The sequence below is a fragment of the Amblyomma americanum genome, chromosome 3 (genome assembly GCF_052857255.1).
Source record: "Amblyomma americanum isolate KBUSLIRL-KWMA chromosome 3, ASM5285725v1, whole genome shotgun sequence".
NCBI lineage: Eukaryota > Metazoa > Arthropoda > Arachnida > Ixodida > Ixodidae > Amblyomma > Amblyomma americanum.
The window spans coordinates 118,750,032-118,821,257 of NC_135499.1; the positions used below are offsets into that span (position 1 = coordinate 118,750,032).

Genomic DNA, 71,226 nt, shown 5'->3' on the forward strand with positions numbered 1-71,226 from the left:
GAGCTTTAGATTTCTTACCGCCAGTGCATATTTAACAGCGTCGGAAAGCATGCTACAACTGGCAATGATTCAGTCGTGCAAAATTGTGCTCAACAGCAGGTTGTGTTAGCAGCTGAGGTACCATTGATGCAACTAGAATTACTAATCGTCCTGAATTTTGCCATTTTAGCTTCTGTGCCAGGTGACATAGAACAAATGAGACAGCACAGTATGCAGTCTGCTTTAGGATATTTGTTTGATTCTAGACGCCCCCTTTCTCGCAGGCGTCGGGTGAATTATAAAGAAAAAACGATGCTATACAAAGTATAAACACACTATAGGTGGCCTTGTGCTCTTTGAATACAAGGCTATATCTGTGTGTTACGTTTTGGATCTTAGTATCATATATATGAGTGCATTCAATGTGTAGAGAAGATAAACAGTAGTCCCTTAGGGAAGCAGTGGGTGTTCAAGAAAAGCAAATATAGTAGGGGTAGGCAGAGAGTTAGGTGGCAAAAGTTTTGTTTAGTGCCATACTTTATACCTTTATGGCTTACACGGAAGATTTCAATTGTCATTCATTCATTTTTTTTTTCAATCTACAGTGAAAAATGAGCCAGAGGTAATGCAGAAGCCGTTAAAACACGGCTTAAGGTGATTTTATGTTTGAAGGTGCTGTTCGAATGCATGATCCTACAATAACGTGCAATATACATATTTTTTTATGCCCGCGATTTAGTTTTACAAGAAATGAATTGCATGGATCCCAACAAATTTCTAGCTAGGGATCTAGATGCTGATGCAAACATGCGCTGTAGGAATGCTTGGATATAAAAGCCATATCAATAGACCAAGAAGTTTGTGTGGATAATGTGGCCACAGATGGCACAGGAACCGGTTAAAGGGAAGTCAGTAGGATAGGCTTCGTCCTGCTATGGACCTTGAAATGCTGATGGTGATGAACCTTTCTTTGCAGCCTTCTAAAAGCAGATGAGCGCACATTTTTGAGCTTGCACAAAGCAACCACAGCACTACCGTATACGTGTAGACAAATTTCTTTGCAAACAGTTCATATGAATGAGGCAGAGTTGTATTTAAGAGATGGATCAAAATTAGAAGCTTACCTCGATAAGTAAAAAGTGTGGGAACCGCATCTGGCCTTAGCTTCTTTAAGCCATCCTGTCTGTTTTGCTCGAAACTTGTTTCTTCAAAATGTGCCTGAAATGAATGGCAGCAAGTACTTCATAAGCATCAAGAAGTATATTCATACCTGCACATAACTGTGACAAATGCTGCAAACCGGAACATGACTAGCGTTACAACTACAGAGCTGTTTCTACCTGCTGTAATGTTTTCACATGCTGTCTTTTACCAGGCTATAGTGCCAAGCTAAAAAAACTGGATAAGGGCTTCCTAAAGGCTTCATATGCATGCCAGTAACCGGGCATATACAAAATGTGTTCTTTTAGTCTGATCTTGGGTTTCCAATCTTTTTCTACCGAATAGCGTCGTACAGCAGAACGGTGCCTAGATAACCAGACCTGACTAAAAATAAGTTCCTCCGACCACAGCGCTCACGAAACAGCGAACGCGTACAATGTCAGAGAGATGTAGAAATTTATTTTCACTACCTCAGTCATGTTCTCTGACATGAGTCTTGGCGCATGTATTACAGCGCAAACAAGGAAGCGGGCGCCAATATATCGTGAGTGCACTCGCGTGAGAATTACAGTCAGCGAGGGCGAATGCGAACCGTTGCTTCTCGCCCTTGGGGCTCGAGACACGCCGCCAGCGCATCTAAAAACTAACGAGAAGATTGCACCCACGCCCGCAATGCGTAGCCTGTTATCAAACCCACGCCGCGCACGCTGTTCGAGGCGGCCGTGGTTTAATTATCGTAAACGTGAAGCACAGTACACCAAACATAACAAGCGAGCAGGTAACAAAAGCGAAAAAGGTACGGTACTCACAGAACATATGCGAGAAGCAGCAGTGGGTTCCCAGCAGTCTCGCTTTACTTGTGCCAGCCAACGTTTTCTTCGGTTGGAGTCAGCCGGGAAACGAAACATCCGTGTGCCCTTCCTGCAGTGGTTCGAGCACTGCGGAACGCAACACCCGGGCATTGCTGCTGCGTAAGCTTCCTGGCGCACTTAGTGCAACAACCGACAACATATGACTGTCCCACTCAACGATGAACGGCGATGAAGACGCAACTGCTGCAGCAGCTAATGCGCGCCTATGCACGGCGGGGAACAAGATGGCGCGGCGTCTTCCCGTAACCATGACAACACACGCGCTGGCAACATGGGTCTTAGCGGGAGGCGGCATGTGCTGTGTCAAAGGAAGTCACCACCCTAAGCCGGGAAGGGGCGCGACATGTAGGCTCCCTACAGCGGAGCGCTGCGCAGCCCCACCTATTGGTGAAAATCAGAGTTACGCTGAAACGAATATGAATCGCGCTTGCTGTTACTGTACTAAAATTGCTAAATAAAGGCGTTACTTGTGTTTATAATATATATTTAAACATTTGTGGACCTTACAATTCAATTTAAAGTATGTCGTGTTAGAAAAAAAAATGCTTGGCACTGTGACGGTCAAGTCAAGCCGAAGCCCCACGCCACAAGCTGTTTTTTGGTGCGCTGTGTGTAGTTTAGCACGAGTTCGCGAGTCACGACCGCATTTTGCCGCCGCCACAGCAATCTGGTAAGGTCTAGAGATGCCGAAGAGCATACTCCAAGACCCGCTACTCTTGTCACAGCTAAAGTGGTCAGAGATAGAAGACTTGCTATGTCTTGAAGTCTTTGGTGAGACGCTACGTGACCCACTGTCTGTGCGCGGGCTTCTGAACATTGACGACATCGACAGTGGTGTGTTCAGGACACATTTTCGATTCGAGAAGCATGACTTGCACAGGCTGCAGAGGGCCTTACAAATACCTGAAGCGGTGGTAACTCCACAGAGGGTGGCAGTTCCCGGGGACGAGGCCCTGTGCATAACCCTGCGACGGCTTGCGTACCCGAACCGGCTCTGCGATCTGGAAGACCTTTTCAGGCGACACAGCTCTACCCTATCGTCTGTGACCAACATAGTTCTCGGGCACATTGAAACGCGTTTTTTTCATTTGTTGGATGACCTAAACAACCATGCCTGGCTGAACCTGGACTCGCTAGAAACGTTCTCTCAGGTAAGCCGTAAATAGGATTAGAGTTTTGCGAGTCAATATTTCTCACATTTTCGTTCTTTTTTTCAGGCAGTTCACAAAAAAGGAGCCCCGCTTAAAAACTGCTGGGCGTTCATAGACGGCACGGCGCGACCGATATGCCGACCATCTAGAAACCAAAAAGTTTATTTTAGCGGCCACAAACGCGTCCACGCCCTGAAATACCAGTCTGTAATGTGACCAAATGGGATTATCTGTCAGTTAGACGGATCGTATCCCGGAAGCAAACATGATGCTGGTAAGTAACTGGCAAGCACAGCCGCCTCAACAAAGCGTTATCATTCTTTCTTCACTATGCCTGGTGCTTGGAAACAGGCAAGGTTGAACGTCGTCTCATTATACAATTTATTTTCCTTCTTCCAGGTAACTTCGGAAACAGCCAAGCATATGCAAAGTTGGAAAAGCTTGTTCAGGGGCGCAACTACGTCATCTACGGGGACCCTGCCTACCCTTTGCGGCCCCTTCTGCTGAAGCCCTATGGCGGTGGTTCCTTGACCCCTGAGCAGCAAGCATTCAACAAAGCTATGAGCAGCGTGAGGCAGGCAGTGGAATGGGGCTTCGGTAAAATTGCGAGACTTTTTGCCTTTGTAGACTTAAAAAAAAATCAGAAGCTTTACCTCCAGAACCTGCCACGCATATACAAAGCAAGTGCACTTCTTGCGAACTGCCATACCTGCTTGTACAGCGCCCAAGTTTCTCAGTATTTTTGCCTTGAGCCACCACCTCTAGAGGATTACCTTTCCCCTCGATAGTGCTTCATAAAACCACGCAGCTGCGAAAGCGAAGAGTTTATTTCATGACTGTAAAAGGGTAATGATGAATCAAAATGACATTTGGTTATTTATATTATCGATAATGCAGACAAATTCGCAGCATAAATAAGACGCACACAGAAGACAATGAATACACAAGACAGGACTGTGCTGCACAGTCCTGTCTGCAGCTGCAGCACAGTCCTGTCTTGTGTGTTCCTTGTCTTCCGTGTGCGTCTTATTTATGCTGCGAATTTGTCTGCATTATGAATAGCAACCAACTGGCCCAATCTACCATGTTATTTCAAGATGTTATCGCTGTTGTGCATTCAGTATACTGAGCAGTTTTTTGTCGTGATCATCAAACATTTTTTGTAGATGCTCAATGAATTTCTGCTGGTTTTCTTCCCGGGAGGATGCTTCCAATTGGAGTTTTTTTTCTTCGAGCTCCAGCTTGCGTTCCTCTAAAGCAAGGCGGCGCTCCTCGTTCTCCACTTTCCTCCTTTCAATTTCCAGCTCCTTGTTCCGAAGTTCATATTCATGAGTCTCCCTCATTGTCAGAAGCTGGAGGCCCATGCTTTGTAGTCCTCGAATTCCTGCAAAGGTAGACAAACAAGGCAATTTCGGCCGTCAGTTGAATTGAGTTCATGCACTGTACGGCTGCTGTGTAGTATTATAATGCCGTAGGACAAGCACAGATCCTGTGATAAAGCTCCTGTGATAAAGTTCATATTCAACTGATAAGTATTGTATGGTTTGCAAACATGTATTTGTGTGACACCTACCTTTTAGGTTAGTGTTTTCGTGCCTGACGTACCTTGATAAACAAATTTTGTTCCTGTGCATTTATTCGACATTTCTAGATCTATTCATGAAAGACGTGGGAATGCTTCCAATTCTGTTAAGCATTCATGTGATAAAAAAACACTTGGGTCATGAACTGCTGCGCCATGGCAAAATGTGTTTTGATTTCTGCATTCTGTCTTCCTACTCAGGCGAGGTTCTTACTGTTAATATTTGTGGTTTTTATGCATATGTTTTAAAGGTGTCAGGAATGAGTGTCAATACATACTCATAGTTTCCATATAGCCATGAACGATAATTTGTACTGTAGGGTTAAATGAAGACGGCTCTAGTTCGACTTCCACAAATCAACGGACAAAGCTGCCCAAACCCTACTCATGTCAACATTTACCCGTGTACACTTATAATGCTCTCCTGATCACCATTCCGATTTATGTGTAAATAAACATGTGGTAAATACACGTTCCTAAAAGACTTGCCTTTAGCCATGGCCGGCAGAATCTGTTGCCTAGCTGCAGGCTGGCGCTGGTCGACAGACGGAGGTGCTGAGGGAGGACGCTGTTGCCCTGAAATGACTTGGCTCTGCTGCTGCTGCTGGTCACCATCCGTCTGCTCTGTGTGGTCCCGCTCAGTGTCACTGGTAGCTGCAGACGGTTCCAGCACAAGCTCCTCATCATAAATTCTGAGGAGCATCTGCGCTGCAGGAGTTCCTGTTTATAATGAATGAGAAAAGAAGGAGGCAAAATCGTACAAGGAGGGTTGCCAGATTGGGCTACTGTTCGTCCGAGTTGGCATTGAAAGTTTCCATTTGTCTATGTGGATAGTTTTGGATTACATTTTTTGCTGCGCCCATGTCAATATGATTTGTTCTGTAATAAATATTGTGAATGTTTTTGTATATCCTTTCTCTACTTTGTGCCAGTGTTAGAGGCATCTGCGGAGAGGCTGTTTTTTCCGTTGGAGCCCTGTTAGCTCATTGCAAACGACACAAAATTTTGTGTGGACCTCAGGATAGACTAGGCAAGTGCCCTGCGTGGGCAGTCCAACAGCCTGTAGACAAAAATGAAGGTAGAACATGCGTGCTTCTAAAGTGTGTGTATCATTCCCTAGAGCTAGTCTGTCATCAGGCAATCAACGGTGATCATCAGGCTACCTCTACACTGACTGCCTTGCCTGCTATTCTAAGGCAAGAATTTATGTGTGCAAAACGTTCAAATGGATAACACATTCTCCAAAAGGGCAAGAGAAGGGGGAAATGTCCCTCATTATCATTCGGGACATACCCCGAGGTGATGGTGGCACATCTTGTGATTGCCATCTTGTTGCACAGACACCTACCAGCCTCTGTGTAACACGATGGATCAGCATTGCACCTGCCTTGCATTGAATCATGAATCAGTGTGCTGCACTGAAAGCCCGCTCTGAAGCAATGAAAAGTATAAAATGCTGCAAGGCAGCAAGAGTGCATATTAAGCGCAATGTACACTGATGAGCAAAATTGACTTTTTGTTCTACATCAGTAAATTTGAGCGAATGAACAAGCTCCTTCAATGCGAGGCCCTGGCCCCTGTCAGGCTAAAGGAGAAATTCATCTCTTCTGTGAAAAAGTTAATCGCAAGAATTTTAATACCTGCACCTACTCAGGACAACAAAGCGAAATGGGAGCAGCACATAGATATTACATTTCAGTGCATGGCAATTCTTTTCTTAACAGCCTCGAAACGTCTTCTCTCAGCTTCTCTAACAAACATTTTCTGTTGTATAGACACCACAACATTATTTTTGTGTGCATTAAAAGTGCACTAAAGAGGTTACCTGCTAGCCTAATGCTTCAGAGCGACCTGCACCTAGGATCCTGAACCAAAAAACGCAAAGTACTCAGCGAATTTTATCCGGCACTCACTCAGTGCTTTTATACCTACAAATTCAATTTATGCAATAGAGTCTGAGTTTGCCAGCTATAAATGAAATTCAACGATATGGCATAGCCTACCGGGTTCAAAATTAATTCTGGGTAAGCGTCAGAAATGTAAAAAATGTTGCCGGCGAGCTCACGTTCCCATTGATGTCTGAGCTGGCACTCTTTGTTGTCATTCACTTATGAAACGCCACCGTCGAAAGAGTATTCAGCTAGGTCTCGGTCAAACGGGCCTGAGAAATAAGGTGTCTAATTAGATTTTACAAGCGCTCCTTCATGTGAAGTTTGGCCTGGCCAGCAATGGAGGCTGCTACAAGGATTTTAAACCGACCATGAATTTTTGTCCCATTTCAGCTCTAACATTTCGTATGGGCCAAGCAGTTCGACTTCGAAATCAGCTCATGATGCCCCAGTTCCTTCTCTAACCTACTTTGTTCTCTCTGTTGTGCTAGATTTTGGAAACTCTGGATACAAGTTGCGCTAAGAGATTCTTCATTGGTCACTAGGTGCAATAAAAAGCTCAGCACACTGGCATGCAACTGTCAGCTCCAGTATCATTTGATTCAGTCCGCAAAGAGTGGGCACACAGCAGCCTGGGATACACCTCTATCCAGTCATGCGGTGAACCCTCCCCCCACCACTCCCGAGAGGCTCACAGAAAGAGAAAACAAGCTAGAACACAGACGACATCAAAACTCGAGTGTTTCATGTATGCACACTTGTGCTACTTGTAGAAAGCCCAGTACAAAGGCTTACGGGCCGTGCATGCGGCTTTAGAGTTATCCGGTAGAAATGGAAAACACAAGAATGCGAACTCAGATGCAGGCATTACAAAAACTTACCATCTTTCTCACCATCTATGCAAATTTGCGAAGCTGGCGCGGCCGAATAGGAGCAGTCGCCAGCAACTTCCTCCTCCAAGTGACTCGCACCATTTGGTTGCTGTGCTGCCCTACTCGTCCTTGCGTCATGAGCCGTTGCTGGCTTCTTTTTACGCACTGCGCAGCCCGCACTTCTTGGGGTAATCCTCGGCTCGTACTGCACAGCCCGCGCGTAGTCCGAAAGGTCTTGGAGAATTTGGTCCTTTTCGGTGTACTGCTCTTCGGTCCCCGATCTGAATAGGCCAGAAAAGGCACGTCACATAAACATGTGCGCCAGAGCTGCAGAGCGAACAAACAAAAACACACTCACTTTTTCAGATTCTTCGCATCCTGCCGCCTCCAGTAGCCGATGAGAAGATCTACTCGATCCTTTTTCCCGCGAAGCGTTAGCTCTCGGCCTACCGCCCGGTTAACGCTCGCGAGGACGCTCACCCACTTGAGCTCGTCCCCGAATGGCCTTGTCGCAGCCACTTCCCGCAAAAGGCAAAGATCGTCTTGCGCATTAAAACATTTGCGCGGCTTCCTTGCTTGCAGGCGTGCTTGCGCCGCGTCCGCGCTCGATGAAGCCGACGCACCAACGTTCGCACTGGAGGCCGCCATGTTAGTGCTCGACGACACTCGCTTGCACTCGCTGGGCGATCTCCGCTGGAAAGACCAGACGAGCGGGCGAGCGCGCAGCGCCGCAAACCCGCTGGCCGCCTGAGCGTTCTGCGCATGCGCACTGGCGCCCTCTCTCGTCCGCTCCCCTCCGCTGGCCGCTGGCCCGCTCTGCTAAAAGTCTCTAATATGCTTCGCATAAAAGACAGCATAATAAGTAAAACATTTTAGTGTCTTTTCATTATGACAGGAACCAAAGACCATATAAATTTGTACCATACTTAAAGCTAAATCTGTGGAATGGTGCCACAGTAGACTTGCATAGACAAATGCAGTAGCAGTGGCATAATTCTAGTGGCTCTCAGACTGTTTCAACAACTTCCTGGCTAACAGATGTTCATTTATTCAATCAAGATCATGCATGACTTGGTGCACAAGTTGGTTATCAATTTACAGATTAGAGCAACATAGCACAAGCATGCCTGTGCACTGAATTTAGGCAGCAGAAGCTTTCAGCAAATTTGCAGTTGCATTACGGTATGTCCAATAGGAAAGCACTCGAATTGTAAAGCAGTATCAAAGCTCATAGCTATTACAACTGCTGTCATTCAAAAATGTGCAAAACGCGAGGAATAGAGTCGAACAGACGTGAAAGGTATGCTTTCCGAAAGGTTAACATAAAAAAGTCGAGCACACCATGAGAGAACAATAATATAATCACATAGAGGTGAATTGTGAACATAAAAGTTCTGGAACACTTTGCAACAATGAAATCACATAAAGGTGAATTGCAAGAATGCACAAATAATTACAGTAACAACTTGCAGAGTAACAGCCAGTGCAAGTTGGAAGAGAGCACAAGTTGGAGAGGACACAGGCTTAATGAGCAGGTTTGCACAGAAAATACTGAATGGTATTTTCATAAACCCGGACGTACTGCATCACCAAACCGCTTTTAGACACAAATGGCACTACCACAGAGCAGCTTTTCTTTTCATCAGACAGAGGTATGAAGGAATTCATTAGCCCAGTGTGTCAGCATGACTTCATTGTGTGTGGGATATCACAGTAGAGCTATGGAACAGCTGTTAGCTGTACAATAATGCATTCCACAGTTGTGACTAGCTGCATTCAATAACGCATGCTGAACTGAGCGATGGCAAAGAGATACAAAAGGAGACATAGTTGGCATCAAGAATAGGCGTATCATATGGACATTTGTGTGACATTAAATATGTATCATATTGACATCTGTGTGACATTAAACAATAAAACACGGAGAAAAAAGCAGAGCACATTACATTGTTTGCCATGCCATCAAAGAGAGTCATTCACTGTGACACCATACAGTGATACCAGATATCACCAAAATCACCATACCCAAAAAAACAGGGCTGATACATGCCCAAAAATTTGAGTGCACAAAGTATAATTTTTTTGCAGGGAGCTGCATGCTTAGACAATGTATAGTGGTGCTGTTTGAAATGGCAGCTGTGTTATTTAAATGGCAATCCTGATCTCTACTATTAATTTACAGCTGTTTTCCAACTATTAATGGCCTAGGTTCAGCAAAGCTGCTTTAAACTTAAACTCCGAGACTAACTTCTATGCTGCAACACTGCAGAAAAATTGTGTGCATGAACTGTCACTGCTTTTGGCCTGCTAATAAGTTTCACATCTAGCACAGTCAATCATTTTTATGCATGTGATTTTTGTCACTATCACTTCAGGAAATTAGCACTCCAAAACAGAGTGTTTTTCACCAACTTTGGTACACTGCTGGTTATAGTTTATTGTACAACTTAAAATTAGCGGCAAATGTCCCTATGGCTATGACAAATGGCCAATGGTGTCGACAGATGCTCCTGTTTGGCAAGTGCAAAGAGATTAACCATATCACATCACAACAACCACTCGACGACTGTGACCGAACAACCTCTTTTGAGGGGTATTTGCACACTTCGATAGATGTATACAACTACTGAGTTACTCTTAGAGTCCAGTTAATGAGTAGAATGTACTTACCTTCAGTGAGTCTTATGAAAAATACGCTTTGATCATGCTCTATGTATGTACACGGAGCGACATTGGTCACCAATTCAACAACGTTCTTTGACACTGTTCTTTCACACTTCATTATATGCTTGGAATTGTGTGCCAGTCGAGACGAAAATGCCTCGAAGACAACAAAAATCTTTGAATGCCCACTGAGGTCCTTAAAAGACACAATGTGCTTTACTGACAACAAAAGCCTTTGAATGCCCACTGAGGTCCTTAGAAGACATCATGTGCTTTACCTTCAAGCATGTTCCTTTGTTTGTCACCAAGGCAGTACAGTTTGCCTTGTTCGGCCTCACATATTACTCACTATGGAACATGTGCCCAGACACTCTAGCTTGGTCATGCTCCACAACAGGCCCATTTATGTTGCCAATCTGGTTTTGAACAAAGTCAAGCAATGGCCCAGATACATCCCGTGGCCCGCTGAGAAGCAGAATGCCTCCAGTACATGCTATGCCAGTATCAGACAAAAAGTGCGGAGTTCGAGGACTGGCTTGTGTTCTCAGACTTTTGTAGTTACTGGCCAGCATGAGGCGTTCTACTATTTGTAGAGGCACACTTTTTGCTGATGTCACAAGTTCTTTCAGGTGACCAATGTTAGATTCAAAGGTGAAACAAGAGTGCGCTCACAGAGGCCCTTGGTTTACCACACTCTTAGCAATGTGCAGCAGCTGTTGCACATTCTAAGTCATGTTCTTTTCTCCATACAAAAACTGCACGTCTAAACAAATTTGACAGTGCAGGTTGTACTAGTCTCAACATCAGCACTGCACACTGTTTCCTGCAAAAAAGAGCAATAGCAGTGCTCTGTACAAGAAGTGTAAAATGCTTGAAATACTGCCTTGGCAGGATGCTTTCCAGACATGGCAAAGAAAAAACAAAAGCCACTGTTGCCATTCTGAGGCCTTCCAGTGCTTTCTGAGAGACAGCGAGCGGGGGAGCCGAGAAATGCAAAGATGTGGCCGTATGCTACAAAGGCGCTCATCCACTGCAGATAGACAGTGCGGAGCCCCAATATAATATGGCTCACCTACATTTGAAGGCCAACTTTCCATTAGCTGCCGTGATGCAATATTGATTAAGGGTGTTACGCCCTTCACCCCATTGATGACCTCTCCGGTTGCCACAGCTCGGTGCATCTTTTTCTTTGTGCCCTCCATACTTCTGTCATGCGCGACACAGTTGACTCGGCACTTGACAGTTCCTGTTTAGCACAGTAATATGCAAGAAGCAGAAAATAAGTGGCACATACATAGCCTAATATGTCAGGCAATGATTTAGCAAACAAACAAGAAAAGAAACTGCACTCGAAAACTTTCTGTGACATGTCAGAAGAAGCTATAGGTGTGAGCAGCTATATGCTGAACACCTACAACGAAGTAGGAAGTGCCCCTCAAAGAAGGCCTTCCAATTAATGGCGGCGACTAATCTTCGTGACTTCATGGTCAATCCCCTTGCACTTGCCAGCCACTTGCAATAATATCACATAACAGGTAAGAGGATTAAACTAGATGCCAGGACAATAGGTGAACACAACTGGTTAGAAGGCCTCCTTTGAGTGGCATTTGCAACTTCATTCTTGACTTATATCCAACTATAGCTAGCAGGTTGGTCTAGTTGGGTTGCACGCGTGTGAAGAGGTGGCTCACTCTGGCAGCTTCTACAGCAATGCTACAACTTGGCGCTGAATATAACATTTCCTCATACAGATGTATTTCTGAGGGAAAAAATGGCAATTTGTGAAACGAAAGTGCAGGTTTTCTTATGCTGGCTTATACAAGACCTTTCATTGTGATGTTGGTTCAGATCACCTAAATGCCAATGTAAGAGTGTATGCTAAATAAACTACTAACATACATCACATACCAATTATTTGAACGCATGTTTATAATTTTTTAGCAGAGATATAGTCAAGGTTACGTGTTGATCTATAACCATGACGAAAGGAGGTGAACTGACCAAAATTACGGGACAAAAAAAAATAACGGATGGTTCTGAGTAATAATTCTCAGTATCGTAGCTCACCAGCACTGCCTCAAATAAAGTTGACTGGCTACTCTAAAAGATGTTGCTACTTCAAGGCCACGCCCTTGAAATGGCGCGCAACCTAGAAATGAATCCAGAGTGGCACTGCATTTTTAAAGCTAACTCAAGAAGCTGACCTATACGTGGATTGCACATGACGTCACAGGTGCCATGTTTAAATGCGGAGCCCAACTTCCACAGTGAAGGCTGGAGGAAGTCGTGATACGCGCATTATAAAAACGTGGAGGCTTTCGCCACACTTCCGGTCTCAAATAAGCCGGTCGATATGACATCTGTGCAACCGATGTATGTTTGTGCCCAACTATATGAAAACAAATGTGTGGTATGTAGCAAATTCAGTCATTCAAATGTACTAAAGATAGCCTTACTATCAACGGTTTTCCCGGGATGCAAGCAGCATGAGCAGCCGTAATATTCATTGAATGGTGTAAAGTGCTGCATCGCTGCTCTAGCAGGCGAATCTACGCAACAACTGAAGCACTAGACCTGCAATCAATGAGCAGCTCATCAGCTTAAGGTGTAAACAAGCTTAAAACAGTGACAAACGACTACTAGGAATGAAAGCCAGTGTAAGTTTTGAAGGTATATGCCAAGTTTGAGTGGGCTTCGTATTCATATTCATGCCTATTTCTTTACAAAACATGCCCTCTATATGCTCCCACTAGGGCTTTATTCATCACACATTGGCCGTTGACTAGAAACTTGACAGATGTGCCACGTATACTGTTCAGGAAAGAGAGAGAGAGAAACAACTTTATTGCCATAGATTGGCGGGATTTAGGGCAGGTGGGCTTGGTGTGGCCCCCAGGTGGGGGCGACTTCCTGGGCCCACGAAATGAGTGCCAGTTGGATGCTCTTGTCTGGCCTTTTGAGGAGTTCGTTCCATCCATCTTCGGAGGGAGCTGGCAGTAAGGTTCGAGGGGGCGGATTTCCCGCGCAACCCCAGAGGATGTGAGCCTGGGTGGCGATTTCTCCCTGGTAACAATTTTGGCAGACGGGGTCGTATTCCCCGTCTGTGATGAGTGAAAGTCTAGAATGGCTAAGGATAGAGTGTGTCTGCAACCTGCGGAGCAAGGTGGCTTGCGCTCGGTTCAAGTCGGGGTGTGGAGGCGGGAACTGGCGTCTCATCTCTCTGTAGAGGTTGGTAATTTCGGCAAAGGTCTGGGGAGCCTCGGCAAGAGCGTCTGGGTCCGTGGGGCCGGCCGCCCGGTTGGTTAGTCCTCGGGCTAGTCGGTCGACCCCTTCGTTTCCAGAGTTTCCCGCGTGGGCGGGTACCCAGACCAGGTTGATCTTATGGTCGGGAGTGCAGCCGCGAAGGATGCGTGCAGCGGGGTGGCAGATAAAACCTGCCGAGTAATTTTGTATTGCTCTTTTGGAGTCGCTGAGGACTGTGTGCGTACGTGGGTCAGCGATGGCCAGCGCGATGGCGGTTTCTTCTGCCGCTGTCGGAGAGTGAGCTACTACTGTGGCGGCGGTGACGAGAGTAGACTGTGGCGTGGCTGCACAAGCCACGTATGTGTTTGCACTTTGCCGTGCAGCATCTACGTATATTGCGTGTTCGTCGGCAAGGTATGTGGCATCTAGTGCTTGGGCTTTCAGCTGACGGCGCGTATCATGGCGGCCAGGTAGCATGTTTTTGGAGATTGGTTTTATAACTAGGCGGCTATAGACCCCTATCGGAATGGGCGTCGTGGGGTGGACGTCGCCTATGGGGTTGATGTTGAGACGGTCAAGTATGAGCCGCCCGTGTTTAGTGCGGGAGAGGCGGTGGATTTGGGCGGTCTTGTGTGCCTCTATGAGTTCTGTGAGCGTGTTGTAGATGCCGAGTTGGAGGAGGTGCTGTGTGCTGGCGTACTGAGGTAGCCCCAGTGCCGCTTTGTAAGCTGAACGTATAATGCTGTTCACAGCTTCCTCGTCCTTCCGGCGGAGGTGATAGTAGGGGTAGGAGTAGACTATCCTGCTAATGAGGAAAGCTTGCGTGAGCCGACAGAGGTCATCCTCCTTCATACCTCTGCGGCGGGTGCTGATGCGGCGGATAAGGCCGTTGATCTGGTTGGCTGTGGTGCGGAGGCGCTGAATGGCCTCCGAGTTTTGCGTGTTGTTCTGTATTAACATACCCAGAACGCGAATAGTGCGGACCGGAGGTATGGGATGTGTGTCGACTTGAAGCACAATAGGTTCTTGCGGGTCGGGGACAGGCAGGCGAGCTCGTCTGTCCCTGATGACTAGTAATTCGGACTTCGTGGAGGAGCATGTGAGCCCGTTCGCCTGTACAAAGGAGTGTACTTTATCGATTGCTGTTTGGAGGGAGTTTTGGATTTCCCCGTCAGAGCCAGAGTTGGTCCACAGGGTAATGTCGTCGGCATATATTGAGTGTTTAATGTGAGGTATCTTTTCCAGGAGCAGAGGGAGGCCTCTCATTGTAGTGTTGAAAAGGAACGGAGATAGGACTGCTCCTTGTGGTGTTCCTCGGGTGCCTAGTGTGATCTTCTCACTGTGGAGGTCTGCAATATGAAGTTCTGCTGTACGGTTATGAAGAAAGTCGGCGATGTAGTTGTAAGTGCGAGTGCCTACATTCATTTGTGAGAGGTTTGCCAGGATGGAAGCATGTGACACGTTGTCGAAAGCCTTGCTGACATCTAGGCTTAGGATGGTTCGTGTAGCTCGGATGGGTCTCGGATCGAGGATGTCGTGTTGGATTTGCCACATAATGTCTTGAGTGGAGAGGCCGGTTCTGAAGCCGATCATAGTGGGGGGGAAAAGGTCCTCTTGGTCTACGTGAGTGTGGAGTCTATTGAGTATGACGTGTTCCATGACCTTTCCCAGGCAGGACGTGAGCGAGATGGGCCGAAGGTTGCCCAGCTCGAGCCGTTTGCCTGGCTTAGGTATGAAAATCACTTTGGCATGCTTCCAAGTGTCTGGAAGGCGACCCTCATGCCAATGTTGGTTGAAGAGGTCCGTGAGTGCTTCGACGGACTGATCTTCGAGGTTACGAAGCATCTTGTTGGTTATGTGGTCGTCGCCAGCGGCCGCGGTGGTTTTAATCTGGTTGAGGGCAGCGCGGACTTCTCCTGCCGTGATGTCGGCGTCCATGTTGGTGTTCTGAGCACCCGTGTATCCTGAAGGGATGGGAATTTCAGTGGAAGTATTGATGTATTTGTCTTTCAGGGTAGCGAGGAGTTCCTCATTTGTTCCCTGAAAAGCGTGTATGACACGGGTGAGGTTCTTGTGAGATGTGGATTTGGTGTGAGTTGGGTCCAGTAAATGTCTGAGCAAGAACCACGAGTTTTTGCATCCTAACTGGCCGTTAAGACGGTCGCAGGTTTGATGCCATTGCTCCTGACTCAGTTTGACGGAGTAAGCTTCGATCTCTCGCTCGAGGCGAACGAGACGGAGCTTGAGGGGTCGATTGTGCTTTTGGCGGAGCCAGCGAGCCCTAAGACTGCGCTGGGCCTCCCACATGTGTATTAGTTTGGCGTCGGGAGAGGGGCCATCCTCGTTCTGGGTAGTCGTGGAGGTGGCATTGGCGGTGTCTTCGAGAAGTGCGTTTGCCCATGCGTCCAGGTCGTCTATGGGGGCCGAAGTGCGTTTGGCGCGCACGTATCGGAAGGCGTCCCAGTTAGTGTGCCTGATTGTTCGGTTGGGGGCTTTGCTGTGTGTAGCCGTGAAGGTTGTGCTGAGAACATAATGGTCGCTACCTATGTTCATGCCGAGGTTTTCCCAGCGTGCGTCTGGGATGTTGCGGGCGAAAGTGAGATCGGGGCAGCTGTCCTGTGTGACACTGTTTCCAATGCGAGTAGGCCTGTCGGGGTCTAGGAGTAGTGTCAGGCCCAGTGTTTGGGCTGTCTCCCACACTTTGGCTCCCTTACGACCGCATGCTTTGCGGGGGTAGCCCCACTCGGTATGCGGCGCGTTGAAGTCACCTAAGATGAGTAGCATCCCTGTTTGTGCAGTCGCGCAGGCCTTACGAACGAGGGTTGCCACTCGTGTGCTTTTGTCGCTAGGGGGGCTGTAGACGTTAAGGATGTGGAGCGGGGCTTGTGAGCGACTGTTCGGTAGGACCTGTACGAAAGTGTGCGGAACCTCGGGGTAACTAAGGTCTATATGATTAGCTGCTAAATTTCGGTGGACCAGGATGGCGGTGTTGGGCCGTTGGTCTGGTGTCGTTTGTTGGTTATATGCGGCGTAGCTGGTAAGTTTCGTGTCCATGTATGTTTCCTGAAGTGCGATGATGTGGGGGGTGTGCGGCTGGGCCTGCAGGGTGTGCTCCAAGGCTCGCCGCTTCGCCTTGAAGCCCCTGCAGTTTCATTGCCAAACTGTGAAGGGGGAGCTAGCCATCGCGTTTCCCGTAGGGTTCGGGGCGCTGTGATAGCGCGACGGGTGATTTAAGAATGCCGCCTGCACGTGAGCGCGCGGTTGCACTCTCCGATGTGGCGACAATAATGGGTGCTGGGTAGTTAGGAGGGGTTGGCGACTGCAAGGGGGTTGCTGATGTCGGGGGATTCGTGAGGGTATCGAGCCTGGCATGAAGGGTTTGGATGTTGGCTGCCATTGTGGCGCAGCTTTCTACTAGACGGTCAATGGTGGGGGCGAGTCGAAGGAGGGCGCCCTCGAATTGGGCCATTCGCGCATCAGCTGCCTCGAATTTGGCATCTATGTCTGCTTGTGAGGAGGGGAGAGGTGCTTTACGCTTCGTGCGCTTAGGCTGCTCAGTGTCCATGCGTGGATCACCTACAGGGTCGGATGTGGGAGCGTGAGCCACCTGCTGTGGTTGCAATTTGGGGTTTGCCTGTGCTGATTCTAGGCTATGAATTTTAGCGTTTGCTTTGGCCAATTGTAGCTGTAGTTCCTTGACCATATCTGCCAGCTCCCTTACCTGTGAATCTGGTGGAGAAGCGGTGACTTGTGCAGGAGTCTTCCATCCAACTTGTTTGGCTGCTTTGGTCCCCGGCCGGGCTTGAGAGCTGGCCCGAGAGCTGGGTGAGGCGGATGTGGAACGGCTGCGAGTGCGGCTGGAAGGGCTGTCGCTGCCGTCGCTGCCAAGCGGGGGGAAGGAGCCGTCCCGCAGTAGGTTGTCGTCGCCGCGTTTGCGGTCTCGGGACCGGGACTGGCGTCCGGGGTTTGCCAAGTTGGAGCCGGTATCGGTGTCAGTGACCGACGGGGAAGACTTGGGCCGAGTGGAGGACGTGAACCGGTATTTGCAGCTTCTGCTGCCTGTAGGGTGGGCACCTTTGCAGACGATGCATGAGGCTTGGCACGTGGGCGGTTGGCCAGCTGGAGGAGGGTCATGGGCGGCGCCACAGCGTCGGCAGGTCGGTTGTCGCGGGTGGGGGCACACATCCGCCCTGTGGCCTAGCTTCCGGCAGTTGAAGCATGCCTCCGGACGGCGTTTGTAGGGGTACACCTCAAAAGTGAAGCCGAGATACCTCACGTAGCGGGGTAGCTTGGCATTGGCGATAGTCACCACGAAATGTCGTGTGCGGCCCATGCGGCGTGCGGCGACTACGGGGAGATCAGGGTTTCGAGCTTGGAGCTCAGCGAGGATCTCAGAGTCGGTCTCGTGACTGTAGGCTCTGTATATGATTCCTCGAACGGAGTCATCGGGGGCTGGGGCGTACGTGGCTACCCGGATGGCATTGGAGTCAATGGTTAACGTTTGTATTTTAGCATACAGGAACGCCCGTTCTTTTTCCGGTGTGCTGATGGTAACAGTGTTGTTTGTGGGGTGGATGCGGACTTGGTCGGCGGTGATTGCAAGGCGGCCGTCGATCTTGGCGGCGTTGTAGATGGCCATCGCCAATTTGGCCGGGCCGACTGCGTTGAGGTCGACGGTACCTTGCGGTCGGAAGACGATTTTGTAGTCCTCTGTAGGCAGGCGAGGAAGTGGTCGTTTTTTAGTCGGCGGTGGTGGACGGCCGCGGGGTCGTTGGTCTGACAGGACAGTGGTGGCTGCAGGCGTTTGGGTGTTGGCCGGCGGCGTTGCCGGTGGTGGCGGGCGTCTGTAGCGGCGTTGCATTTCGAGCGCCGTCCAAGTGCCATCGGCCAGCTCCGCGGCGGTAACATCCGTGCCGGTGACTGTGTACTGCATCTTTAAATGCAGGGAAGCGCCGTCGAGGCGAAGCGGGCGTCGCCGCCGCAGGTGGGAGCAGAGCCAAAGCCACCTAGACTAGGGAGAAGGCCTCCCCACTCGCCCCGTGACGTCACCACACCAGGCCCTGCTCTGCCTGTACACGCCCAACTCCGCCGCTGACCCGCGAGCATACGCGGGTCGCTTGCACTTGAAGCAAGTTGTGTGACAATTAGAGGTGCTGATTACAGCTTTCCAATGATGGGCAATTAATAAACCACTGATACTAAGGGGTGAAAATGCATGGAAGTGGAAGTTTTTCTGGCTGCTTACAAATCAGTAGAAATACAGCACAGAAATACACAATTATGACATGAAAAGACAGTTGGTGGTGTTAAATGACACATTTATTTCCATGGTCACTCGCAATGAGACACATCTAATGAGCAAACAACTTGACATTTTATTACAAACATGCGCAACATATAACGATGTGCAAGCCATATGCTTTACTTTTGTATTCTGCCCCATGCAAACATAACCCAACATACAACCAATGTGAAAGCCAGTTGCCTAGCATTACAGGGGTTGTTTTGAAATTCATTTGAGGGTCATCAGTTTTCTCTGTTTAGCATGCACCTGCTTTCTGGTGAGGACATCATTTCTAGCAGCTGCATAGTTTTTTAGCAATGTGTTGATGGCAGGCTTCACTATATTGTGACGAACTAGATCTGGACAGTGACCATTTGCACAAACATCAACATCTTCCCTATCAGCCAGCAGAAACTTCATGATGCTTAGTAGAACCAGCCTCTGGTTACTTGCAGCATGAAATAAATGCTCGCACTCCTTGGCTGTCACTTGCTCCAAAACAATCTTTGTACATAATACCGTATGCACAACAAATGGCTGAGGAAATTTCAGACCCCCTCTGCTCATATCATCGATTAGAACATGGTCACTTGGCTGAAGTTCTCTCTCTCTGATTGTGAGCTGCAGTAAACAGTCATCACAAGGCTGACGCCGTAGCGCAGCATGTGCACAGAAACCTGCTATATATACTATAGCTGGCATGTCCTTTCGCGGTTTCTTTATTTCAGCGTCAGATAAACAAACCTTGTATTTTTTAATTAGAGCTTCAGGGCATGGCTCTGGCTCGTTCTCTTCCTTAGATGAATCAGTGAAATCTTTCAACAGTAGTGTGTTTTGGATGCGTATCTTTGTTTCCGCTTCAAACACTTCAGTTATTGAGACATTGTAATGCGAACCACACAATCGTCTGTACTTTCCAAACCTTGCCTCAAGTGCATCAGTTTGAAACTTTCCCAAAAGAACATATTTAAAACCAAGTTCATCCAGGCAGTATCGTGCTACTTCTATTAATGCGTACGTTGACTGTCTCAGAGCGGAATGGGTCTCATTGGTAAGCGTGCCTGTCTGCATGCCTCTCGATTTCCAGTTGTCAAGCCAAGTAGCAAATTTATCTAAGAATTCGATCTGCTTGCAACTCATTGCACTTATTGGTTCTTGTTAAGGATCGCGCAGTCTCCATCCCTTTTGGGGAGTTTTTACGTTTACTATGTTCCACCACCTTAAAACAAGGTCGATAAATTCAGCCGTTTCTTCAGGGAGAATTAGCTTCAGCTCAGTTCCTCTAAGCCGTAAAGCTGACGAGACGAAGCTGCTAAAGATTTTCATAGCGAGCTTCACGTTCTGTCGCTCAAGGTTCGTGGGGTTCAGTGATTTATAAGTGAGGCCATACGCAACCTTAACAACACTGTCTTGTTCAGCTTCGTAGAGCTTCTTTAGCGAAGTGAATGAAGCCCCTTGCATTTTTACACCCTGTTCTTGTTCACTTTCAAAAGGTGGAAAATACAGGCACTTGTCACAGGTCTTTTGGTTTAACCAGTTATTGCGAATGCACTTGAGCAAATGAACTGTGTCAATTATATGAAATAAAGGCAGCTGCTGTTGTGCTGGATGGGGGTATACAATTAGTGGCTTATGATTTCGACCAAACAATGACATTACCTTCCTGTTAATAGAGTTGTTGTCGGTAATGACGGCAACTACATGAAGACCAGCATCTTCCAAGTTCATAATTACTCCTCGCAGAACACGATGAAGTTCCTCTGCAGTTATCCTAGACACAGGAAGTATGTGTGCAACATCTTTGTATGATGACAGTAATGACTGTACCATAAAGACGTGAGCTGTTTTTGCTGGCTCGGCACAGTTAGCAGCAGCTCCTGTAAAACGACCCCCTTTATATTCGAAAAACTGCTGGAGGTGTATTTCGTCCATCATCAGTACAATGTTCCTTTCATGAGGATTAAGCAAACCAGCTCGTCTTTTCATGTACCTCAAGAAGCCTTCTTCAGTTTGCTCTTTTGATGGACTCACATCTTGAGCTGCACAAACTCTCTTAATAGTTGTAGCGTGAGGCAACACCACTTTACCACTGCTTCGAAGAAAGTTATACGCATGGGGTGAAATTGTGTGGAACACAGCAGACAAAACTAATAGTTCAGCTGAATACCTGCAACCATTGTTTTTCTTCCCCATGAGTTCAAACTGCTCTTTCAGGAAAAATAATGCGTCTGCCCTTTCATGCTCTGTTATCTCGTCATCAGAAATATCATCAAGGAGAGCAACAATCAGTTTGAGCGCAGCACTCACTCTGTCCTGTTTTTGATGGCTTCGATCAGTGCAGTATCCCTGCACATTGTCTAGAAGTCTCTCCAAGACACGAAAATCGAGAACTTGACCAGGGATTTCAAGCTCTTCATTTGATGCCAGCTGCACATGTTTCCAAAACACGCGAACACACATATCGGCTGACACTGTCACTGATGCCAGGAGCTCTGGCGCTTGTGTTGTTGGCTCAAGGTGAGCAAATATTATGCACTTATCACAACACACATTCGTCCAATAATCTTTTTGATGCAGACGTTGGAGACGTGCAGAAATGTCTTCCAAGCTCTGTATCTTATTCATTGCTTCTTCCATCTCGAAAGCTGCTGCTGATTGTTGAATGGCTTCTTGGAGTTGTGCATTTTCGTTCCGTCTGCGCTTCACCTCAGGTTCTTCTCGTGACTGTCTTGTAGCGGACAGGTAACTTGGGCAGTCAGGAAAGAGAGTCGGAACTGCGTCAGACGTTATCCGAGTTATCTTCATAGGCACTTCTATAGTTCGTCCGTCGACATCCGTGTAAGTTGAAGTTGTGCGCAGGTGCTCAGGCTTGAAATGCCGTTCACAAACCTGTACATATGACAGCAAAAAAAGCGCTGTTAGCAAATAATGCATAATAATATGCATGCATGCCAATATCGGCCTGGCATGACCGCTAGTTTTGTAGATTTTGTCTGTAAAACATGACCCTAGCGCTCATTGAGGTGTCCGTACGTACGCAAACTCTACTCGCTCTTAGTGCCGATTCCAAAGTGTGATCACCCCAAACAAAGCAAAGACGGGCATGAGAAAAGTTACCGCAGCAAACATTTAACTCATCGTGCAGTGTAACGCTTGAGTGGCTTCTCGCATATGTCCACACCACTCTTCTGTAAAGAACAGCTCAGCATGAATGAGAATAGAAGAAAAGTTGCTGCTTGCCTTAGGATCCTTCAGGGTCGACACGTCGACATCATCTCTCCGCACGGCACGCTGCCAAAGCGATTTTCGTGTGGGATCACTCGGAAAAGAAAACAGCCGCACCTTGGGCCCATTATCGTATCCGCCTCTGCAATTTGGCACGCAACAGCGACCCATATTTGCACATGCACGCCAAACGCACGTGGCGCGGAAGACGGACGACTGATGCCTCGCTTGCTCACACAACAAAAAAAAAACTTTCAGCGCCACCTATCGATAAACGAAAAAACTTCCGGCAAAGCGATGAAACGCGCTGCGCAGAGAATGTGGCGAGGTCGGCTAGGTGGCGCTCGCTTCGCCCGAGTGGCCCTCACTGAGCCGTCCGAGGGAGCAGCGCCTCCGCTGGCTCGAGGGATTTTTGCGCCGGCCAGGTCAGGGCAAGGTGGGGTGACGTCAGAGGGTTTGCCGGAGAGAGTGAACAGGCCTGCTAGTAGTCTAGGTGGCTTTGGCAGAGCACGCACTAGGCGTGCTGAGCCGTTAGGCCTAGCTCCCGCGGTCGGGCGTTGCCGCAAATCGGCCGTAAAGTTGAAGACACTCGCCTGAAAGTAGTTAAAAGTCCCACAGGTGACGCCGGATGGGTGGCGGGCCGTCCTGTGAAAAATTGGTGGCTGTAAATAGCCGGAAACTGGTGAAATCGCCGGAAAAACGCAGACCGCATATAAGATGCGTCCGCTCGCTCCGAGCGCAGTCGGCGTTCTACTGTTCAGGAAAGCACGGTAGTACTTGCAGCACTACAACAGTGCCTAAACGTGGTGCTAAAAGAAATGACAGAGAAGGTAATTGGCATTACTAGCTAGCATCGAATGCAATGGCATTAACAGATAATAAAAATACATTCAGGTTTCCAATTTTTACAACGGCTTACATATTTACTTTACACATGACAGGAAATGCAGCATATAAGTGCACATCTATCACACAAAGCGACACACTTGAGTGCATCTTGAATTAAAGACACCGCATTACTTTCACTTATAATAAATTGCTTCAAATAGGATATTGCCGCGAATATTTACAGTGTTTGTTCCTTCTTCAGATCTGCCGCCACACCACTTCATCGCTTTGTTTGTGACGCAAGACGCGACTAGATTTATCTCGATTGACCAAGAGAACTCGCCCACTTTCGACATCAGTTCAGCCCTGCACCGGAACAGACAAGACCAGATCCGGAATCTGCTTCTAAGATACAGTGAGTGTTTTTCGACATCGCCGAAGGTGCGACAAACGCCAAATTGCCAAGCATCGCATTATAACGGACCAACACGTCCGACCTCTCCGTCAAAGCCCCTACCGTGTGTCACCGCGAGAACAACAAGCCATCCGGGACCAAGTCGAAGAAATGCTTCGCGACGACGTCATCCAGCCTTCAAACAGCCCATGGGCGGCACCAGTTGTTCTAGTGAGAAAAAAAGACGGCGCACTTCGATTCTGCGTGGATTGCCGCCGCTTGAACAACATAACAAAGAAGGACGTCTACCCCCTCCCCCGCATCGACGACACACTGGAACGCCTCTGCAACGCCAAATATTTCTCATCGATGGACCTCAAGAGCGGCTACTGGCAAATTGAGGTCGACGAAAGAGATCGCGAGAAGACAGCATTCATAACTCCGGATGGGCTCTTTGAGTTCGAGGTGATGCCATTTGGTCTCTGTTCCGCACCAGCGACGTTTCAGCGAGTAATGGATACAGTGCTTGCAGGCCTGAAGTGGCAAATTATTCTGGTATATTCAGACGACGTCGTTGTATTCGCCTCGAACTTTGAAGAGCACCTCGAAAGACTTCGAACAGTACTAGACACCATCAAGTCGTCTGACCTAACCTTGAAAGCAGAGAAGTGCCTTTTGCCTACGAAGAGCTGCTGTTTCTAGGCCACATCGTTAGCAAGGAGGGAGTATGCCCAGACCCGCAGAAAACAGCAGCTATTGAACAGTTTCCACCGCCGGCCGATAAAAAAACACTGCACAGATTTCTCGGACTGTGCGCATATTACCGACGATTTGTGAAAAACTTTTCGCGCATCGCCCTGTCCCTGACCCAACTGACGAAGGCAGATGTGCCGTTTAAATGGGAAGTTGATGCAGCTTGAAGATCAATTCCCAGTTCGAGGGGAAATCTTCCAAAACGTCCAAAACCGTGGTGGAATGAAGACTGCCGTCAAATGAGGAAAGCACAAAGCAAAGCATCGCAGCTCTTCAAACGATATCCAACCATCACAAATCTCATAGCATTTAAAAAAACAAAAGCAAAAGGGCATTATGTTCGGAGGAAAGCAAGGACGGGTCATGGAAAAAGTTTGTTTCTGGAGTAAACATTCGTAGTTCAGATATAACTGGTGTGGGAAATAATATCCAAGATGGATGGTGAAAACGGTATTTATGATCCCTCTTCTTATAAAAGCTGATGCTGGGAGTACATCCCTTAAAGAACAGTCAGATACCTTGGGAGAAAATTTCTGTTTTGTATAGAGTTCTGCAGGATATACAGAGAAGTTTTTGAAACATAAGAAGACGCTGAAAAAAAAAGGCTACCACACTCAAGTGTAAGCGAAGAGTGCAATTTTGAGTTCACACTGTATGAACTTGAACTCGTGTTAGCAAACTACAAGGCCACTGCGGTCGGTCCAGTCTGAATTCATTACAGCATGCTGCAAAATCTCCTTCCTTCATCACTTGAATTATTGCTGTCCTTCTTTAACCGTATTTGGAACGAAGGTGAACTGCCTAATGAATGGAAAACTGCAATAGTCATCCTAATACTCAAGCTGGGAAAAGACCGATGCTTTGCAGAAAGCTATCATCTGATAACTGACCAGCTGTCTCTGCAAAACCTTTGAACATCTCGTCAATACGAGGCTAGTTTACATTTTAGAAATGAACAAGCGAATAGATCGATTCAAGTGCGATTTGCATTGGTGCGCCTTGAAACACACATCCAGGAGGCCCACGGAAATGGCTAATACTGTCTGTCGGTATTTTTTGACCTAGAAAAGGCATACGACAACCTGTAGGTATGGAATTCTCCAGGACCTCGTAAACACTGGAATTGCTGGAAAAATGCTCTGCTGTACGGAAGACTTCGTTTCCGTACCTTCAGAGTCCGATTGGGCAACACTCTTTCTGGCGTATTCGTTCGTTCAAGAAAATTGAGTCACCCAAGGTAGCGTGTTGAGTGTGACGCTCTTTTCCTTAAAAATAAATTCATTAACTAATATCATCCCACCTAGTGTGCAATACTCGTACGTAGATGATCTGCAAATCAACTTTGCATCATGCAGCTTTGCTTTCTGCAAACAGCAAATACAAACAACTGTTAGTTGCCTCACAAAGCGGGCGGATGAAAACAGATTCAGGTTCTCATCAGTAAAAACTGTTTCAGTCTGCTTCTCACGCAAACGAGGCCTACTTCCACATGCATCCCTGCATCTCAATGGGGAACCATCCCTGTAAAAACTGAACAAAAGTTTCTTGGTTTGATTTTTGATTCGAAACTAACATTCGGACCACACATTAAACAGCTGAACCTCCGCACTCAGAAAGCTACAAATATCCTGAAAGTTCTGTCCCACAAGACATGGGGTGCAGACAGGTTTTGCTTACTCCGCCTATATTGATCACTGATTTGCTCAAAGATGGACTATGTTTATTGCTCAGCCCGACCATCCATATTGAAAGCTCTAGACCCCGTCCATCATTCCGGACTGAGGATTATTTTAGACGCATACCAAACGTCATAAAAAGGTGTATGCAAATTAAAAGAGAAAAAAATGAAACAAAATACACATGTCAGAAAAAAATAAACTCACAGCGAGTACAATTACACTTCATGCATGAAAAAGGAGACAAGAGTTTACACTACAAAAACGTAGTACAAATTCATGCTCGTTTTTTTGCGCATGCTCGTTTTTTGCACAGTGTAATGACAAAGAAAAATGTCAAGGCAATAACAGTGCAAGGAGGAAAAAACAAGCAAAAAAACAGGCGTGGAAAAATGCAGCTAACAATTACGTTCACTTATGCAAACTAGGAGGCTATAAGCTCGAGAAAAAGCAATATTATGTATGCGAAAGACATTGCACAAGGCACGTTAGGAATGTTCAAGGAAATCAGAATTTAACACAGTCGGCAAGGTGTACCGTAGCATCTGGCGACTAATTTGTTCGCATGTACGGTAGCTGCCACTTTTCCGAGTTCCTTGCGTCATGCAGTGTGATACAATTTCAGACCTGTAAGTTCCTTGAGATAAAGGTCATTTTTCTTCATTAAGGTTTGATAGCATGAGGCAAGCAGTGAATTGTTCAAGAAGTACTTTGATTTGGGCTAGTTGGTTCATATCTTGAAAGAAGTTAGGACGGCGCTAAAACGACAAAGACAAAGAGGCACGAACACAACAGGACGGGCGCCAACTTGCAACTGAATTTTATTGCACCAAACCCCTACATTTTATGCATCAACTGAGCCGTATCACAACAAGCTTATCACACAACAAAACGCAATTTCTTCAATAGTCAGATCATCGGAAGTAGGCGCTACTTTTACAGACCAGAGACGCCTTCTGCACTATCCACTTGATAACAGCATTATTCTTACTTTATAAGTCCCCAGATTAAATGAGTGCGCAACCCACATGAAAGCAATTGATCATCCAAATGATACACACCCGCTTGGGCAAGGCAACCAGCGCGCAACCTCAACAATCGTGATTTAACACAAAGAGTGATAATGAAAGAATGACCAACAACAAACGCGGAAAAATTTTTGGTGGACATGAAAACTTAAACCTTCAGGGGAACCTCCCAGCGTCAATGTACTATAATTATCGTCAAAAATTTTTATCGTCAAAAATTTAAAACCTTTGAGAAAACCTCCCAGCGTCAAAGTGCTACAATATTGGTTTCTACACAATCGTCTTTTCGGCCGATAAAACACATCGATGAAAAACAATGTATGCAGAAAACTTGCAAACGTTGAAACCTAAAGACAGCCTTCGAGAAACGCCACCTCAGCGTCACTAATTGAAATGAACGGCCTACTAACGCATGCGCTTCCCGCTTTCTTAATAAAAAATGCCTCCACTACTTCTCGCTCAAATCTGTCTTTACCGCTCTTCAAAAATATCGTTTTGCTCAGATCCGGACTACACCCCTTGCACGTCTTGCAGTGATCTGCAAGGAAACTTCCATGATGTTGGCGCACATTCCGCAAGTGTTCACTGGCACGTTCATTAAAACATCGACCGGTATTCAAATTCTTATCGCAAGTCATGGGTCTTGCCATTTGAAAGAAAAATTGTAACCGTTCTGGATTCAAGTAGGTCTTGCTGGACGCATAGGTAGTGCTACCATAGAATAAACCAGCCTTGTTGCGACTTACTTTCGGGCTTAGTAAGTTGCACATTTTTGTTTCTGATGTTATTGCACTCATATCTTCATCATAAAAACAGATTTTATGAAGTCATACATTCAAGACTACGAATTGGACACACGCACTTAACGCACAATTATTAACTCACGGGAGCAGAGCCACCAGAATGCAAGCATTGCAGTTGCCCGCTTTCAGTCATCCACATCCTCTTAACCTGCCCATTCTATGAAGCGCATTGTCACACTCATTTTGCAAACCTTTACAAATATCACATACCATTCCATCCACCTCTTCAGTAAGGTGTTGAACCAATGGTGCCATTCGACAGTTATGGAGCTTTTAAATAGCATTGGAATTTTAAAGTTGTTATAGTTGTTTCATATGACATCATCTAAAGAGTACCCTGTCAGAGACAAGGAGGCGCCGTAGCCATGCACGGTAGGAGGCAATTCCTCGCCCTCTTGCTCTTGGCAGTGTCCTACATTCAGCCTCCATTTCATTCTATTTTTACTGCCATGATTACACCACATTTTAAGTAATGATATTTAGAACTTGTGATTTTGTTTCAGCCATTTACACTGGATTTTTAGTCTCTGTTATTTGTTTATTGTATGCAGCATTTCATAATTGAGAGAGAGAGAGAGAACAACTTTATTGAAAATGCCTGCAGAATCAGTTAGGCTCCCTCCACGCAGGGTGGACATGCTTTTACCGCGACGCGGCCACTACGTCAGTCTCGTGCATTGTGCTCCTCGAGGTCTTGGTCCCTTGCTACTTCCGTGGGTCCGCCGCCCCCTTCCTGGGGGTGCTGCCCCCTTCTCCTCGGTCTCGCTCGGTCGCTGCCTTTCTAGAGCTGCCGAGACCTGCTGGACGGCCTTGAGTTGTGTCTCTTGATCATAGCTCCTCGTTGCAGCCTCTAGCTGCGGCGGGATCGTCGTCTTCTCGCTGGATTCTCGCGGATTTACACTACAGTCCCAAAGGATGTGAGCCATGGTGGCTCTCTCCTTCGCGCACAGTCTACACACGTCACTCGCGTACACACTCGGACACACGTGCTTAGCTAGCACCGGGGTGAGCAGGGACCTTGTCTGTAACTGTCTGTATAGCACTGCCTCCTTCCGGGTAAGCCCCGGGTGAGGTGGCGGCATAGTCTGTCTGTTCAGTCTGTACCATTTCACTATTTGGTTGAAGGTGGTCATCTTGTCTTTGGCACTGCACCGCGACCAACACTTCGAGTCGGCTGTGCTTGCAGCCGCGCGGTTGGTTAGTCCTCGTGCGACCGAGTTGGCCGTCTTGTGGTTCACGTTCCAGCGTTCCGACACGTCACTGCCCATGTGGGCCGGAAACCACTTGATCACGACAGCACTTTTGCGTCCGATGTCTTTGGTCTTGCGCAGTATGCGCGCGGCCTCACTACATACCCTGCCCTTGGCGTAGTTCTTCACTGCCGTTCGAGAGTCACACAACACTGTAGTGCATCCAGGGTCGGAGACGGCCAAGGCGATGGCCACCTCCTCCGTCCGGTGCACTTCTCGAGTCCGGACGCTCGCCGCGGTTTTCGTTGCACCCGTCGATGCCCCGACAACCACCGCCGCGTATGCGTCGCTGCTCCGTCGATACTTTTGTATCATAAGTTTGTGTCACAATAAAAAGCGTCGTATTCTGCCGCAGCGGCCACACCATATTAATTGCAATGCCTGCAAGATGTCCGCACTCCCTGACTTGGCAAGCTCGCCATCAAAGACTTGCAGGTGCTAACCTCCGTCAGCGTCGTCGCAAGGAAAGTGAGGACAACCCTTCCCATCAAGCAGCACTGCCTTGAGTGGCTGAAAGAATCCCAAAAATCAGATTGTGTGTGCTTGTATCTCAGAGAACTCTGCACAAAAGAAAGGCCTTCTCGACGAGATTTACCCCTTGAAGTGAGATACTTCTACGAGCGTCGTCAACAGCTCACAGTAGAGGACGATCTGCTACTCTACGCAGCCTGTGTTGTTGTCCCACTCACGCGCAGAAAAGAAATTTTGGGCCTTTTGCACGAGGGTCATTTTGGTCACTTTACTGACATGCAAGTTCCAATTACGCTTCACATGCCATGTACAGAGCACGCGTTTCAGAGGTGGAATGTGAGTACACACAAGTCAAGCAACACTTCACAGCCTATTACAGAAGTTTTCGCTTTCATGAGCACATACGGCAACGATCCGAGAGCGTAGACGCATTCTACTTTGCCCTGCGTTTGATGGTAAAGAAGCTGTAACTTTGGGTCTTTAACTGTCGAGGACAGGCTGGAAATTGACGGCTTTGTTGTTGGCCTGCTCGACGCCAAGCTTTCAGAACAGCTGTGTCGCATGCCAGATCTGACTCTTGACAAAGCATTTTTGCATGCTTGCTTGCACAAGGATGCGCAGAAGGAAAGAAAGGAAAGGGCACAAGATGGGTCTCTGACTGTGCACGCAGGCACGTGCACACAAATCCATTCCAACAGAGACACGTCAAAAAACATAGAAGAAGCTTTGCAACTTTTGTGGACCCGAAGCTCATGTGCATGCTTTCTGCCCTGTGCACAATGCTGTATGTAGGTTTTGCAAAAAGAAAGGACCTTATGAGAGCGTCTCCGCAAACCTGTCCATCTCGCCAAGCAACGCTTATCTCCAAGACACTGGCACGCAATGTCTGTCCCATCAAGGCAGAAAAGACTTGACACAAGTTTGTGCGCATGAAGGTCAACAGACTTCCTCCCAAATTTAAAGTGGACCAAGGTGCAGAAGTGACTGCAGTTCCCGACACCTTTCCAGGCTTTCCGTCGCTGCTGGGCACGCTGATGGGTACTCTCACCGGGCCAGACAACTGCCAGCTGAGGGTTGCTGGTCAATTTTTCACTATTCTCAAATGGAAGGGTTGCACTTCGAAACAGAGAATCTATGTCCTGCTGTCATCACCGTCACCACTTCTTGGTTACTCAGCATAACAGGTATTGGAGTTGTTCATTTTGCAGACGCACTTCAACATTCTCCTCAAGGAAGTCAGGGTGCATATCCCTCTCAGTTGCAAATGCAAGAAATCTGATGGCCTAGGGACTTTCGGTGCAGAATACACTATCAGACTCCAGCCGAATACCAAGCCTTTCGCAATTAGCATACCTTGTAGCATTTCCCAGCCCCTCGTAATGTGGTGAAGGAAGAGCTTGACATCCTTGAAAAATAAGGAGTTGTGAAAAATATAGATAAACTTACACCATGGTGTGCTGGCCTAAACGTGGTTCTCTAAAAGCTTTGGGTAGATACCGCCTCTATATGGATCTGGCGATACTCAACAAGGAAGTTCTTAGGGAATGGAATGTCTCTCCTACAGTTAGACGGGTTTTAGGCCATCTTGGTGATGGCAAGGCTTTCTCAAAGCTGGATGCCAGGGCTGGACTTCATGAAATCTGTCTTTCGCGAAAATTATCACGTATTGACTAAATTCATTGTGCCTGCTGCTCATTGCTGCTACTGTTAACTACCGTTTCAAATAACATCTGCCCCAGTATTCTTTCAAAAAGAAATGGCCAGAATATTCGAAAACCAATCGTAAATTTGACGACATTCAGGTTTTTTTGGTAAAGAAAGAAGAGCATGACCATAAGTTGCTGAACTTATGGGTCATGTGGGCAACATGGGTATAAAGAGAATGTAAAGCTAAACAAAAACAAACATTGTTTTGGACATCACTAAGTAGAATTCCTAGGCATAGTTCAGAGTGGAAAAGGTACCGTATCTACTCTCATAGAGGTAGACTTTTTTCAGAAATGTTACCCACAATTAGCTGTCAAGCTATATTCGGGACCAAAGAACCTTGACCTGTATTCGTGACCAAAACGAGCAAAAGCAGCGCGCTAATGCAGTCTTATTGCCGTTCAAGCAGCGCCGGCTACACTGGGACTATACATGTGTTCACAGTAAATACACACAAAAAAATGAAAAAATCAGCGTTGCCAAGTCTGATGCAAACGTTTGGAACTACTTTGAATGCTGTCGACTGTATTCGAGACGGCCATGCCGGCGAGCAGACGATACAGCTGTGGAGGTGTGGCCTCTCAGTCGAAAATAACAGCGAATTGCAGTGTGGATCCGCATCGCTCTTTCACTTATTTCTGTGGTCTTATTGTGGTAGACAGCTTAGGAAGTGGTCTATTTTGGCGTTTAAATAGGTACGAAAGCCAGTGTATTGTAGTTTATAGAAGAGGTGATCAAAACAAACGCTCCGACATGTCGAAGCCGCAGTCACGCATAACACAAATATTAAAAATGGAAAATTTGCGACAGTTAAAATCACAGTTAAAATTCAGCAAAAGCACTAGTGCAATTAAAAGAATCACTGGTTTAACTAATTCACAAAGGTGGCGGGGACGTCCGCTTTCAGGTTGTGTACGTTGAAGGCTTCGTACAGGGCTCGTATACCAGTCACTCGGAATGCCTGTCTTTGTGTCTGCTGTTTCCCTCTGTGCCTCCGTTTTGCCACCGCATTTGCAGTTGTGCACTTGAGCGACATGTCACATCGACAAAGATACACCGCCAACTTCAAGCGACAAGCGATTCTTTCTTGCAGAGAACTCGAACAGTTCCGCTCAGCGTGAATTCGACATAAATGAAAAGTTGATTAGGGGTTGGCGGAAACAGCGGGACCGACTGTTTGTTTGCAATGGGCGGCGTTGTGCTTTTCGCGGGCCAGCAACCGGGAGATATGAAGCTCAAAAAAAGGAACTGAGGCTTTATGTGGAAGAGGAGCGTGTGAAGGGTCTCCAGGTGTCATGCGATGACATAAAAAGGAAGGCTTTCATGACCCAGACAACATCGCCACAATGAAAGTCATGCCAGTGTGTCAAGGTGCCGCAGGCATTCGTTGACTTCTGGGCCTCGTTAACTTCACTGGATGATTCTTACTTCGTATATCAAAAGCAAAAGCACAGATCCGAGCTTTGCTGCTGATGGGAGTGGACTAAAAACCACGCTCAACAATCTGCCTTTGCCAAGCTTAAGAAACTGCTCTGCTCGTACTTGGTACTACACTGGGATCAAGACGAAAGTATCAGCCAAAGGCAGCTCCTTAGGTCTTGGTGCAATCCTGTAACAGAAGCTGCCTTCTCGTGAGTGTCAACCAGTTTTTCCGTCACTCACAACAACAAAACGGCACAATCAGACAGAGACGGAGGCTTCGGCAGCAGGCTAGCCAGTGCTTCACATTGATGAGTATGTCTGTGGTCTACATTTCTTCCTTGAGATGGACCACTAGCTACTACTGGCAATAATGGGAGCATGGATGTCTGCTTGCTACCTCCGCAGATTCAGCAGTTCTGTCTGAAGCTGATGCACTTCCAGTGCCAGGTGCCATATGTACCCAGCAAGCTGTTAGCCACTGTGGATATGCTCCGATGTGCACTACCGGATGGCACACTGCCCAGGCAAGCTGATCTTGTTGAGCTGCTGAAAGGGCCCTTTGCACACTCGTAGGTTTTTCCTCCACTCTCTAAGACGAACGTGCAACCTTCTGCTCGAGTATTGCACCAAAGGTTGGACCAGCAGACGAGACTACTGCTTCACATTTAAGAAGTACTGGACACATCACGGAAACCTCAGTGTTTTCGACGGCCATTTCTCAAAGGAGCCCGCATTGCAATGTCAATGGCCCTTCATCATTCCATACGGATCTCATTCATGACGAGCATCAAGGTATTAACCAATGCAAAGCCATTGCTCAAGATTCAGTGTGGTGACCTATAGTCAAGAGGCACACCAAGACTAACTGTGGCAAGAGCATAGAACCAACAATGCCTTATCAGGCTCCAAGCCTTCCCCAGCTGGAGGTGGGAGTTGACCTCTTCCAATCTTCCCTGAAGTCACTAGTCAGCACTCTACTACAACACCGGCAGTTATCGTAGCCATCAAGAGCGTTTGCCGGCCATAGGATCCCAGAGGTAGCCCACAGCGACAATGGTCCATAATCCTCATCCAACGTCGTCTTTACCTTTGCACATCCTTTAAGGCTTTAGGCATATCACCAGCAGCCAGATTCCCACAGTCAAAAGCTGAGGTGGACAGGATGGCGTGGACCGTCAAGGACCTGGTGCCTAAGACGGACAATGTTTTCCTCGCACTGCTTGTCTACCAGAAAATTCCTGGCGTCAGTTAACTAAGCACAGCACAACTTCTCATAGGCAGACGCACACCAGAGATTCTAAGACATCAAGTAGCTTGAACCAGGCTGGCCCTTGTCTAAGTCATTTAATCTGAGCGATCAAGCTAATAGGAAAAGGAATTCACCTCAGGTACAGTGCCCACTTCAGACGAGTGGGCAAGTTCGGGTGCATGGCAGATAACTCTGCGATGGTTCTGGGACCAGTTCAACATCCCCCAGTCGTATGTAGTGGAGGACCTGAATAAAGTTCTTCAATGCTACAGGTTATTCCTCATCCCACTGTTCAATGTCCCAATGTCCGAGGGTCCTGCCAAACGTGTTACTGGAATGAACCCGAGAGGAAGCCATCAAGGAGTGAGACTAATACAGCAGGGACGCAGGTAGTTCTTGGCCCAACTTCATGGCTTCACCTCCGTCACAACCTTCAAGTTCACCCTTTTGAGTGTCAAGATTTAGACATCTGATTTGGAGGCCTGTAAGACTGAACTTGTGCTTGTGTAGTGCTGAGCATAGAGCGCATTTTTGTTCCTTTCTTAAACAAGGGGGGATGTGTTGTGTGTTGCACTAGGTGGCCTCACTGCTTTCTCGGCTACATATGCCATGTGCAATAAAGCTTTGGCCTTTTCCCCGCTAACCAGCACGGTGTGTGGTTCATGCTTGTGGAAGCACATCCCCTACAGTCACATCAGAAGATGCAGAAGAGCGAAAGCACAAGCGCTCCAGTCACACAGGAGGCAGGCAAAGCAATAAAGCTGAGTCACAGCGTCACTGCATCCAAAAATTCGTCCGGACACTCATTCAACCACTGGAGAGGAACTGGATGTCTACTTCATCCTTCAGATAGCAAAAAATGCAGTCAAGCCTTGCGGGAACGAAACGGTTTATGATGAAATGATGGATTTAATAATAGCAATGGCTTTGAACCCTCTTTGAACCAGCCATAGGAATCCACGTATCTGGCGCCAATTTTTTTACTAAGTGAACTTTCCTACCATTGCACAATGTAGTCCGTTGCGGTTGCCTAGCAGTTATGGTGCTCGGCAGCCGACTCAAAAGGCGTGGGTTCGACCCCGGTCGCAACGGTCGAATTTCGATGGAGGTGAAATTCTAGAGGTTCGTGTGCTGTGCGATGTCAGTGCACGTTAATGAAGCCCAGGCGGTAGAAATTTCCGGGGACCTTCACGATGGCAGCCCTCATAGCCTTAGTCACTTTGGGACAAACCCACAGCAAACCAAACCATTGCACATTGTGTTGAAAAGCATTTGTAATACATACGGAACCTGGTATAGTGGCAACGACATTTGTGAAAGCGTATTGCAAAGTTCTGCGCATGCTATGGCTGCATGAAAAGATTCACCTTGTGCTAACACACAGCATTACACGGTTGTGAGGCACTGCTATTTTAGATAAAGATGTGGCCGCACTACACATTTAAAAGCCAGTTTGTCATTCACAGGGACACAGCTTAGAGGTTTCACAGATTCTTCTTATCATTACCAACTATTTTTTCCTTTCATATAGTTCTGGCTCACCAATGCCTGGCATAATGAAGTAGGCCAACAGTTTAATGGATGTGAATAATGCTTGCCACGAGGGGTTTGTCACGAAGGTACTCATTGGATATAAGTGATGCCAACGAGGAAAGCTTTCAATTAATTTAAGCCACACCAATGGCAAATTCAATGAAGTCTAAATGGAAAAATGCCTCGGTGCTGGGCAATGTCAGTGAACACCCACTTGATGCTGCAGACTCCACAGAGCAGGTGCAGCTCAGAAACACATCAGGAACAGGTCTCACTGCCACCAAGTTACTCATCAAAACCTTGCAATCCCTGCACTGCCCATTGCTGTAAGTACCAACGTTTATAGATATACTTGAGTTTCGAAACTCTCCGCCGCGCCCATTGGCAGGAGCCGGCCCGCCGCGGTTCCTGCCACCGCGGCGCTGCGGTCGAAGGTTGCGCTATGGAAGCAAGCGTCATCTGCTAGCGCCCAATGTTTTGCCTGTGCAGGGCGCTCCTAGATCGCTTGTACAACTGACTTTTGTTCGCTAACCATTTCGATTTGCGGAAATTTTATTATGCGGTGAAAAGTTCGAACTTTTCTGTCTTCCACATTCACGCGTTCCAGCCTTCGTCGTAGTGGAGTGCGCTCGGTGCGTTTGCCAGGGCGGTGGCTATTCAAGGGGCGGTTATGTACGAACATGCGACGATACGAATAGTCGCCTATTGCAGAACAACTGTACTGCGACTTCAAAGCCGCGGTAGGTTAGCGTTTTATCGTCGCTAAAAGCCGTGCCGCTCATTAAGCACGTCGCGCCTGCGTAGGATGGCGGACTTGACTGCGTCCGTTTTCTTTCCTACAATCTTTACAGTTACGCTCTTGTGGCTAGTAGTGCGCCTCAAATTATGTTACTTTGAAATGCAGCGCTTGTTGCATCCGTTCCCGCTTACCTGAAGAAATGCGCAACGAAAATTTCATACTGATACCGAGCACCATTCGCCTTCCCTTTGCACTGACCGCAAGCGCGCGCAACCTCAAGGCGTGATGTAAGTCTGCGAAATGGAACGTTTTGCAGCTGACGACCTCGGCAGCCCACCTTCGTTCTGTAGTCTTTACTGTGCAGCCTTATCCGCACTTTACAACACCAATGTACATAATGTCCGCAATGTACCAAGAAACACGACAAAGAGAACAGGGTGAATGATATTCAGAAAGAAAAACACTTTATTAACACATTTGCTGAAAAGAACAGGCTTTGAGCATTCTTAGACAAGCTTTGCCTTTTTCCTCTCTCTTTGTGCCTTCACTGCAGAGTCATTCTCTTGGCACTTTGCTCTTGCAAAGAAGTGCATACGAGTGACTAAATAAAAATGGATCACTTCAGCAGTAAATTTCTCACAGTGCTGTGAGCAGCCAACCGTGTTCGTGCCATTTTCATTCAGGCTGTCTAAAACCTTCCAAAAAAGGTCGCCAAATGCAGCCAGTTTGCTGGCTTTGTTTATAGCCTTCTCTACAGTGCTTACACACGCAAATAATTTTTTTGATGGATACGCGAGACAACCTGACACGTGTGCACGCTCAATTACTAGGAGTGCTTCAGGAGGAAGGGAATCCTGTGAGCCCACTGCATCTTTTTTGCAGTCCATACAACATGCAGTTTTGTTTACCTTGAAAGCAACATAACCAGATAAATAGTACAGTGCTGTCGTTTCTGGTGCTGGCACACTGTAGACATGATCGTTGGGCAGATTGCACAAGTCCTTGAACGGTATGGATGTGAGTCGCTTCCACACCTCTTCTTTAACCATGTTTTTTTGAGTAAGCGCCTCACGACGCTTTGTGCCAAGGCTTGCAAATGCACTTAGCAAAACGCGATCATCGCCTCCTTCACAGTTACCCTTGACAGCCAACTTCACCGGAGTGTACAGAGAAAGCAGGCGGAACAGTTGACCGAAGTTCGTTACTGTCGGGTGATCCTCGTCACCCCCAAACGACCTCACAAGCCCAAAGAACCTCTGAAAAAAAAATAATAAACAGGTGTCAACACTGCCCAGAACGGACACGGGAAATAGTTCAATTACCTCAAGTGGATCTTGGTTTAAGCTTGCTGTAAGGACATAGCTGACACCACGGCTGTGCAAGAAGTCAATCAAGGACAGAACCGACATTAATGTGACACGCAGAGACTCCATGGTCTGGTTGGATGCAAAAAGCTTCAAATTTGGGATTGCTTCTGAGCAATTCATCATTTTCAGGAAGTCTTTCAAGACCTGCAAGCATACAAAGCGGTTCATGAGACAACTTGCAATATTACACTTGCAGTGCATAAAAAGAAAATAGAAGCATTTTTTTCACACCTTACTCCACACACAAAGGTTCAGAAAGCTTACCTTAATCTTGGGAGAATCACGTCTGATTCCAGCTGCAGGAATTTTAGCGTTCAAAATGTCAAAAATGTCATTCAGAAGTTTTGTAAATGTCTCTGTTCCAGCACTGTCACTGAAGCCAGGAACTTTCAGTTGCCTGTATACCTTAAGGCCAATAGCGACACTTCGGCTGAAAAGCTGAAAAAAAGGCAAAACCAAGAAATGAATAACTCAATGAAACAACTGAATTTAAAACTGATGTTAATCAAGCTGAAAAACAATGGGACATCTTTCACTGTCAGAGTTGTCGAGCCTAACTTCGCAAAAGTAAGCAACTGCAGAAAAATGCATTGGGCAGAGCTTTTAATGGAAAGTCAGTGACATGGAACTAACGTTATATTTGCCATGTTGGCCAAGGGAGGAGATAGGCAAGTGATAGGAAAATTTGTAAGCGATCTACATGCAGGTGGACTACTTAAAAGTGAAAAAAGTTTTGCTTTGCAGGAGATTAGGCTGCATGCAAGAAACAAAAAACGCTGCTCAAAAGAGTACCTGAGTGGCCAGACGAACGTTCATTTTCTGAAGTGCCTGTGGGTTCACGTGGTATGCAGTCAGTTTTGGAACTACTTTTATGGGCACTTTCTTTTCAGCCTCGAACAGCCGCACATAGTGCTCATAATTTACTTTGTAGTCTCCTATCTGAAATGAAATAATTGCATAGCGCCTTAGAAAACAAGGTACAGCAACACAGTACAGTTTTAAGAAAACATCGAGATGCTGACCAAAAAGCTTTGTTGTGATATGACGTACCTGACCATATTTGTGTTTCATCAGATGATTCCTAATGCACTTCATTATGTGAGGAACATCACATATGAAGTGAAGTGATGCATCTGGAAGGCAAGGATGTTCCATCTTGCAGTTGGCACCCGTCAGTTTGCCACTTACTCCAAGATGTGTCCACATGGATTTGTTGCTTCCCGCACCATCACTGATAACTGCCAACACATTGGCGCCATACTGAAATAGCTGTAAAACTGAGCTCACCACTATCTTCGCCAATATCCATCCTGGCGCGGCCCCTTTCGTTGCATATGTTGCTATTGGTTGAATCCAGGGCTGAAACATAGGGTTAAACATCACCACCAATGCATGGTCTGCTAGCACGTTGGAGTCTTCATTGCAAATGTCCCCATAGTTGACGAAGCCATCAAATTTGCAAGAAGCTCTGTTGAACTCTGTCGTTTCCCTTAACTTGATTTCGTCGATGATAATTGAGCCATACGTATGATGCTCCGGCTTTCCATTCATTTGCAGCTTAATGCTTTCCAATGCAAATTTATTCATACCATACTCGCATGGCAGACCCCTGAGCAGCTGTACGAGGCGGTTGGCGCTGGGAAGGGGTAGAATCTTCATATCAGAGAGAGTCCTATAACATTTCGGGCTTGTTAGCCTCAGGAGCAGGCACACCATGAGCCACTCTGTTGTGTACCTGCGTCCACGAGGCGACTTAGCTGCTTGCTGCATTACAGCGGCACGAATGGCCATCTTCTGTGGCCCAGGCAAATCTTTCACAATATCGTCTATGGCTGTCGTGAAAGCGTTTTTTAGCTTAGCACTCAGCCGACTTACTTCTGCTTTTTTGCACTCTCTTGCAGCAGTAACACGAATCAGACGCTTCCTAAGCACACTGGCTGCTACAGGCACTTTCTTCCTAGGCTGTTTTGATGCAGCCTTTATCTTCAACATTTTTGTCATGCTAACACACATGGCACACACACCTCTGTCAGCATCTGTTAGAACTGTGCAATCCTTGTGGTACACAGTTCCAGTTTTGTTTAAGAGTTTTCGGAACCACTCACAGCACTGTGGCTACATCCAAGGCAGAATTTCATGTTGTGCACAATTTGCACTATCGCTTCTACGTCTATAAGCGAGCGCATCTGCACATCGACAAGCGATCTTTGTAATAGTTTTCCATTCCCTGAAATAATGTATGTAAGGTCCTCCCTTACCACAACGCTTTTGAGGATGGAGAAAACACCTGTTTTCATTCCTGCTTCGTAGAAAACTGCTTGCTGACGATCACCAGGTTCCTCCACCACAACTGAAAATTGCCAGTTTCGAGGCATTCGCAGCGATGCACCATTTTCGATGATGTTTGCAATGTCAGTGCTATCGAAATCACTCGGCAGCTCTTGTGATTCTTCGTGAGCGGACTGACAAGCCAGCTGTGCACTCCTAGCAGTTCCGCCTCTCTTCTTCGGTGATCGCCGCCTTTTGGTGGCAGAGGACAGGTAACTGGGCAAATTGGGAAACAGCGTGGGAATGGCACCATTTTTCAGTGCCCACGAACCCCGTTCTATCTCCACAACCTCACCGTTGATGTTGCGCTGGAATGTTTTGACCATGTCTGACGGCTGGAAATGAATGTCGCACACTTTGCATGTTTTGCTGAGTAGCTTGTCAGCGCGGGGGATCGCTCTAGCCCACCTCTCCCGAAGCAGCGGGTCCGACGGTGGAGCAAAAAAGTGCCTCTTTTCTGGGTTGCTTCGGTATCCGCTCGTACAACCAGGCACGAAGCAGCAGGTCGGCATGCTGGCTGAATTTCAACGCAGTTGAAGTTAAAAGGCAAAACAGGTCGATGAGTGCAGCTCTTGGTGGCAAAAAACGGCTGGCCGGCAGCAGCAGGCCGTGGAAATCGACGACTTCTTGCAGCGTCCAAATCACTCGCTTCTCACTCCGTTACGGCAAACGGCTGACTTTTAACGAAATTCACGAAGCAGTTGCACGTTCACAAACACGAAACCGAATTAAATGAAAACTAAAGCGACACAAACACGCAAAAAACCGTGGCAACAGGAAAAAAACAGCCACCGACGCACACGCCGCAAGCCAAACGTTGGCGCAACCTGCGACCGCAGCGCCCTCACACTTCCTAGGGGCAAGTCGCGCCCGGCTCCAGCGGGCGAGTTTCGAAACTCAAGTATATCTATAAACGTTGGTAAGTACTGCAGGCTGTAGTGCAGGTCCTATGGCCTGCAGTACTCATAGCATTCCCCATGCCGGTGGCCCTTGGATCCGCACTGATGGCACTGGTGGATGATATACCTGGCAGGTGCACCTGAGAACGGTGCCAGGATGCCCGCTCCATAGAATTTTGCGAGGCCCCTGACGAAGACCTCCGCCAGCTCCTCGATACCTTCGCCAGCTGACAGGTGATAGCCATCAGCGGCGAAAAGGTGCCTCTTGGGTGCCTTCATTGCATCCAGGAAGCGATGCTGAAAACAAAATGAGATACGTTGATAAATAAGGCAGCTTGAGCAAGCATAACATCCTAACAGCATAGAGCTACAATAAGTATTCCGGCTTTCTGGCACAGCTTTCCAGTAAACAATGCATAAAGAAGGCAGAAAGAATGCATCCACACAAATGCAGTGCTCAATGAAAACCAAATTACGATGCCGTAATTAATCTATGGCAGGTGACCAGGCACACACACAAGGATAAGAACAGACCCGGATGTCCCCCTGCGCTAGGAGTGCTTTCTGGCAAGACACTGACATATATTGATACCTTTATCGCCTCCTACTGCAGTCTTCACAGCTTCTATAGTTTCCTACTTATGTTTTTGAGAATGAGTCTGAGCCAATGCATGAACCCACTGGAGCTACAATGTGCAACCAAGTCCTACATGGCCAGTTTTCATCCTGCTAGCATGCCACGCGAGTCTTTCATTATGACGCCGCCAAGCCTGTCTAACGCACTACTTGCTGCAAGAGAGGTTTACAACACACCGCACCTTCTACGCAATAAGGGACCTTAAGGCAGGACCCGGCTTTTAAATCAGAAAAAAATCGGGTAACCTCCATAACGTGGGCAAGGCTCTGGAGGTTCCCGCAACTCAGATAAAGGCCTCCGCCATTTTCTCAGGACTGCGAAAGTGGCTGAGGTTTCAGTGTATGTAGCGAAGCATAGGGCCAACATTTAGAGTTTATGAAGCATGTTTGCTTCCCTTAAAAAGCTAAAAACATCTGGCATATCGACCAGTGTATCTGCACCTAAAATCACGGCTGGAGGGAAAGGAATGTGTTCTTTATAAAATGGGGTAAAATATTTTTTCCGTCATTAAAGTTTTGTGCATGAAAATAAAATGTGGTTTGCTGTAAGCTCATCTCCGCATTTTCTGCAAACAGGTTTGTCTTCGCTTGGCAGTAGGAAGTTATGTGTGAGATGTGCATGTCCTATACGAAGACGGCAGATAGCCACTTCCTCAGAACCTTTCAGGCAGGTGCAAGACTTCCATTCATCTAAAACTGGCATAGCAATGTGAAGTTTGTTATTTGCTTCATTTTTAATTAAAGGGGATATGTGCGTTTTTATTTCCCTGCCACGAGCTTGAGCAGCGCAGACATTGTGTAAAATGTCGTGAATACGTTGGCGGTCGTTGAAGAGTAAGCAACCGATGAACGAAGAACAACTGAATTTAATACTGGGTAAAAGAGACAGCTTACAAAAAGGTTCGATGCGTACAAGGTTCGTTTTGCGACTGACGCTTTCGCCGTTGTCTCGTCGCTCCCACGGTCTGCGCCGCCAGACACCTCCCCTCTCGCCACTCGGGGACTCCGGCGTTGAGAGATGCTCTCCAGGGAGAGCGGCCTTGCGTGGCGCAGGGGGACGCGGGGCGCCCTCCTCGAAGGGCACAGACGGTAATAAATAAGTCCGAATGTTTCCGCAAAGCGGGGAATCGGTCTCAGAGGTCGACGCACGGAAAACCGTCTTTCCACGAAACATAACGTTCACAACACATTCCCGCCCGAAATGGCACTGACATTTCACAGCCACACTCACTTCACAAGCTCTAACGGATAGAGCAGTTGAACTGGACGACGCAGGGTTGCTCCTCCGGGAAGTCGCACGATGCATGACCGCACTCGCCCGTCACGCCCGGGAAAGGTCGCGTCAATTAGTGCCATCTTCCAGAGCTGTCTTGGCTGAAGAGATTCTTTAAGCAGCACAAGATCGCCTGCCTGTAGACTCCGGGTGGGGTTCTTTCGGTGAAACTGTGATGCTTGCAATTCCTTCAAGTACTCATTCATCCACTGCCGACAGAATCCGCGCAGGAGTCGAGACCTGTTCGTGAACATTTGCCGTAGGGTCGCACCAGTAATGGCATTCAATTCGACATGCGGCACATCTGGCAGTGAGGTCAGCCTCTTGCCGGTGAGAAACGATGCCGGGCATAGCGGCTGAGGTTCGTTTGCTTCGGTGTGTACGTGCGTGAGTGGACGAGAGTTGAGGATGGCTTCCACTTCAATTAGCGTTGTGGTGAGCTGTTCAAAATTGAGACAACTTGTTCCTAGCGTTTTCTTTAAGGCTTTCTTTGTCAGGCCGACAAGTCGTTCGTAGAAGCCGCCCCACCAAGGCGCGCGTTCCACTATGAACTTCCACTCAACTCGGCTGTTCGCGAAGTAGTTTTTCACTTCGTCGCTTCTGATAATGCTCCAAAGAGTAGCTAGGTCCTTGCTTGCCTTCTTAAAGGTAAGTGCATTATCACTGTAGACAGTATGAGGTACACCTCGTCGGGCGATAAATCGGCGGAAAGCCAAAACAAAGGAGAGTGTAGACATGTCACTCACCAATTCAAGGTGGAGCGCTCGGGTGACGCCAGAAGTGAACAGAGCGATGTAACACTTTGACGCACCATTCCCCTTGACAAGTAAAGGACCGGCGAAGTCAACTCCAGTCACTTGAAACGGGTGAGCCTCTGTTATTCTGTCCCTTGGAAGTGGCGCGCAGACCTCGTTGGCTGGTTGTGCGTGGTAGCGCTGACAGATAACGCACTCCTTGACTATTTTCTTTACCAGCTGTCTTGCGCCAATCACCCAGAATTTTTCTCTGAGTTGAGTCAGAGTATCGCGGATGCCTCCATGCAGCACTTGTCGGTGGCATTGTTTGGCTATAAGCATGGACAAGTCACTGTGTTTAGGCAGAATGATAGGGTGCTTGCTGTCATGAGTCAGTTGGCTCTGTTGAAGCCTTCCGTGCACTCTAAGAACACCGTGACTGTCGAGCTGCAAGGACACATTTTTCAGCGGTGAGTCTGAAGGGATTCTCTGGCTCTTTCGTACGCACTCTACTTCGTTGGCAGATCTAGTCCGTTGTTAATGAAGAATCCAGTATTCCTCTGACCTCTTTAGCTCCTCCGTTGTCAGTGGTCCGGATTCGCTTTTTTGGCGTCGTATTTTCGCGACAAATCGCAGCACCCAGGCGATCACTCGAGCCAAGCGTGAGAAGGAACTGAAATGTCGCATTTCCGTCAAGGCGTCCGCTGCCAGTGTGGTTGCGGCGGCGGGTAGTGCCTTCGTTTCCCTTCTTCGCTCCAGCTCCGCCTCGGTGTATGTAGGCGCGATTCCGCACTGAGGCCAGTAGCATTCCTCCATGCAGATCCCTCGTGGACCCGTCCACCAAAGCTCGTTATTCGACAGCTTCTGTGCGGGTAGACCGCGGGTAAGGAGATCTGCAGGATTCTCCTTTCCTGGGCAATGCTTCCAGGTAAATTCTCCAGTCAGCCTCTGAATATCGACCGCGCGATTGCGTACAAACTGCTGCCAGCGATCGGCGTTCCCCTGAATCCAATGTAATGCGATGGTTGAGTCTGTCCACAAATGGACATTTTGGGGAGGTTCCTCTAACTGGCCGAGAATGTAGCGACCTAATCGTGCAGCCAGCAGGCATGCCGTTAGCTCCAGCCTAGCTAGGGTAAGTTCCTTAATTGGAGCGACCTTAGATTTGCTTATTAGTATTGTCGCACTACCTTCCTCGCCATCTGTCGTCAGGTAGGCGACCGCTCCATAGGCGACTGGGCTCGCATCTGCAAAAATGTGCAGACTGGTTGCTGCGTCTCCACCTGCTTTTGCCTTGTAGTATCGCGGCACCTTGACCTCGGGGAGGTAAGACAGTTCGTCAAGCCACTTTGACCACTCCGCTGCAATTCCTTCGGGCAGGGCATCATCCCATTCGATATTCAGGCGCCAAAGTTGTTGAAATAGTACCTTCGCTCGTACAATGAAAGGGGATAGCCACCCTAGGGGATCGTAAATCCGTGCTGTGGTTTGTAGGACGGATCGTTTGGTGGGTGGTTCTGTCGTGGAGATTCTATCGGTGCAGGGGCAGAATGTTAGCAAGTCGGTACTTGGTTCCCACGTGAGGCCCAACACCTTCAACACTCCTGATAGATAACCCAGCGGCTTGGCTCCCTTCGAGTCTTGCTGAAATCTCTGACAAAGCTTTTCACTGTTAGATGCCCATTTGTGCAGCTGCATCGAGGCCGCTCCGAAAATGGCGTTTGCCTCGTTGTAGAGATTCAATGCGGCCTGTTCGTTTTCGGCTCCCATCAGTATGTCATCGACATAAAGGCTGCGTTGCAGTCGACTAGCAGTGACCGGGAACTGTTCTTCCGTGTTCTTTAAGTGATGTTGGAGAGTGGCAGAGAGCAAAAAACGGACTGGCAGTCGTCCCGAATGGAACTCGTTTCATGCGCCACGTCAGAATTGGTGGAAGTGGACCACCTGGCTCAGGCTTCGTTCCGTACCACAAAAAACGCAGGGCATCTCTGTCCTCAGGTCTCACCGAGATCTGTAAAAACGCCTGCTCGATATCAGCTACGAGAGCTATCTTATGCCTGCGGAAGTTGAGCAGCATGCCCACAAGGTCGGCCGTTAAATTTGGACCACTTTCCAGGTTGTCATTCAGAGATTTTGCTGACCTGTTGTGAGACGAGGCGTCAAAAACAACACGCAGCTTGTGAGCGCCGCGGATTACAGCCTGATGCGGCATGTGATATACAGTGTTTGCGCCACTGTCGTTCGTTTCGACGATCTCTGCCATATTCAGTGCACTGTACTGTCTTATAGCCGCATCATAATCATTCAATAGCTCTGGAGAGTTCTGCAGGCGTCTTGTCAGCTGGTGTAGGCGTCTGAGAGCAACCTCTCTGTTATCCTCTAAAGCCGTAACAGGTTTCCAGGGGAGGGCTACCTCATAACGACCCCCCTTCAGCTGTACCGTGTCCTCAAAAAACTCCACAGCAGCATTTTTTTCCGGTCTTTGCCTCATTGTCATTTATCCCAATCGATTCCAATGTCCAGAATTTCGTCAATATGTCAGTTGTGCTTATTTCCGTGACCGAGGTTCGCAGGGTGATCGTTTGCATGCAGTGGGGCCCTTCGTCTATGCCTTGAACTGGTCCTTGAATGGTCTAACCAACAGCTGTTTCAACGGCTCTCAGTTTTCCGTCGATCTTTGTGGATCGGCCGGTCGTTAGCTCCCAAATGTGATCGGAACCTATTAAAAGCCCAATGTTTCTAGGCCCTCCGTCCTTGGTAAAATCGGCGGGTTCGTAGCCGAGTATTCTCAGCCTGTCCGTCAGTGTCACGGGTGGTGTTGGGATATACTGATCGCAAATTACGTCTGTCTCCAGAACCTCCAGTTCGCAAGTTTTCCCCTTTTTAGTTTTCACCTTGACCATAACTCGCCTGAATAATTTTTCTTCTTGGTGACCGCCGAAGACCCCCACGGTCAGCACTTCTTCTGCGAGAAGTCTGCATCCTATTCTTTTCGACGCTTCCGATGTGATGTACGAGCGTTGGCTTCCGCCATCGAAAAGGACTCGCAGTTGCGTCCAGGTTTTTTGGCCACCACAGTTAACTGCCGCCGTTTGCAGGAAGACGGTCCTCATGGGAGTGGATTCGGATCCTGTTGTCGACGTTTCAAGGCTAACCTGTGCGTTTGTGACTCCATTAGCTGCTTCTCTTTTGCGAGCTACCAAGTAGGAAGGGTCACATGTTGAGGTAGCGTGTCTCTTCCCGCACTTCATGCATTTCATGTACACATTACAATTTCTTGAACGATGCCCTTTTCGTGTACATTTAAAGCATCTTCCTGCCGCTTGTAGAAGTTGTTTCTTTTCGTCTATGCTTTTCTGTGCATCGCATTCATGCGTCTGATGCTCCTCAGCCTTGCAGAAGAAACAGCCTTCCTTCGTTATATTTTGGTGCAGGGCTGCAGCGGTCGAAAAAGGCTTATTCATCTTTTTGGAAGGCGGCTTCGTTTTCTCCTTTCGACTGTCATTAGCGCTTTTAGTTATATCCATGTTCCTTAATGCAGCCAGATTTTCTCGACTTTCCACTTCGACCCTCAGGAAAGCAATAAGGCGTGAAAAGGACGTCACAGTACCTTTTTTAGTTTCGTTAGAGCTTTCCGAAGCGTCGTCGGTCGTTGATTCCTCGCCCTCGTCCGAGGAGCTAGTTGTCGCAATGAGGCATTGACGGCTGTAGTCGAGAAGGATGTCCGTTGGTAAAGCTCGTTGCACAATCGGCATGAGCAGTGAGCTGTAGGAGTCATGCTTTTGGCCCAGTGTCTCCAAGCCCTTGATGTGCGCAGCCAGAGTATCGTACAGGCGACGAAGTCCGCGTACGTCGTCCGAAGAGCGAACTGGCTGTATATCAATCAGCTTCTTCATATGCTCTTGGATTAGGAGCTCTTCGTTGCCGAAGCGCTTCTTGAGGAGCTCTACGGCGTCGCTGTAGCACCGTGCGGTTGGTGGAAGTCCGGCGAGTGCAGCAGCGGCGTCACCTGTGACCGATGCCCTCAGGTAGTGGAACTTGTCGACAGATGACAGTTCTTCGTTCTTGTCGACTACTTGTTCGAACACTTCCCAGAAGGGCTGCCAGTCGTGTCGCCGTCCGCTGAATCTCGTGAGCTCCAGCCTTGGCAGTTTGAGCCTAATCTTGGAGGTCGTTGTGGCCTGAGCGGCGTTATTCTCGTGCTGAGTCGTTGGTGGGTTTCCAGTCGGGTTGGAGATACACTGTTGCAGCTTTGCCAAGACGGTTACGATGCGATCGTTGTATTCGAAAATCTGCTCGTACTCCGTCTCGGCCTGATCATCATCCAGTATCTCCTCGAAACGACTGTTCACAGCGTTGAGCTCAGCATGGAGAGACATTAGTCGAGCGTGCAAGACACTAGCATCGCTCTGAGTTAGCCGATCTAGACGCTCGAGGCATTCCCTGATAAGCTTCGTTACTTGAGTGCGCAATACCTTTCGCTTCTTGCAGATGTGCTCCATCGTTGTACCAGTACCGTTGTGGATCAACGGAATTGCTTCAAATAACCAAAGGATGAGACGACTTCATGTAGCAGCGTTGGATCTGTTGAGATGACAGGCCACAATAAGGCGAATATCCACGGTTCGTTGTTAGCAATTTCGTCTCTTCACTTCCCGTCCCGGGTTTCGGCACCAAACTTTTGTGTAAAATGTCGTGAATACGTTGGCGGTCGTTGAAGAGTAAGCAACCGATGAACGAAGAACAACTGAATTTAATACTGGGTAAGAGAGACAGCTTACAAGAAGGTTCGATGCGTACAAGGTTCGTTTTGCGACTGACGCTTTCGCCGTTGTCTCGTCGCTCCCACGGTCTGAGCCGCCAGACACCTCCCCTCTCGCCACTCGGGGACTCCGGCGTTGAGAGATGCTCTCCAGGGAGAGCGGCCTTGCGTGGCGCAGGGGGACGCGGGGCGCCCTCCTCGAAGGGCACAGACGGTAATAAATAAGTCCGAATGTTTCCGCAAAGCGGGGAATCGGTCTCAGAGGTCGACGCACGGAAAACCGTCTTTCCACGAAACATAACGTTCACAGCAGACATCTGCTCTCTCGTTGCCTTTAATAACGACATGGCTCGGCACCCAGCACAGTTTTGTTTTGTCCTTGAGCTGTGGCTATTTTATGTTGTGTGTGATGTCGCTAAGAAGCAGAGAGATTACATTTTCAAATTAATGAGCCGAAAGTACACTCAGAGTGTGTGTGTAAATTATACTGTCTGTGAGGTTTTTGTTTATTTTTCCACAGCTACACAGACGGCGTAACAATCGGCAGGGAAAATCAATGCATAATGTGGAAGTCTTAATATTTCTTTCCCCATTTCCTTTCACCACTGCGCTTCCAACATAAACAAGTTTTCCAGCCATCTGTATAAAAGTCCGTGAACCACTGTATTTTTCTTTGAGTACAAGAAATTCTTCTATAATCTGTTGTAGAGTGTGCTTCTTACAGAAGTTAGCGTGAAATCGCAGATTGCTGGCAAATTGTACCATGCAGGAAGTGCGTCTCGTCTTTGAGCAATGCCGGGTAGCGAGTCTAATATGCCGAGATTTTTGCATATCTCTTCAAAACATAAGAGCAGTGACCTGCTAGCTTGCGGTGTTGAACAGTGTAGCATTCAAGCGATGCCTTCGTCGGTTCGAAGAGGCTGAGAGCTGAGTGTATCTCCACGACATGCAGCCCGACCACGTTTTCACGCCTGAAGTGATCAAATTGTGGTTTTAAAATGTTCTTTGAACCTTTAGCCTGATGCTAGTGTCACCTTGCCACTCCTTTACAACATATCAGCCGAAACACTGGCTATCTGAGCCAAACCCCCAGAAGCAGCAGCCGTTGGGACAAGGCAGGAGCTCAGCGGTCGGGAGGCATGCAATGGCAGCGTGACCACGTGATCAAAGATGGCAGCCTCCATGACATGGCACTGTAAATAGTGTATAGGCAACAAATTTCAAATTGATAAGCAATGTGGTTGGAATGTCACTTTGCAGCTTGCTTAAGAGATTTTTGTTTCCTTTGGTCCGAGCTACAGTCTGCTCTGGACCGCAGCGGCGGCCTAGTGGCTGTGCATCCACCTCGCATGCGGGAGGTACGGGGTTCGATCCCCAGTGTTGCCGGGTATCCACCGGTGATACAATGGGTACAAGCTTTCCCTTGCTTGGTGCTCGGCTTATTCATGGTGAAATGCTTGGGAAATGGGTCTTTGACTCCACCTTGAGCAAACGAAAATACCTTGTGCCATGGCGCTCTTTGGCCGCAGATGCCCTTGCACCATGAACATTCACTCTCATCATGATCAGTCTGCTCTGTCTGCCAGTGCATCAGTCATTGCCACCTTGACTTTGCGAAGGGAAAAAACTACGTCACTAGCACATGCAACCCCGCATATTTTGTAACTCGCTCTTTGCAGCTTTCATTAACAACGTGTATAGTTTCCCAGGAGCACACACCATGGTGTTTGGATGTCTTTTCTCCTCTGTTTGCACGAGTTGTCACATTCAGTGCCATAGACTTTGCTCTTGGTGTGTATGACAGGTATGATTTTGGTGGTCTAGAAGGTCACTCACTCGCTTCTGTTCATTCCTTTTATCATGGTCGTTCTCCTTAAAAAAAAGATGTCGCATTTCTTGCAAGTGTGCGCTGATGTTAGAACTTACAAAACAACTTACAAAACTGTGGCCAATGCACACGCAAAGCGTTTTTTTTCTGAAATTTTTTTTCTGAGCCACCCGCCGCGGTGGCTCAGTGGTTAGGGCGCCCGGCTAGTGATCCGGAGTTCCTGGGTTCGAACCCGACCGCGGCGGCTGCGTTTTTATGGAGGCAAAACGCTAATGCTCCGGTGTGCTGTGCGATGTCAGTGCTCGTTAGAGATCCTCAGGTGGTCGAAATTATTCCGGAGCCCTCCACTACGTCCCCTCTTCCTTTCCTCTTTCACTCCCTCCTTTATCCCTTCCCTTACGGCACTGGGGGGTTAAGGTGGGCGCTGGGCGGTTAAGGTGTCCGCTGATATGAGACAGATACTGCGCCATTTCCTTTCCCCAAAGACCAATTATTATTATTACTCTGAAATTAGCTTTGGATCGGGACACACAGACACACAACAGCTTGCGTTTTGCCATGCTATGATACTTAGCTAGAATCTGTGAGCTGCCAAGAGGTGTCCAAGGTAGCTGACCAAACACTGGAGTGTGTGCAGTACATTACAAACAGTGGCATGTTACTCGCTCCTCAACCCGGTATGGAAAGCGCACACGTCAATACTATGTACCTGCCTCATTCAGTAGTTTTCCACCTAGTGTATTTTGCATGAATACTAAATAGACCCTGAAAAAAATTTGGCAGTCTGTCTGCGTTGCTTCCTGCCCTTTATTTCATCTGATGTCAGTGTCTTAATTTCAAATTATTGTCACCCCTCTTGATGGCGTAACCCCCTCTTGATGGCGTATATATTTGTCTCTCTGTGTTGCTGACTTTTTTTTTCCAAATTCATAAGTCTTCATTTTCCTTTGCTTTACCATTGCTCACTGTCTACCAGGCACTGCCACTCATGCCGTTTGAGGCTTTAGTAGGCATGATTTATGCTGTATGAAAACTGACATGAAAGTGGCGCCCGCCCGAAATCAGCTCACAAGACTAGCCAATCACAGCAGCATTTGCGAAGGAAGTTTTTTTAGCATGGTTTCAGCGAAGAAGCTGCTAATGCTCGCTTCATCTGAGCTATAGCTCGGTGAAATAGTTAAGCGAAAACTTGCTGGGCCTAATGGAGCAAGGAAGGTCATTTAGGCTATTTATTATTAACTATTATGGTTGTGGCAGACTAAACTCACTTCTTGCCAAATTTTTGCAACACTCACAGCATCCCTTAGAAATACAATATATTACCAGAAAATTCTTCATTAGTACTGTAGTCATACTTCATGCTGCTGAGTCTTAAAAGTGGGGAGTTAGTATAATTACACTTCTTCAATGCCATGAGTCGAATGAACAAGGTGACGAGTGACAGGCGATTGTGTCGCGGGGCACATCACCAAAGAACATTAGTTCATGCAATTACTGCTTAAGAGTCGGCACACCTATTTAAAGCGCAACGCCACCGTGTACCACAAAGAAAGTGAAAGTTTTGAACCTGTACTCGGTTGTCAATATTATGCCAGTGCTAGACCGGAGGCGCACTGGCACGCTATGCGTCCTGTCGACTGCACTGTACCAGTTATAGAACAGCTGAGCCAATATTTCGCTTTTATGGTTCCTCGGCAAACCGCTCCAGCGCCCGCCAGACTTGCTGACTGCACTTGCCTCGCACACGGTTAAGACAAGCATGAATCGGTACTCACATCTGGGTTCAAGATGCCCACACACGGCATCCGCTTCAGCGCAGCCGTCAACTTGCGGTTAAGCAAGCGACGACTTGCCTCCGCGTCCGTCGAGGCAAAAAACCGTGGCAACACTTTTGCCACAAGCACGACAGGTGCCACGTCGCGCAGCAGAAGCAGGACAAGGGCCTGTGATACGAAAAGATGTATGAGAATTCCGTGCTGAAATCGACAGCAATTGGAAGTGCTCAGCAATTACGTACTACCTTGACGTTAACGCATATCGCTTACGGACTGGCATTAGGGCTCGCAAGGTCATTCCCTCCTACGTAAAGGATAACAAAATCTGCGGGCTTGAGATTAAGGCGCCGCACAGCGCTTGCGAGGTGCACGGCGTCGTAGCCCCCGAAGCTAAACGTACAGGTCTCAACCGACGGGCATAAACGTAGGCGACTTCTGCACAATCGCTTGAGTTGGCTGCCACCGACAAAAGACGCGGGTAACCTCTACGGACTGGCATTAGGCCTCGCAAGGTCATTCCCTCCTACGTAAAGGATAGTGAGTGAGTGAAAACATTTATTGATTTCCAAAGGGATTCGCGGATCGAAGGATCCGTCGTCTTCGTGCTTGCGCCGGCGACTAGAGTCTTCTTTCAGCAAGGGTGGGCCCCTATTCTAAGGCTCCACTGAGTCGTGCTGCACCGGTCGCGTGCTCTATAAAGGCCCTCTGGGCCGTGAGCTCGCTGCTGGTGAGACGGCTCTCCCATTGCTCCGCACTCGGGTGTTTGTGTTTGTGAAATGCCTCGTTACGTTCGCATTCCCATGTGATGTGGTAGAGTGTGGGTATGGCTCCGCACCACGGACAGGTGTCCCTGTATTGCGATGGGTACATTTTGCTTAGTATATATAAATTGGGGAAGGAGTTCGTTTGCAATCTGCGCCAAGCAGTGGCCTCCTCCTTTGTCAGAGCTTTGTGTGGTGGCGGGTGTCTAATCCTGACGCCTTTGCATAGGTTTAAAAGTTCTGTGTATCCCCCCTCGCAGGCTTGAAGTGTAAGACCCGGGGCGTGTGACTGCCCGGCTCGGATTGCTTCCCCTCGAGCTAAGCTGTCTGCCCTTTCGTTCCCCTCTATTCCCGCGTGGCCTGGGATCCAAATTAAATTATGTCTGAGTTTTTCCAACCCTGCAGGGGCTACCCCGCCGAGTATCCTAAGGGCCGTTTTGCTGACTCTGCCCTTTGTATAGTTTTTGCACGTTTCTTTCGAATCTGTTAGTATGTTGAGTGGGCGACCGGTTCTGTAGCCTTCTGCTGCCGCCAGCGTGACGGCAATTTCCTCGGCCTCCGCTGCGCCCGCGACTTTTGCTGCGGCGCTCGTTAGCATTCTTCCTTTGCTGTCTACGACTACCAGTGCGGCTGCGTGTTCTGACCCGCACGGGTAGACGGCAGCGTCCGTGTATACTGTGTTTTCTTCCGAGGCTAGCGTTTTCTCTACGTACTCCGCCCTAGCCTTGCGTCAGTTTGCGTGAAGGTTAGGGTCCATATTTCTCGGTATGGGCTTAACGTTAAAGGTTTCTCTAAGGTGGTCCGGCATCTCCGCGTATCTGTCTGTCAGTCCGCGATTGTCCCGACCCAGCCTTTTCAGGAGCGCCCGTCCCGCAGGAGTGCCTCTTAGTCTGACTTTTTGTGCTCCCAGCAGCGCTTCCGCGAGTTCGTCGAAAGTGTTGCTGATGCCTAATTGTAGCAGTTTCTCGGTTGACGTGTTTCTGGGTAAGTGGAGAGCCGTCTTGTAAGCCTTCCTCAGGATGGTGTCGGCTTGTTTTCTTTCCGCCTTGGTGGTTGCGTGGTACGGCAGGGAGTACGTAACTCGGCTGACTATGAGGCTGTTTACTAGCTTGAGGGTGTATTCCTCTCCCATGCCGTATCTCTTTTGAGAGACGCGGTTGATCATGCGGGCCACCTGCTCTGCCGCTTTGCTTAGCAGGCTAATGGTGTGACTGCATTTGCGGCTGCCTTGTAGCCACATGCCCAAGATTCTTATCATGTTCTTTTCGGGTATGAGTTGACCCTCGAGGGTGACTTCCAGGGTTGCTTGGGTGGGATGTCTGCCGATTCTGAGGAGCTCCGATTTCTCTGTCGAGCACCGCAGTCCTCTTTCCTTTGTGTAATTTTCCACGCAGGTGGCAGCTTCTTGCAGCCTTTCTTGTTTTTCGCCTAGGGATCCCCGGGTGGTCCAGACCGTGATGTCGTCGGCGTACATCGCGTGCTGAATTCCCTCGATCTTCTTTAGTTTGTTTGCTAGTCCAATCATTGCCACGTTGAAGAGGACGGGCGAGATGACTGAGCCTTGAGGTGTGCCTTTACACGGGGTGTGGAAGACGTCGCTTCTTAGCTCGCCTAGCCCTACCGTTGCCGTTCTGTTGCTGAGAAAGTCCCTGACATAGTCGTGGGTTCTCTTTCCGCAGTTGGCGTTGTTCAGGCCCTCCATGATGGCCACGTGGCTCACGTTGTCAAAGGCCCCTTTTATGTCGATGGCCATGACCACGTTTTCGCCCGCTTTCGGCATCGTTTCGAGCACTTCTTCCTTGAGTTGGAGTAGCACGTCTTGCGTGGATAGGTTGGCTCTGAACCCAAACATGCTGTCCGGGTACAGTTGCTCCTTTTTCTAGATGATTTTGGATTCTTCTGGTTATTATTTTCTCATAGAGCTTCCCCAGGCACGACGTGAGTGATATCGGCCTGAGGTTCTCTATCTGTAGTTTCTTGCCTGGTTTCGGGATCATCACGACGACGGCGTGTTTCCATTCCGCCGGGACTCTTCCTTCCTGCCATAGCGTGTTTAGATATTTGGTCAGTTGGTCTATTGCCTCGTCGTTGAGGTTGCGAATTAAGGAGTTTCGGATCTTGTCTGCTCCTGCCGCTGTTTTTTGTTGCCGACGCGACCGCTTCCATCACTTCTTCTCTCGTGATGGGTCTGTCCATCGTGGGGTTGTCTTCTCCGCGGTATTCTTCTTTATAACTTTCGACTTGGTCTTTGCCGTAGCATTTGACCTTGACTTCCTCTAGTAGTTGCTCGTCTGTTCCTTGGTATTGATGGGTTAGCCGCTGTATGGCTTTGCTGCTTTCCGATTTGATTTTGCTCGGATCCAAGAGGGCCTTGAGGATCTGCCACGTCCTAGCCGTGCTGAGGGTGCCGTTCAGCGAGTTGCTAAACTGTTGCCATCCCTGTCTTGCCAGCTGGTTCGCGTACTCCTCCGCCTGCCTGGTAATGTCCGCAATTTTCTTTTTGAGTTTTCTATTGAGTTTTTGTCTCTTCCACCGCTTGGTGAGTCCGCGTCCTGCCTCCCATAGCCTTAGTAGCCGCTTGTCCACCTCGGGTGTCTGTTCTGTTCTAACTACCTCTTTGGTGTAGAGGTCCTGGATTTGTCTGAGTTGTTGGCTCCAGTTCTCCACCGATTCGATGGTTCCTCCTTCGAGCTGCTTGCAGTGCGCTCTAAAGGCGTCCCAATCTGTTAGCCGAGCCGTGCCAATCTTCCTCCTGACTTGTTCCGCCGTAAGGCTGATTCTTAGAATGTAGTGATCGCTGCCAAGGTTCTCGAGCAGGTTCTCCCACTCTGCGTTCTTGGCACCCCTTACGAAGCTTAGGTCGGGACACGTGTCTGGACTCACGCTGTTTCCCTGTCTGGTCGGTTGATTTTCGTCGGTTAGAAGTTCAAAGCCCACGCTTTCTGCCGCCGTGCATATGCCGCGCCCTTTTTTGTCCCCTTTGGGGTAGCCCCATTTTGGGCTTTTAGCGTTAAAATCGCCCGCAATTACCAGTGCGTTTTGTCCCGCCTTCTTTTTCGCCTCCGCAATGAGTCTGATAAAGTTCCCTTTCGTCTGGCTGGGCGGGCTGTATAGGTTTACGATAAAGGTGCTGTTGGCTTTTTTTCCTTTTCTTTTTGGGTATTATTTCCGTAATTACGTGTTCTATCTGGGTATCTTTAATTTCGTCGTGCACTATGGCTACTACTTTGTTGCTTATGAGCGTTGCCGTACGGCCGTTTTCCTGGCATGTATAGCCCCTTAGTGCGGGGGTGTTGTTAGTTTCCTGCAGGATGATTACGTCTGGTGGTGTTGCTTGGGTGTGGATAAATTGCTGGAGGAGGCCTTGCTTGCGTTTGTACCCCCTGCAGTTCCACTGCCAAAATTCTAATTGCTGTTGTTTGTGCTCTGCCATGATTGGTTAAAGTTAGTTGTACTCTGGGTTTCTGTGCCGAACCTTCGTTCGTTAGTCTGTCTCTAGCGTCATTGACTCTTTGGGTGTTTTGATTTTTTACGTAATTCCTAAAGCTTTGCTCCTGTAGGGCAAACTTTTGTTGAGTTTGTTGAATTTCGTTTTTCATTTGGTTCATTTGCTCCTATATTTGAGCCATGAAATTTTCTATTTTGCTTCATTGTTGCTTTGTTGCGTCTCCATAGGGGGAGGGGTTGGTGTTCTACGTGGTGAGCGCCCTGTTCTCACCTCCTGTTTCTCTCTAATGAGCTCATTGAGCTGTCTTCTCAGCTCGTTCGACTCTCTACGGCTCTGCTCGAGCTCGCGCTTAAGGTTCTTAATCTCTTCCCTAAATTGGTTGTCTTGTGTGTTTGTGTTTGAGTGCGTAGCATAAAGCGATTTGGGAGGGCCGTCTCTCCAGCTCACCTTAGTGCCGCCGCTCTTCTTTTGCTGTTTCTTCGGGCCCGGCTTGCCGAGGGGCGGGAAGGACTCGTCCCGGCCTTCTGGTCCCCGGCTCCGGCTTCGGCTGCGGCTCCGCGACTCGCTCCGGACCTGGCTCTCGTTCCGGAACCATCGCGGCCGTCTTCCGCGGCTGCGGCTGCGTCCGCGTCGCTGCTGTTGTTTGGGGCCCCATCTCAGCTCGCTCGCCGGCTTGAGGCGTTGTTTGCAGTCCTTGGTGCCCACCGCGTGGTCTCCGCCACGCAGCAGGCATTTCGGCGTGCACTGGTGCATGTCCTCCGGGTTTCGGCAACCGCATTGCCGGCAGGTTCTGGATTCCGGGAACGGGCAGACGTCCATTCGGTGCCCCTGTTGGCCGCAGGCGTAGCACACTTGCCTCGTGGGCCGGTACGGGTAACACCACATCTCCCCGCCGTAATACAATACTTGCTTCGGGAGCGTAGGTCCGTCGAAGGTTATGACGGCCGTGCTAGAGTTGCTCAGCATGCGGGCCGCCAGGATCTTTACTCCTTGCGTGCGGGTTCTGAGGTTGGTCTTGAGTTCTTCCGGCGAGGTTCCTTGGTCCACGCCGTGGATAACGCCACGCAGCGCGCCTTCCGGTGCCGCCACGTGGGCACTAATGGCGTAGTCCTTGCCTCCAAAGTTCAACTGCGTTATGCTTCTGATCTTCTGGGCCGCTTCTTCGTTACTCGTGCTCACGATGATGATGTTCGAGCCGTTGCGTAGTCGGATGATCAAGTCTTCCACCTTGCATCCGTGCCCGGTGGCCATGACCACCGCCCGCGCCACTTCGTGCGTCTGCAGATCCTTGACTGCGAGTCCCCTCGGTCGCAGGACTTTTTTGAGGTCTTCTCTCGGCAGCGGCGGAAGTCTCCGCCTAGGTGGCGCTTCCTCTCGCTTCGGGGATTCCCCGGGGGGATTCCCGGGTTTTCCCGCCGGATTTCCGGAATTTCCCGCCAAAACTTGCCGCTCGCCGCGTTGCTGGCGCCTTTTTTGCCGTCTCGACATGGCAATCTCCCAATCTGCGTTGGTGTCGGTTCTTACTTGTGAAATTTGCGTTGGGGTGCTGCTTTCGAGGGCTTGGTTCCCCGTCGCAATCGCCGCTGCCTCCGGTCCGCCCGGGACTTGCCGCTGCTGCTGCATGGGAGTCGTCTCGATGTCTTCTTCCATCTGAGATTCTGCCGAAAATCTCGTCTGTCCTCCCGCCGTGGGTCGGTCGTAGTTGGGGATGTTCGGTCGGGACATCATTCCGGGTCTTCTCGCCTCGGGCCGAGACCGAGGAGGCCGCGGGGTCCCGTAGTCGTGCTAGGCCTCGTTAGGCTTAGCGTAGGGTCCGCCACTCGGAAAATTCTAAGTCCGATAAAATCCGAAAAATCGGGCCCACCGGCTTGAAATTTGGGTCCTCGTGGTCCTCGTTACTTGCTGCGTCGATTCCAACCAAAGTTTTGGTAGTCCAGTCGAATTATCCGGGTCCCAGGGCCCGAAAACTGCGGAGCGCATGTGACACACGTCCGCTCGCCTCGGATCACAAAGCCGACCCCTCACGTAAAGGATAACAAAATCTGCGAGCTTGAGATTAAGGCGCCGCACAGTGCTTGCGAGGTGCACGGCGTCGTAGCCCCCGAAGCTAAATGTACAGGTCTCAACCGACGGGCATAAACGTAGGCGATTTGTGCACAATCGCTTGAGGCGGCTGCCACCGTCAAAAGACGCGGGTAAGCTCTACGGACTGGCATTAGGCCTCGCAAGGTCATTCCTTCCTACGTAAAGGATAACAAAATCTGCGGGCTTGAGATTAAGGCGCCGCACAGTGCTTGCGAGGTGCACGGCGTCGTAGCCCCCGAAGCTAAATGTACAGGTCTCAACCGACGGGCATAAACGTAGGCGATTTCTGCACAATCGCTTGAGTTGGCTGCCACCGACAAGGGACGCGGGTAACCTCTACGGACTGGCATTAGGGCTCGCAAGGTCATTTCCTCCTACGTAACGGATAACAAAATCTGCAGGCTTGAGATTAAGTCGCCGCACAGCGCTTGCGAGGTGCACGGCGTCGTAGCCCCCGAAGCTAAACGTACAGGTCCCAACAGACGGGCATAAACGTATGCGACTTCTGCACAATTGCTTGAGTTGGCTGCCACCGACAAGGGACAGGGGTAACCTCTACGGACTGGCATTAGGCCTCGCAAGGTCATTCCCTCCTACGTAAAGGATAACAAAATCTGCGGGCTTGAGATTAAGGCGCCGCACAGTGCTTGCGAAGTGCACGGCGTCGTAGCTCCCGAAGCTAAATGTACAGGTCTCAACCGACGGGCATAAACGTAGGCGATTTCTGCACAATCGCTTGAGTTGGCTGCCACCGACAAGGGACGCGGGTAAGCTCTACGGACTGGCATTAGGGCTCGCAAGGTCATTCCCTCCTACGTAAAGGATAACAAACTCTGCGGGCCTGAGATTAAGGCGCCGCACAGTGCTTGCGAGGTGCACGGCGTCGTAGCCCCCGAAGCTAAACGTACAGGTCTCAACCGACGGGCATAAACAGGCGACTTCTGCACAATCGCCTGAGTTGGCTGCCACCGACAAGTACGGCCCGCATAGCCATTTCTAAACTGAAATAACGCAACCAATGTGGCCTAGGGACTGTCAAGCTCTAAATTCAATAAGTTGAGCAGCTAAAATCGCTAGGCTCAACGCGCTAGGGACACTAGAGGGTTGGTGTACCTAGGGTGTTCCGCAGAGGTTACCCGCGTCCCGCTGCTGCCGCCCGGTTTGTAAACAAACTGCCCGAACAAGATGGCCTCCCGACTGAAAAAATTACGTCACTTCCGCCAGATTTTTTTTCCATGTTGGAAGGGTCTCTCCTGAGTTTTCCTTCCTCCATGGCATCGAGGCACCCTAGAGCGGAGTAGGGTGCCTCGATGCCAGCGCCGCCAGGGTGGAGACAACTTCAGCGGCGCCGTCATAAGGAATCACACGGGATCAGCCAACGTTATTAGATCTAAAAACGTTGGGATCAGCGGCGCTAGCGTTTGTAACGGCACTGTCCATGCTCTCGGCGCGCTTCAAAGTGCTTTAACTTGAACGGCCTTTTGCAGCGAGAGCTACACTGGGCTACCAGTCGAGCATTTCGCGGTACATGGGAGAGGCCAATTGTGATTCAATATGGCGGCGTCGCTTAAGTTGTCTCCACCCAGAGCTGGCATCGAGGCAGCCTAGAGCAGAGTAGGATTTTAAACCGGCCATGAATTTTTGTTCCATTTCAGCTCTAGCATTTCGTATGGGCCAAGCAGTTAGACTTTGAAATCAGCTCATGATGCCCCAGATCCTTCTATAACCTACTTTGTTCTGTCTGTTGTGCTAGAATTTGGCGACTCTGGATACAAGTCAAGCTAACATATTCTTCACCTATCACTAGGTGCGATAAAAAGCTCAGCACACTGGCATGCAACTGTCAGCTCCGCTATCATTTGATTCAGTCCGCAAATAGTGGGCACGCAGCAGCCTGGGATACACCTCTGTGCACAGTCATGTGGTGAACCCTCCCCCACCCTTCCCGAGAGGCTCAGAGAAAGGGAAAACAAGATATAATACAGACAACGACATGAAAACTCGAGTGTTTCATGTGTGCACACACAGGCTGCTTGTAGAAAGCGCAGTACACGAGCTTACGGGCCGTGCATGCGGCTTTAGAGTTATCCGGTCGAAATGGAAAACACAAGAAGGCGAACTTAGATGCAGGCATGACAAGAACTTACTGTCGTTCTCACCAGCTACGCAAATTTGTGAAGCTGACGCAACCGAATAGGAGCTGTCGCCAGCTACTTCTTCCTCTGACTCGCACCTCGTGGTTCCTGAGCTGACCTACTCGTCCTTGAGGCGTCATGAGCCATTCCTGGCTTCTTCCTACGCACTGCGCAGCCTCTACTCCTTGGGGTAATCCTTGGCTCGTACTGCACAGCCCGCGCGTAGTCGGAGAGGTCCTGAAGAATTTGCTCCTTTTCGGTGTACTGCTCTTCGGTCCCCGATCTGAATAGGCCAGAAAATGCACGTCACATAAACATGTGCGCCAGAGCTGCAGAGAGAACAAACAAAAATACACTCACTTTTTGAGATTCTTCGCATCTTGCCGCCTTCAGTAGACGATGAGATCTACGCGATCTTTTATCCCGCGAAGCGTTATCTCTCGGCCTATCACCCGGTTAACGCTCGCGAGGACGCTCACCCACTTGAGCTCGTCCCCGAATGGGCTTGTCGCGGCCACTTCCCGCAGAAGGCAAAGATCGTCTTGCGCGCTGAAACATTTGCGTGGCTTCCTTGCTTGCAGGCGTGGTTGCGCCGCGTCCGTGCTCGATGAAGCCGACGCGCACTGGAGGCCGCCATGTTAGTGCTCGATGACGCTCGCTCGCACTCGCTGGGCGATTTCCGCTGGAAAGACGGGACGAGCGCGCAGCGCCGTAAACCCGCTGGCCGCCTGAGCGTTCTGCGCATGCGCCCTGGCGCCCTCTCTCGTCCGCTCCGTTGGCCCGCTTTGCTAAAAGTCTCTTAACCCTTACAAAAATCAGCATCGCCATTTCGTTGACCAAATGTTTACATCTTATGGAATCAACTACCCTGTCAGAAATCTGACCAATGGTGGATGAAGTGGAAACCACCATCTTGATGGATTATGGTGGTGGGAACTGCTGGATGTTGGCATAACGGCAAACCATTATGCCAGCATATGGCAAGCTGGTTGCCGGCATAGTGGCAAGCTGGTTGGTGGCATAATGGCAAGCTGGTTGCCGGCATAATGGCAAGCCATGTTGCCAGCAAAATGGCAAGCCACTATGCCGGCAAGCTGAATGCTGGAATAGTGACGGACTAGCCGCACTTCAGCCATTAGATGTGATTGTTCTTGAGGTGACATATAGCAGTAAAAGGTAGCACAGAAATTTTTGAGGTTGAGAGCTCACGACTGGTTTATTATAAATTTTCTATGAGGTACCATCCGAGCACTACCACATGACTGCAAAAGAGTTATGCATTTTCCAAAACTTCAGCAGCGGATTTGGTTTTTACTGGTTTGCCGCGCTTTCCCTGTCGACCGGCTTCTGTGAAGAAGCTGCGCAAATACTTCCTTGCTGCCCCAACCCTGGAATGTACAGGTGGTTCGGCAGCAGGATGCAGTTCTACGTATTTCTGCAAGCAATCTGAAAGAGCAATGCAGATAACACAAATTGGGTCTCAACTTCATCTTTTTCAGAAAATGTGGCCTATGAATAACTTAACACACACAGGACAAAAATTAGCAGTAAACAGCATCAAAACATGCAGTGCTCATTGGAAAGAAATGTGCGGCTGTATCATAATGGAATTTAGAGTGAAATACAGTAAAATCTCATTAATTCAAACTCGAAGAAGACCGGAAAAATGTCCAAATTAAACGAAGTTCCAATTATCGAATGGGCGCTACAGTCAGCGGTCGTTGCGCCCACTACACAGGTAGCACCCGAAGCAGACACGCGCAATCACACATCGCGAGCTAGCCGCTACTACACGTTAGGGGAAGCGATTCTGAGAATTCATGCGTTATGCACCAGGAACAAGTATTGGGATGCATTCACGTGAGTAGTGAGCTTTAGTGCTGGAAAAGGTGACAGCATTTATGCTCCAAAACATGTTTATTGCAGGGAAGGGTTGTCACTATTAAAAGTAATAAGTGATCAGCATTTTCTAGTGTTTCTTCTGCTGAGACGCCTTCAGCATCAACTGCAGCTTGCCCAAGAGCTCCAGCGCAACTCGGAGTTCTCACTGGCAGAGAAGTAGCATGCTGCAACATCAAGCACTGACATTGTTCACATGCACCTGACAGTGGCATAGGCCGTCGCTGCTGTCTGACTCATCGCTGTCGGTCCTTCTCACCTCCGGTGACCCCTGTGGCGTCTGCTGACAGCATGCAGTCTCAATTATATCGGCGTCACTCAAGGGTTTCAATGCCTCCACACCGCTGTCCGTGTAGTTTGCGGCACAAAGAGCATGACAGCGGCGGCCGAACTGCTTTGTGCACACCATGTGATAGTGACGCAGGGACTGCGGCACAAATAAAACCAGGAACGGCTTGTGCCGAAGCATTAGCAGCACGGGCGAGTGCCCCTGCAGCGAAAACCTGCTATGGCAAGCACCGGAGTGCGGGCTGCGCCAGCATCGTGCGCTTGGCTTTTTTAAAATTTTCATTGCTTTACATCTCTAGTAAATTTGCAGCGCACTGTAACCACTGTGGGTCAACTTCTAGCTATGAGGAGCGATGTCAGCCATGAGCTCCTAGTTCGAATTAATTTTTGCAGATGCCAACTTGTTCGAAATATCGAGTTTCCCCCACTGAAATACACAGCGCTGTGCCAGAACCCAGGCAACAGTTCGAATGAACCAGAGTTTGAATTAACGAGCTCTTACTGTATCACGAGCAGAATAGAAAGAGGTCTAACAGCTCAAACACCAATTGTAACTGAATCAAACTTATTTTTACGCAGCCACATTGGCACATTTTGGGCAAATTTTGTCAACATGGAACTACACAGGACACGGCACAGCCACGTGCAAGATAACAAATGTATCAACATGGAAGGCAACATACATGCAGGGAGCGATTAGAAAGACAAAAAATATGCTGTCACTGCACTAGACTGCTGTGCACGGAGGCTTTTTATTTTACCAGAATGATAATAGATTTGGCACTGCTCACTAATGCTTTCGCAGTCAATGGATAGTTCCTCGATCACTGCGTGAATTATTAGTTTTTCTCAGAAAGGACGACACACGCACACACTAACAATTATTTCCAAGGTGCCATCACAATATTCTTATAAAGGATGCATTGTGACATCAGAAAAAGCTGTACAGATTGAAGAGAAAGATTGAATAAAAACAATAAAAAGGGGGGGACAAAGATGCAATAGTGCCCACAGTAGGACTTCAACTTCCAAAGTGTGCTTACTTGCAACTGCCTCTACCTTCTCCGGTGTGGCAGGCATTTTTCTCAACGAGCCTGCCATGCTCCTGCATGCTTCGCCGGTGAGACTGCGTGCAGCAGCCTCTTCCCGCGACCAAACTACACGTGCCATTTCAAGTGTGAATTTCGCATCGGAGCGATTTTGCAGCAGGAAATTCCATTTGGCCTCCGTGATGGAAAGTCCCGGGAGTACCTGCACCTACAGTCATTAAAGAACAATCAGTCGCATTTTTCCTTACAGCACTTTATGACAATTGTACAGAGGTTTTGAAAACGCTGACACAGTCACAAGCACAGTGCGAGGGCAATGAAGCAATCTGCCAGTGTACCTTGTGAATGGTAACAGCCGATGGCAAGGTCTGAATAAAACACAAACGACAGAAACAAACAGACATCAATCAAGATGACGATGCACAAAGTGACATTGAAAGCATGCTACCTATTCAACGTGTATGCACCTTTTCGCAGAAGCAGTTCACTGGCTGCGATATCCACGGCGACACGGAATAATGTGAGGAAACATGGTACAGGAGTCCTGCCAAGATCTTTGGGGCACACCTAACGCCAGAACGTTCAGCCATCTTCCATATTCCAGATCCTCACCTACCTTGTCAGTATTTTTCATACATGTTAATTTGGGGACACCAATTTAGAGGTCACCACAGCAAGGAAGAGGGAACAACGAAAAGCAATATTGACCGTGAAAACACATCCTAGTTGAGCAACACAGCCGTGAAAAACCAGCAATGAAGCCAGAAAAAGCTGCACTTCCACAACAATCAATCAAGGGAATGGGCTCACACCTTTGCGGAGCTCACGCAAATACCGCGTTTGGACCGTCGGACTTACCCGTCTCCCCACCCCTCTCTTACACACTCCCAACCACGGCTTAAGAATAGCATATGGAGGTGTTGACACTCTCCCCCCACCGTGCCCAAGAGCACCGCCCACTCGCGGCCACAATATGCTCGGGGGGAGAGGGAAGTGTTGCAATGGGAACCGGTCGCTTTATATCCCTGTCACACGGGACGTTTAATGTCATTCACAGCGAATGACATTCACAACGAATGTCATTGCCTGCTGGCGTTCCCGTTCTACATGGGTACACAAAATGGCATTTGCAAATGATGGCGATGTCCATCGGCTAACTGCTATGACAGAAGAACGTTACAAATCACGTTTTTCATACACATATTTTATGTTTATTGCTAGTATCACACTGTTACACATTAATACACTCTAAAAATTTTTTGCAACGCCTTGCGGCAGCAATAGTCAACAAGCAATCCACTGAAATATCCAAAGCAAGACAGGCTCAAAGCCGCTCACGATCCCTCCCGTACATGCCGCCCGCACTTCCTCCCGCTGTCGGCACAATGGAGGGCTTCGAAATTGGTGCCGAATTCTTGACAGTCGCTGATGAGCAACAGTGTCAGCGAACATTGCTTGTTCTAGAGCTGTTACGAATGAACCACCGAAACCGGTTGCAGCCGCTGAAGCTTGCGATTCAAGAACGCGCCAGGAGGACGAGAGATTTGGAGCTGCGTCTGCTGGCCAATACGTTCACGTCGGCCGCTGTTTGGGCTTCCACCTCGTCAGGCATTATCCGTGAGCGATGGGCCTTCCCAAGAAACGAAAACTGGTTTGAAGACACACTACCTAACCTGGGTGAATGTCATTTCAAGCAAGCGTTCCGCGTGAGTCCTGCCACATTCAGGTATCTGGTGGAATCGCTTCAGTGCGTTTTGCAGCGGGAAGTGACAAACATGCGGAAACCAATTAATTACCTTGGAGAAACGCGTAGCCGTTGGCTTGTACCGTCTGTGTTCCAGCGCCGAGGACCGGACAGTAGCACACCTGTTTGGCATAGGCCGCTCTACTGTGAACATTGTGTACAGGGAGTTCTGCCGAGCAGTCGTTGACGTTCTCGAAGGCGCCTGGGTGCACATGCCGAGGGAGGCGGAGGTGGCCGAGCACATGCGCGAATGTTACGCCGTCACTGGTTTCCCGCAGGCCATCGGCGCACTAGACGGCTGCCACTTCGCCATCTCACCGCCCAAGAAACACGCAGCTGATTACTCTAACTACAAGGGATGGTAGGTATTTTTTATGTTTGAGTGGATGAAGCGCACAAAAGACACGGCACATAGGCAAAGACGGACACGACTCAGGCGCTACTTGCAACTGTTTATTGGATACACGCACGGCTTATTTGTAGCCAAGAGGTAGGGGTGATGGAAAAAAACACAAGCAAAGGGTAAAAGATACTGGCGATGGTATGGACACTGCATTGTAGGGAACAAAAGTGATTCAAATCTTTCTAAACTTATATATATATATACTCTCATTCTTATGTATGACTAGCGATGGGGTGCTGATGCAGGAACTCCCGCCTTTTTTAATCCGGTGGGCTTCTAGCAGTTCTCGGGCAGTCTTATCTTTACTTCTGCAAAGGATTTGAGTTTCCTGGAGCTTTGGTTGGCAATTCTTCTTCTCTTCTTTGCCGCAGTCCTTGCAGTGATGCGGCAAACGTGACCCGGTACCAACTCTTTGTGATCGTTTGTCCTCGGTTAAACGTGCATTAATACGTCGGCCTGTCTGGCCGATGTACACCTTTCCACAGGTCAGCGGGATGCTATAAACCACCCCCACAGCGCATTTCAGAAACGGGTTTACATGCTTAATTTCACATTCTGTTGATTTGGCATCATCATTTCCAATCTTTCGACACAGCGATGCAAGTTTTCTGGGTGCAGAGAAGACCACTGGTACTTTGTATTTAGCAGCAACACGCTTAAGATAATGAGCCACTTTGTGGGAGTATGGAATCACCACCGGTTTGATATTCTTTTCAGATACTTCACCATCTTCGCTCTTTCTTTCTCTTTCTTTTTTTAATTTTTGAAGTAATGCTTCCGTGACAGAAATAATCACCAGGGAAGGAAAGCCTGCCTGTCTAAGCTTTTGTATCTGTATATCAAAGCTTTCCTGTACTTTATGACAGCACGATTTTTTGAGAGGTGTTTCAAGGCACATGATGGCGATGGCACGTTTCACAGTTTTAGAGTGCGTCGAATCGTAGGGCAACAATTCTTTGCGGGCACGAGGTCGATACATCCAGCAAACGCCTTCGTCAGTAATGGTTATGTCAATATCTAAAAACTGTAACTTTTTATCTTCCGCGAGTTCATAAGTAAAATCCAAACCCTTGCCATGTTGTTTAAAATCTAAAAGGATATCCTGCACAGTTGGCAAATAAGTCAAGGGTGATTGCTTAGTCAATATAATTAAAAAAATCGTCAACGTACCTAAAGGTCTTGAGAACTTTGCTTGCGTCAAATGCCACCGATAAGGTTCTGTCAATGCCCGCAAGAAAGATGTTGCACAGTACGGGAGCGACGCACGAACCAATGCATATTCCTCTTTTTTGCACATACATTTCACTTTGAAAAGAAACGCTTGTCGAAGACAAATAAAACTCTAAAAGTGCTAAAAAGTTATCTGCAGATATTCCGGCAGTATTTTGGAAAGCAATCAGGCCGCTTGTTTCAATGCATGCCAAGACAGATGCCATCAACTCTGCATGTGGTATAGAGTAAAAGAGATCAACCACATGCAGATCAACCACATACCACATGCAGAGTTGATGGCATCTGTCTTGGCCTGCATTGAAACAAGCGGCCTGATTGCTTTCCAAAATACTGCCGGAATATCTGCAGATAACTTTTTAACACTCTTAGAGTTTTATTTGTCTTCGACAAGCGTTTCTTTTCAAAGTGAAATGTATGTGCAAAAAAGAGGAATATGCATTGGTTCGTGCGTCGCTCCGGTACTGTGCAACATCTTTTTTGCGGGCATTGACAGAACCTTATCGGTGGCATTTGACGCAAGCAAAGTTCTCAAGACCATTAGACACGTTGACGATTTTTAAATTATATTGACTAAGCAATCACCCTTGACTTATTTGAAAACTGTGCAGGATATCCTTTTAGATTTTAAACAACATGGCAAGGGTTTGGATTTTACTTATGAACTCGCGGAAGATAAAAATTTACAGTTTTTAGATATTGACATAACCATTACTGATGAAGGCGTTTGCTGGATGTATCGACCTCGTGCCCGCAAAGAATTGTTGCCCTACGATTCGGCGCACTCTAAAACTGTGAAACGTGCCATTGCCATCATGTGCCTTGAAACATCTCTAAAAAAGTCGTGCTGTCATAAAGTACAGGAAAGCTTTGATATACAGATACAAAAGCTTAGACAGGCAGGCTGTCCTTCCCTGGTGATTAGTTCTGTCACGGAAGCATTACTGAAAAAAGTAAAAAAAAGGAAGAGAAAGAAAGAGCGAAGATGGTGAAGTATCTGAAAAGAAAATCAAACCGGTGGTGATTCCATACTCCCACAAAGTGGCTCATAATCTTAAGCGTGTTGCTGAAAAATACAAAGTACCAGTGGTCTTCTCTGCACCCAGAAAACTTGCATCGCTGTGTCTAAAGATTGGAAATGATGATGCCAAATCAACAGAATGTGAAATTAAGCATGTAAACCCGTTTCTGAAATGCGCTGTGGGGGTAGTTTATAGCATCCCGCAGACCTGTGGAAAGGTGTACATCGGCCAGACAGGCCGATGTATTAATGCACGTTTAACCGAGGACAAACGATCACTAAGAGTTGGTACCGGGTCACATTTGCCGCATCACTGCAAGGACTGCGGCAAAGAAGAGAAGAAGAATTGTCAACCAAAGGTCCAGGAAACTCAAATCCTTTGCAGAAGTAAAGATAAGACTGCCCGTGAACTGCTAGAAGCCCACCGGATTAAAAAAGGCGGGAGTTCCTGCATCAGCACCCCATCGCTAGTCATACATAAGAATGAGAGTATATTTTTAGATAAGTTTAGAAAGGTTTGAGTCACTTTTGTTCCCTACAATGCAGTATCCATACCATCGCCAGTATCTTTTACCCTTGGCTATAAATAAGCCGTGCGTGTATCCAATAAACAGTTGCAAGTAGCGCTTGTGTCGTGTCCGTCTTTGCCTATGTGCCGTGTCTTTTGTGCGCTTCATCCACTCAAGGTATGAACCAACTTGCCCAAGAACGTGTTCTACTACAATACATTTTTTATGTTGCTCTTAAATTTTGAATAGCAGTGCAGGGCAAAGACAAAAGAGCAGATGGCCGAAAACAGCGTTGTTCTTTATTGCACAAATCGTCAAGTAAAACTTAATGAAAGCAGCTGCCATAGAATTAAGCTTTATTTTTAAAAAAATGCTGATTTGGGATATTGTGGCATATGCAGCTTGTCCATTAAAACGCACGGTGCTTTATCGGGCATTTCGTTTTCTCTGTACGTGCCAAGTGGCACACGAGAACTTTCGTTTTTTTTTTCTTGCACAATGACTAGCATGCAAGATCTAGCATCTGTGCCCGATATTTCTTCCTTCACACTAGTGCAGCAGGTATTTTCAAGAATTCTTGTGTGCCCAATTTTAAATGTCAGTTGGCAGTTGAAAATTATGCTCACAAAAAAGTCAACTTGAAAAGTATCTTTAACCAGTGTTTTTTTTAGGCAGCAAAATGACCTATGAAACCTGTATAAATGGAAATTTTTCTGTGTATAATCCATTGGTATTTTTAAGCTCATGTTGACAGGATGCTAATATTTTGTAATTCACTTCAGACAGTTTCTGCACCATGCTGGTAACCTCTTTTTACATGCAGGTACAGCATCATACTGCTGGCAGTCGTTGACCACCACTACCGTTTCCTGTACCTGAACGTGGGGTGCCCGGGCAGGTGCCATGACGCCCATGTCTACGGTCGGTCACGGTTGAAGAAACGTGTGGAGAGTGACCGTTTCAAGTCGCCTGTGTCAGTGATTGAAGGAACTCCAGTAGCACAGATCATACTCTGTGACCAGGCATTTCCACTGACGCCGCATTTACTCAAGCCATATGCTAATGCCCCAAACGGTTCCAAGCAGGCAATTTTTAACTATAACCTGTCAAGGTCAAGGCGAATTGTGGAGAATGCGTTTGGTCGTGTGAAGGCCCGCTTCAGGTTTATCATGAAGAGAATGCAATGTCAACTTCTGAATGCAAAACAGGCCATTAGGGCGTCCTGCACGCTGCACAACATCTGCGAAGCCTTTCGAGATAATGTGGAGGAGCAGTGGGTGCAGGACGTGCACAACTACAATGCATTGTACGAGCAGCCCTCGCACAACACTGATGCTTGCACTGCTGAAGGCCAAGATGTAAGGGCCGTACTTGCCGAATACTTCTGGAAACTGTCCCTCCCAATAATCCCACTGATACACATGCAGCTCAAGAAAACACTTTTATTTTTCTAAGTATTTAAGAAGCGCTTCAGTCAAGCGTTTTTCTGTGGCAGCTGATTCGCGGAGAATATCCAGCTCCATTCTGCGAAGCTCCATTTCTTCTTTCCGGCTTTCACTGATGTCGGAGCACAACTGCCGGTTTGTGTTCACCAGCTCCGCCAGCAGACTCTTTTGGGTGGCATGCCGGCTTGGTTTTGCGGCTCGGCGACTTGCTTCCACTGGTTGGGCCCTGCTGCTGTCCTCTGTGTCTGCTGTTTGTGATGAAGAGGACGAGGGCAGTGCAGCAGAATCGAACAGCACTTCGTGTGCTGGTGCCGGAGGTGTCCGACCAGCAGTGGCATCTGTTTCAGATTCTTCGTCACCTGATAGTGCTGTTGTGCCATTTTGCATGCTATCAATTATCTGAAAAAGCAAAAAATATACTGCATGTAAACATATTTGTGCTTCCAACGATACGTACGCAGCTCAAGCAAACACTTAATTTTTCTAAGTACCTGAGAATTAATTACCTGTTGCATGCAGCCTTCACAATCTGAACAGGCGTATTAAACCCATTCCTATATCGAATATTCTACGCTACTTTAGCATTTTGTGGTGAGTGTGACATTTCTCATGTGAAATTTTCATTCATGTGTACATTTTTACTCATTCGCAAGAGGCGCTGTGAGTAACGAATAAATACGAATAAATACGCCAAGTTTCCATGTGTCATGCCATAGAGGATCAATGCGTCTGCTTCCTGATAAGTTACAGAAAACAGAAGAGGTCTTCCTCACGCTGGGTTCACAGCTAGGAGCCCTGCATTGAACTACAGAAGCGTACTTACCATCTGAACAGTGGCACCATCGCCACCAATTGTCTCGTCTACTAGGCTGCTGTCGATGACAGGCAAGCGGCCAAGAAATCGGGAAATATCTTTGTAGAAGCGCCACGTGATGGCGCCTTGTCCCGTTGTTTTTCGGCTCAGCAACCTGCAAGAAACGTATGACTTTGTTGCAGTGGTGTTTGTAAGCTGCAGAGGACTCTACATGACTGCTGCTAGGAAAACAGTCACCTCTTCTCAACATGCAGTCACTGTTGATCAGCCGAGCAATGTGTTGCATGTATGTTACTTTCAATGCTTACACTATTACTACTGCTTCCACTAGGACCAGTGCCGAAGTAAATATTTCGGCAGCTCAATGCTTCTGCGCAAAATGAATTTATGTGCCCATGTTTTATGCGCCAGGCAGTCGCCACGGGGAATGGTTTAGAAAAGGTTTGGCATCCGAGATTCAAGGTAAAAGCCAAGATGCGTTGCAAAAAGAACTATAAATTAGACGGAAGTTGTGCGATAAATATTACACACAAATGCATTAAGCATTTGCCAACCTGCCTTCAGGAAACGCAGATATCACTACATCGTAGCGGTGTATGTTCAGTCACTACTAAAGGCATGAATATAGAATGGTGACACATTACTTTTAATTAGCGCCGAGTGAACGGCGAAACACAATAGCACGACTGTTTTTCGTACTGTTTTAAAACGTGGCGCTCTAGCACAAGCTGCTCAATATCCTCAGAGGTTCGGCACGCGAAAAAAATCGATCGACGATGCAGGTGTGCAGCCTCGCATCTGATAACAGCACTCCTGCGGTGAATGAGCAGCGCACTGTAAGGCAAAACAAAATGAAGGGTGCCACTTACCGGTACCTGTTTCCAAGGTTTTCAATCTTGGATTTTATTTCCTTCACGGTCTTTTTTATACCCTGCGCACACAGGCACTCCGCAATGGAAATATATACGCGCATGTTGCGTTTCGCGCGGCGCAAATCGCTCAGGTGGTCTTGCCACAC

The 71,226-nt window shown here is 48.2% G+C and overlaps 2 protein-coding genes and 1 pseudogene across 3 annotated transcripts; 1 reads left to right on the forward strand and 2 right to left on the reverse strand.

Moving 5' to 3' along the window:
* Window positions 1–2,156: 2,156 nt before the first annotated feature.
* On the forward strand, window positions 2,157–3,951 carry LOC144124845 (uncharacterized; annotated as a pseudogene). Its single transcript, XR_013313290.1, has 3 exons — window positions 2,157–3,163; window positions 3,230–3,437; window positions 3,563–3,951. The product of XR_013313290.1 is annotated as an uncharacterized LOC144124845 (transcript).
* Window positions 3,952–3,972: 21 nt separating this feature from the next.
* LOC144124846 (uncharacterized) lies at window positions 3,973–8,311 on the reverse strand. Its single transcript, XM_077657756.1, has 3 exons — window positions 7,865–8,311; window positions 7,516–7,787; window positions 3,973–5,465 (listed from the first exon to the last, which is right to left on the reverse strand). Exons 1-3 carry the CDS (start codon window positions 8,152–8,154, stop codon window positions 5,143–5,145), a joined length of 885 nt encoding a protein of 294 aa, XP_077513882.1. The 5' UTR covers window positions 8,155–8,311; the 3' UTR covers window positions 3,973–5,142.
* Window positions 8,312–18,414: 10,103 nt separating this feature from the next.
* LOC144124847 (uncharacterized) lies at window positions 18,415–22,641 on the reverse strand. Its single transcript, XM_077657757.1, has 2 exons — window positions 21,938–22,641; window positions 18,415–21,586 (listed from the first exon to the last, which is right to left on the reverse strand). Exons 1-2 carry the CDS (start codon window positions 22,091–22,093, stop codon window positions 19,856–19,858), a joined length of 1,887 nt encoding a protein of 628 aa, XP_077513883.1. The 5' UTR covers window positions 22,094–22,641; the 3' UTR covers window positions 18,415–19,855.
* Window positions 22,642–71,226: the final 48,585 nt, after the last annotated feature.

Excerpts from the sequence above, each read along its gene's own strand:
- LOC144124847 (XM_077657757.1), bottom strand. The coding sequence starts at position 22,093 with ATGGGTCGCTGTTGCGTGCCAAATTGCAGAGGCGGATACGATAATGGG. Across the intron at positions 21,587-21,937 it reads CGACCCTGAAGGATCCTAAG|GTTTGTGAACGGCATTTCAA; the intron begins GCAAGCAGCAAC and ends TCATATGTACAG.
- LOC144124846 (XM_077657756.1), bottom strand. The coding sequence starts at position 8,154 with ATGGCGGCCTCCAGTGCGAACGTTGGTGCGTCGGCTTCATCGAGCGCG. Across the intron at positions 7,788-7,864 it reads GATGCGAAGAATCTGAAAAA|ATCGGGGACCGAAGAGCAGT; the intron begins GTGAGTGTGTTT and ends TGGCCTATTCAG. Across the intron at positions 5,466-7,515 it reads CATAGATGGTGAGAAAGATG|GAACTCCTGCAGCGCAGATG; the intron begins GTAAGTTTTTGT and ends CATTATAAACAG.